We start from the raw sequence: 71,178 nt of genomic DNA on the forward strand, positions 1-71,178 counted from the left end.
TACTGGCAGGCATGACTCAGAAACAAACAAAAGAATTTTGTTTTAAGTTGCCAGTGCTGTATTCTTTTGCATCCATAACACATCATTTATAGTTTTTAATTTTGATTTATTTAAATTGAAAGACACTTGAAAACAACTTGCAAGTAAATACTCTGGATTGTTTTCTACTTTGTAGGCTTTTAAAGTTGTTCAAATTAATATGAGAATTTATTTTACATTTATTTTTAAGGAAGCCTGAACTAATTTTTAAATGTGAAAGGGAACTCAAAGAGAGTACAGGATTAGTGTATTCAGATATATCTGGGCACCACATGACCCCAAGCTGTGGATAGGCCTGGTGCCCACCCTGCACTTTCAAGTGTGGTCCTGATTTCCTTAGAACACCACCTGCCAAAGAACTGCCACTCTGGTAGGCAAGGAGTTACAATGAGTGGCCCCTGGACTAATGTACACTGCTTGGAAATCCTCCCTGCAAACATATCAGTCTCAATTCTATTTCTCCAATAGACATTTTGACTCACTTTTCATCTGCTTTTCTCAAGAGAAGGCTACAGAGTTAATTTGGTCACCAAGCCAAGCATGCTTATTTGTGGCAACTATCACCTATGGTGGACTGGTGAACACTTTTGGTTCTGTTTTCTTTAACACCTCCACCACTACCCTATCTCCATGAAGGCTGCATCAGTGATCAGTGTACGGTCACAATAGCACTATGTAAGGAACCAAGCTTAGAAGACTAAGCTTCAAACTTAGAAGAACTCATCATTACTGTTCCCAAGTGTCTGAGGTAACCTGGCAAGGGCAATCAGTTTGTTGATCCAGAACCATCAGGCTGTCCCCATTCAGGGTTGGTGGTGGAAATGGTTAGCTGTTAGGTCAGACAGAGGCTTTCTGGTGAAAGAACATCACAGCCAGCACCACCACTCACTTCTGCATCTAGTCTCTTTTCTATCCCATGGCTGCTTCCACAGCCTAGGCAGGGACTTAAAACAAGAGGGAGAACAGAAAGACATAGATATCTTGGAGTCCTGGGCTCAGAACTGGCCACCTGCCACTTTTTACATTCTATTGGCCAAAGCAAGCCATAGGGCCAGTTCAAGGGGTGGGAACAGACACTGCATATCTGGGTGGCAGAAACTGCAAATTGGTATCCCAAAGGTGGAGGCTGGAGGGTAAGCATTGAGGTGGTTTTGACAATTTTCCATCAAAAGTGCATTAATAATTTTGACAGGAGGAAAGGATAAATGAAACCTGAACTATTCCTTGTCTAGAAGAAATCAAGACCTTTAAAACTATGAAGCCTTGTACAACTTATTAACTCATCTGTATCCTTTGTGTAAAATTTAAATTTTCTGAGAAAGTCAACAGACTTATTTTACTACCTTTGTCCTTGCAAAAGGCTTTGGAAGGGGGCGGGGGGGGGGGTGAGATTCACACAATGCACAAAGGGCCCAGGGGCTAATCCCAGTAATATATGGCCCAGCTGATGGTGAGTTTGCCCCAGCTCCTGCAAGAAGAAAATAAAATCTTGTTTTATATAAATTCCCTACCTCACTAAAAAAAAGAAATGTATAGCCTATTAATTATGCTTTCTAGATAAATGTTTACTATTTCATCAAATCTGTACATTTCCAGGAGGAATTCCAATGGAAAAATGAAAAATCATATCCAGAGTTCTACTGTCCACATAGTTACAACCATTGTCAGCTGGAAAATTAGTAAACTCAGAAAATCTGTGCTATTAGAGCTTCAATTAAAAAAAGCAGTTTTTTGAGCAAGAATGACTAATTAAACATTTACTCTGCAACAATTTCCCACACAGGAGTATTTATTTAGTGATTCACTAAAGAGTTGCTCAGCAGTGATTAAAACACAAAAACAAAAATCTACATTAGTCAGGGATAATCTATGGATTAAGCAAAATTATCAAAATGTGTGCACTAGAGTGCATAAGATCATTTTCCCCATCACACACCCACAATGTCTTCTTGAGTAGATTTGCTGTCATGCCTTCAATGTTGTGTGTATTATCAAACTCGAAGTTAAATTTCTTAACATCCTCAGGCTATAAGGCCAAGCTCCACTAGATGTTTTTTATTTCAAACTCCACACATGGGTATCTTTTATGCAAAGTAGGTCCATAAAGCGAAAACTCAAAAGGCTGAGTTTTTATTTTGTCTGCAAGAAGCTCCAAGTTTGTCCTGATGGGCCCCTGTACACTACTGGGAACAACTCTGAGCATGGGACCAGGAGTGAAACCCAACCATCACCATTGGGTGTGACCCCAAAACAAAAACTAATAAGCAAAAGTGTCAGAGAAAACTTCACTTTGTTTGAGGAACTAGTTTGTTGACTCAAAAAGGGCAAAGATAACCTAGGTGATGATGTGTTTTTTTGGTTTCTTTAGTTATCTGATTTTGGCAGCCAATGATTAAGTTAACTGTGCAGTATCATTTTTACTCCCTGATTTATCTATTTTTGCAGAGTTGGGAAATGAATCCAGGGCATCACACATGCACAAAAATCACTCTGCTTCTGAGTCCCTGGTCCCCTTACTCTAATGTTAGGGGGGATGTTGTTTGCCTTTTTTTTTTTTATCATATTTGTCAGTGCTCAGGACTTCCTCCAGGCTCTGTGATCAAGAATCATTCCTGGCAGGGTTCTGGAGACCATATGGGGTGCTGGAGACCAAACCTGAGCTTCTGCATGCAAAATAAGTGGTTTTCCCATTTTACTATTATTTTGGCCCTTCTAGGTTGTAATTGTGTATCTCCAGCTCTAACTTCCTGGATATTGATATAGATATATGCATCTATATATAAAACTATTCTTAAAATGTTGACATGAAAACATACTTAGATAAGTAATGAGAAATTTTCTTTATGATACTGAAATCATGATCATCAGAATGGACATTTGACCAGCCAGTACTTCTGAGCACAATTAAATAATATTATAACCATTTCATAGAAGAGACATTTGAGAAAATTTTTCTCATAATAGATTGTTTCTGATGTGTGAATGAGAGAACAGTTTCTTAAACTTTTTCTCCTCATGACCCTTTTCACACAAAAAATTTAGAAACCATTTACTATTAACAAATTTCCATGGGGTTCTAGCCCACAGTTTAAGAAACTAGTTCAGGACTTCTAATACTTAGTTTAAGGTATATATGAACCACCTGAGAATCTAACAGAATGAAAATCTAGCAGAATGAGAAGTTCTTGGTCAGGAAATTTAAAGTCCAAATAGCAATAGCAATAAAGAGTTCAGGAGATACCAGGACACAGCTGGCATTCAGAAGAGTAACAGTTAAGTATAGCATTATTTAACCACTTTACACCTGCATACTGGCCCAAGAGCCAGCAGTTAGTGATGGCCCAGTGATTAAAATATTCTACACTTGTGGACTGGTGCTGGTCCATGAACCAATGATTAGAGGCCACTGAGTTTGAGTTTAACAATATCCAAGGCTATGGTAATACATTTTTACAACATCTAACTGTTGACTTCTCTGCTGCAGCTATTTGGTTAACAGTTTGAGTTCCTTTACAAAGCAGTGTGAAGTAATTGTAGAAAACAGTGGGGTTCACACACTTTTCAACACTTGTCCGGCTCTCCTGTATAAAAAAAAATAATATAAAATTTTTTACGTTTTCTGTTTGTTTTTAGACCACACCTGTGATACTCAGGACTGAATCTTGGCTCTGCATTCAATCACTCCTGGTTTACTTGAGGACTGGGGATTGAAGTATATTTTCAATATATTGGTCCTACCCACTGTACTACTGTTGAGACTCTGTAATTCTCCATGGGGGTATAGATCAGCATGCCAATCCCACTCACTTATTTTGCCATGTGTCACAGACATATGGTTCCCAGAAAATGATCTATTTCATCCAGGATAAGGTGTCTATCCTCACAGCTCTTCATCAGTGATCCCAACCACCTGTTTGATTACCTTTAGTGACAGAGATTCACTGTCTCTGAAGCAAGACATTAGGAAACAAGTCTTAGGAAAACAAAGTGTGTTTTTCTGCTGAGTCAAAATCAGCTTCCTTATAAGCTCACACTGAGCCAAGTCTGCTATCTGCAGCATCTCAAGTCTGATCTATTTACTCAAATCCATCTTTCCAATATTGCAGACAGCTGCTGCACCTCATTTCCCTTCATCTCCAATTAAGTCCTTCCAATCCTTCAAAGGTTCTGCTCAAAGGTCTACAATTTTAGATCTTTCATCAGCTGCTTCTGTGTGTGGCCCAGTTTGTCAATATAGATCTTTTAAAAACGATATCTATTATATACCCAAACTATAAGCTGGGTTTCAAAGAGACCTTTGAAGACCTTTGCTCAAAGGAGCTTTATTCACATAGCCAAAAGTGTAGAAATCACCCCAAAGCCCATGAATAGCTGGATGGATAGACAAAATGTACTCTACACATATAATGAAATAACTCTAAAAAGAATTTCTACAGAATAAAAATGGAGGATATTTTTCTAAATAAAATCAGAGTCACAAAAGGACAAATGTTCTATAATACACTCATTTAATGTACCTGGGATAGTCAAACTTATGTATTATTGAGATGCATGGCTGCCACAGAATGGTGACTTGCAGGTCTGGGGGAGAAGTAGAATGGGAAATGGCTTATAGGGTACAAAAAAAGTTCTGAAAATTGGTTTTACATCATTGTGAATGTACTAAAATATCGAATCATATATGGTATGTAAAAGTAGTTGTGATGGCAAATTTTGTGTGGATTTTATCACATTATTAAAATGTTAAGTAGAGTTGATTAGAACCCTTCAATTGTATCAAGCCTAGTGATAGCCCCAAAATTCTGGGCTCCAATTTTCCCTTGATTTCTCAGTTTCTAGTAAAGCAGTCTCTGGCTAGAGCCATACCCCCTTGGCAGCTACATTGCATATTAAGGCATACTATATGTGGTTTAGTAAACCCCCCAGATCCACTTTTTATGAATTTCTGCCAAATTATCCTAAGATAATGCAACCAATCTATTTTTTTTTACCTGCTTTTGAAAAAGTATTACCAGGAAATAGTGATAGTTATCTTTGGAATTGAAACTTCTTCCCTTAACAGTCATTCTAAGTTTTCTATACCTTAGTTTAATTTACAAGAAAAAAAGAATTTTGATATACTTTTAAATCACTTCTAAATCATGGTGATTTTCAATTTTTTCCTGCGTCTGAAAGTGCAATTTCCAGAGCCTTTTAGGAATTAAAAAAATAGGTTGTGAGTGCTCAATTGTACTTTGTAATTAGGTAAAAATTGTTTTGTGAATTTGGAACAGTCAACTGTACAAATGAACTGGTTTGGTTCTAAAAATAATACTAGCCCTGAATATATCTAAGGGCCAGATCATACAGATAACATTCACAGAATTCTCTTCATCACCTCAAATAGGAGGGAGAGTTATGTAAAATTACTCTAAGAATGTGATTTAATTGTAACTTACACCTAGAAATTAACTTTTTTAAGATGATGCTTAACTATAATAAAAAGAGTACATTTTATAAGTGAATTTTTAAAATCCCAGCTCCAATAAAATGATGAAAGATTAAAAAGGTCATAAGGGTCATAAACTTAATTCAAGTTTTAAGATGTGGAAATTAGTCCCATACTTTTTGGATTTTGCATCTTGAGTGTGTGTGTGTGAGAGAGAGAGAGGAGAGAGGAGAGAGGGGAGAGGGGAGAGGGGAGAGGGGAGAGGGGAGAGGGGAGAGGGGAGAGGGGAGAGGGGAGAGGGGAGGGGAGGAGGAGAGGAGAGGAGAGGAGAGGAGAGGAGAGGAGAGGAGAGGAGAGGAGAGGAGAGGAGAGGAGAGGAGGGGAGAGGAGGGGACGGGAGGGGAGGGGAGGGGTGAGGAGAGTGGGAGAGGAGAGGAGAGGGGAAGGGAGGGGAGGGGAGAGGAGAGGAGAGGGGAGGGGAGGGGAGGGGAGGGGAGAGGAGAGGAGAGAGAGAGAGAGAGACTTTCTGTGATTGACTTGTTAAATGAATTGAGATTTAACTGGATTTGACCATATGATTGCAAGACTGACTTAGGTAGACAGGCAAGTCTTCTTTGATCTTAAGGCAAAACCAAGCAATACTCAAAATGAAGCTAAAATCTGAGAATATATTACACCTTGCTTTGTGTAGGACATCCCCCAGGTTCATCATATGTGATCCCTTGAGCACTGCCAGGGTTATTCCTGAGTACAGAGGTAGAAATAAACCCTGAGCAATGTCAGGTGTAGCTCCAAAACAAAGATCAATAATTTTTAAATTTATTTAAACACCTTAATTACATACATGATTGTGTTTGGGTTTCAGTCATGTAAAGAACACCACCCATCACCAGTGCAACATTCCCATCACCAATGTCCCAAGTCTCCCTCCTCCCCACCCGACCCCCGCCTGTACTCTAGACAGGCTCTCCATTTTCCTCATACATTCTCGTTATTAGGACAGTTCAAAATGTAGTTATTTCCCTAACTAAACTCATCACTATTTGTGGTGAGCTTCCTGAGGTGAGCTGGAACTTCCAGCTCTTTTCTCTTTTGTGTCTGAAAATTATTATTACAAGGGTGTCTTTCATTTTTCTTAAAACCCATAGATGAGTGAGACCATTCTGCATTTTTCTCTCTCTCTGACTTATTTCACTCAGCATAATAGATTCCGTGTACATCCATGTATAGGAAAATTTCATGACTTCATCTCTCCTGACAGCTGCATAATATTCCATTGTGTATATGTACCACAGTTTCTTTAGCCATTCGTCTGTTGAAGGGCATCTTGGTTGTTTCCGGAGTCTTGCTATGGTAAATAGTGCTGCAATGAATATAGGTGTAAGGAAGGGGTTTTTGTATTGTATTTTTGTGTTCCTAAGGTATATTCCTAGGAGTGGTATAGCTGGATCGTATGGGAGCTTGATTTCCAGTTTTTGAAGGAATCTCCATATCACTTTCCATAAAGGTTGAACTAGACGGCATTCCCACCAGCAGTGGATAAGAGTTCCTTTCTCTCCACATCCTGTTCCCCAGACATACAATCACCTAATTTTTAATAAAGGAGCAGGAAATCCTAAATGGAGCAGGGAAAGCCTCTTCAACAAGTGGTGTTGGCACAATTGGATAGCCACTTGCAAAAAATTGAACTTAGACCCCCAGCTAACATCATGTACAAAGGTAAAATCCAAATGGATTAAAGACCTCGATATCAGCCCCAAAATCATAAGATATATAGAACAGCACATAGGCAAAACACTCCAGGACATTAAAGGCATCTTCAAGGAGGAAACTGCACTCTCCAAGCAAGTGAAAGCAGAAATTAACAGATGGGAATATATTAAGCTGAGAAGCTTCTGCACCTCAAAGGAAATAGTGCCCAGGATACAAGAGCCACCCACTGAGTGGGAGAAACTATTCACCCAATACCCATCAGATAAGGGGCTAATCTCCAAAATATACAAGGCACTGACAGAACTTTACAAGAAAAAAAACATCTAACCCCATCAAAAAATGGGGAGAAGAAATGAACAGACACTTTGACAAAGAAGAAATACACATGGCCAAAAGACACATGAAAAAATGTTCCACATCACTAAACATCAGGGAGATGCAAATCAAAACAACGATGAGATACCACCTCACACCCCAGAGAATGGCACACATCACAAAGAATGAGATCAATAATTTTTACAGAAAATTACTGTTGACACTGAATACTATAGTTCTATTTTTCAAAGAAAATTATTTCAGATCTCTTCATAAATGTTAAAATCCAGTTTTGTGAGGGAAAATGGTTGAACTTAGGCTTGAATGTGTAAATAGATAGCTTAGTTGCAGGTGCTGGGAGAGCTAAAACTTTATCCTGATTTTGTAATGTCTCGAGTAATTTGTTTTTTTCTTTAGAACTTCTTGTGAAGTGGAAGATGAAATCAATTTGTGAGAGTAGCTCAATTTTCAGAAGCTGTGCTTTCATGGGGAGTCGGCTGAGCAGAGTTTATTGGAACTGACATTTTCTGTGATGGTACGTGGCCTAACAGAGAAGAACCTATAGGATACATACACTTCCTTGACTCTGAAAAGGACAGACATTTTTCACATGTCTTTTTCCCCCCACCGAAGACAGTTTGTCGATTGGCTTTAATTCCTTTGCAAATTTAAAACAAAAAATACTAAAGGGCATTTTTCCTGTCTTTTATATTTAAATCTTTCTAACTTAGTAAGAAAAAGAATTGAGGTGAAAAGGTATAAGGAAAAGACTCTACTCTTTTCTATTCTAATAAAGTTATAATTCCTTATATGAATTATCTCCACTCTGTTGTGCTTAAATCTATTAATATTTTGCTGTTGACAGCAATGTTCTTGTCATCCTATGCAATTACTGGCAAAATTCCCTCAGTGTTTTCTAAATAAATAAATAAAAAAAAACACCTCAAGCACAGAGAAACCTTAAAGAGTGTTTTCAGAGTGAAAACAATATATTTATCACCTACATTCTATTTTTACCTTGCTTTAGCTTATATCTATCCATTCAGCTATCCTCTATCCATTGAGAATTCTAATTTTTTTCTGAGTTGCTGGTATTTTATTCTTCAGAAAATAGGTTAACACTCATGTACCTCAAGTTGAGTATTACAAATATTTCTTCTCTTTTGAGCCTATACTGAAATGCACTGATGCTAAGTGTACTTTTCAGTGGATTTAGATGAATACACGTGAGTAACTGAAAATATTAACTAGAGACCATTAGTACTCTTCCAGAAGATACCTCAACTCTATCCCGGTTAATTTTCACTCTTTCATCTTTCTAATAATTCAGTATTTTTAACTATAGATTAGTCTTGACTATTCTAAAACTTTGTATTGATGAATTCCTATATTCTTCTTGTATTTGCTTCTTAAACTCGGCATGAAACTTTCTTTAACCCTTTATGATTTTTTTCCTAACAATATCTTTATTTAAGCACATGGTTACAAACATGTTTGAAGTTGGGTTTCAGTCATAAAAATTACACCCCATTCACCAGTGCAACCTTCCTGCCACCAATCCTCCCCATCTCCCTCCTTCCTCCCTCACACCCCCTCTTCAAGAAAGGCTTTCTATTTCTCTCACTCATTACCATTGTCTAACAGTTGTTCGTGTAGTTATATCTCTATCTTCACTTACCACTGTTTGTGGTTAGCTTCATATCATGGGCCGGTCCTTCAACCCTCATCTCTATTGTCTCTGGGTATTATTACTATATTGTCTTTTAATTTTCTTAAATCCCACAGATGAGACTATTCTGTGCCTATCTCTCTCCCTCTAACTTATTTCACTCAGCATAATAGTTTGTGTTCATTCATAGATAGGAAAATTTCATGACTTCATTTTTCCTAACAGCTCAGCATGAAACTTTCAAGGTCATTTATGTTGCTGCAAGTATTATAGTCTCAATAAATATTGACTTACTGATTTTGATCAGTGTCTATTAACCAGGATCTTAGGTAAAAATAAAAAAAAAACAGTTGACTAAAGGTACTTAAATTCAATTATAATATCTTGAACATTTCTTATTTTTGGTGGGACTTTAGGACTGCTGTTTGTTAATTCACTAATGATAGGGAAACTCTTGTGGAAAAAATGAGGCAGCATTTTATTTGCTTGCTTGCTTATTGTTTGGGGGCAATACCCAGCAATATTCAGGGCTTACTCCTTGCTGGCTGAGCTCAGGGGGGAACCTATGGGGTGTTAGAGATCTAACCCAAGTCGGCCACTCACAAGGCAAGCATCTTAACCACATACTATCTCTGGCTCCAAGACAACATCTATTTAAAACTAAAGAAGGCTGCCAATATTATGATTTAAACATGAGACAGATCAAAAAGTGATCATATAAGCACATTCCCATCTTGCAGTTGTAGCTGTGCTAGTTAAACGTGGCCTTCTCAGCAGTAACTTTTCTTTTACTATAGATTCAAAGACAGGTACCATCTGTCCAAGGTGGGGCTACATTTTCAAGTTCTTTTGTTGTAGTCCCCATTTTCCAGGGAGTCTGAGAACTGGCTGTGAGGAAATGCAGAATAAATCGACAAATGTCTATTGCAATAAGTGAGGCTAGCTTTGGGGGGTGTTAATCAGGAACTGTTCATTAGATCCCTCCCCCTGAAAATGATCAGAAGAATTCCCCTCGATTCCCCAACTGTCTTTTCTAAAAGTGGGTGCTCTTGTTCAGCTCAGGAAAGGTGAAGGACATCAGACTATCAGGCAAGAGAAAGTTGTGTTTATTCCTGATTCTACATTTGTACTATTTAGTCGGGCAGTTAAAACTCCGCAGATTTCTCTGATTACTTATTAGTCCCAAGGAATATATTCAGCTGTGGCCGGGGGGGGGGGTGGACCCATACTTTCAGCTCAAATCACTACCTGGAATATCCACAAACTCGGGTATCTCTCCCGTTAAGCTGGTAGTCTGGGTATCGGGGGTAGTGTTAGACAGAGCATAGGGCCCAACATTCCAAATGACATAAGATGCAATTGCAGCGAGTGTGCGTTTTAAGACCTCACCAACCTACGTGATTGGGGCTGCTCCAACTCCAATGTTTTTGTTTTAATGTCACAACTGGTAACCCAACGAGGGGGAAATTTGGAGGTAGAGCTGAGTAAACAGGTGGGGAAACTTGATGGAAACCCGGGTGAGAGAAATCCAACGGGATTATCATTTCCAGCTGGAGGCCTTGCTGAACATATTAGCCACCACAGTTGTTAGTGCCCACGCCCGCCAGCAACAAACTTGCTCATAAATTCCTCCCAAAATACAGACTGTCAGTTCTCTAGCCAATGTCCATGAAGATGGGACACATGGCGTTGAGAAGGATCCTTTCTAGGGCCACTTCTTGGGTTAAGATGCTACACCATTTCTGGTGGCTTTGAGCAAAAATAATGAGCACTCATGGCTATAAGACTGGCTCTTTTCTGCTCTTAAAACTGACGCTCTTTCTCTTGGTCTAGTGATAAGATCACCGGGGCCCTCGCAGTTGCTGAGAACTCTTGTCACGTCCTGGTCCTTCCTTTCCACAAATAGAAGAGCATCTTTCCTTTAAAGCGAACCTTCCAAGGAAGCAGCAGGCTAGCCGAGTGGAGTTAAGTAGAGGCCTTCCGTCAGCCTGGGGGATTGGCTTTGACCTTGGATCTGACCGAGCGGGTTGCCCTTAATTGCGAGGCTCGCCTCCAGGTGGAAGAGAGCGGCGGTTCCCATTTCCTACCACCCCCCACCCCCCCCCCAAGCCCAGTTCGCAGCCGCCGCTAACTTCAAGCTCCCCAACTGCCTTCCAGGCTCCGCTTCTAGCTAAACGAGCAGCTCGGAGGCCGCCTACAGGTGCGATCGAGACATTGCGGCCCCGACAAGGAGGGGGCGAGCCCAAGTCCACCAACCAAACAGCCCCTTGGCGGGCGCATCCCCAGGGGGTTGGTTGCACTGGGCGCCCTGGGTGCCCGCCGTCCTCTCCCTCTCCCGTCGGTGCCTATCCGCAGCACGGTTCGGAAAGGAAAACCGGAGCCCTGCGAGAAAGCAGCCAGCCGGCTCCGGTTGGGATTGGGGAGGGTGGTGGTGGTGGCGGTGGGGTGGGGCGACGCCGAGGCTCCCCTCCAATCTGCGGCCGGGCTGGCTCCGGGAAAGTTTCCCCCAATTCCCAGCAGCGCGCCCCGTGTGTTCGTTGCCTCGCGGAGCCGGGCCGGGCCTGCTCGTGGGCGAGACGAGACGAGACGCAGGCGGCTGGGTTGCGCCGCGGCGCCTGCACCAGGACCCGGGGGCGGGCAGGAGTGTCCAGGGGTGGTGGGGGGGACGGTCTACACCCAGCCCCCCCCCCTCCGCAGGCCCCTACGCGTCCCTGAACTCGGTCCTTCCCGGGTTCCTCCCGTGCATCGTGCGGGACTGCAAGCCCAGCTCCAAGCGTGCGCGCGGGCCCTGGGACACCCGGCAGGATGGGGCGCACAGCTCGTTCCGACATCCCCAAGCCCCTTCCCAGGCCCTCGGGCTAGCCCCCTCCTAGCAAAGAGGGGGGGAAAGGGGCGTTCCCGAGGACACGCCCCCTTCATGCATATGGATAGGCGCATGCGCCCGGTCGGCGCGCGGGGTAGAGGTGGCCCCGCTCGCGCCCCAAGCTCCCAGACGGGCGCCGCGAGTCCCTCTCCAGCGCCGGGCGGGCGCGCGTCATTGTTACCTGCGCTGGCCGGCGAGCCGCTGCACTCGGGCTTTTTTTGTGTGTGTGTTTTTGTTTTTTATTCTCTTTTTTCCTTTCCTCCCTCCCTCTCCTTTCTGTGCAGCTGATCAGAAAGGGAATAAAAGGCAGCCCAGCACACCATCCTAAAGCAGAGAAAGGGGAAGCGCGATCGCAGGAGCGAGCGAGAGAGAGAGAAAAGCCTGGAGGTTGGACGAGGAGGGGACGCCGCCGCCGCCACCGCCTCCAAGGAGTCATCAGAAGAAGAAGAAGAAGAAAAGGAGGCCCAAGGCAGCCGGCGCCTTCTGGAACGGGGCCGCTCTCAAAAAGGCTTTTTGAAAAAAAAAAATTAGAAAAAAAAAGGGGGGAGTGCTGTGTTCCCAGTCAGTCGTGCATGCTCCCAGCGGCCGAGTATTTCAGCGCCGGGACGCGGCGGCCACGGCAGCTCCGGCCACAGCAGCAGCGCGAGCGGCGGGGTCCCCGGGGATGCGGTCCTCACGGGCGCGCGGCCGGCCCTGGCGCCCCTTGAGCCTCCTGCTCGCTCTTCTCTGGGCTCTGCGAGCTAAGGTAGGAAGCAGCCTGCTCTGCTCTGCCCTCCCTTCTCTCCCGACCCCTCTCCTCCTGGGAGGCGCCGGGGTTTCTACTTCGAGGAGCGCCTCTCGCCTCCGAGACGGCGCTAATGCTGCTTCTCAGAGCCCTGGGCTTCCTACTTCTGATCCTGGACGGCCCGGGGTTCTAGTTCAAGGAACCTAAGAGGTTGCACTTGGTGCTTACTTAGTCAGAGCCCTGGGTTCCTGACGCTTAGGGCGACTAGCCTTAGTTTCTTAGTTCCAGGAGCCCTGTAGCCCTCGGTGCGGTGCGCGGGCGCCCTCCAAGACGACATCTAACGCTGCTTAGATAAGCCCTGGGTTTGCTAATACTAACCCCAAAGGCCCGTGTTTCTGGGTCGAGCGAACCCCCCCCCCCATCTGCCTAAGTGGCTGCCCTTGGTGCTGCTAAGAGCCCCAGGCTCTTAAATCCTCCTAAACCCACCAGCTGAGCAGCGGGGCTCGTACTCTGGCCCTCTGGGTTTCGAGCCCTAAAATCCACGAGTCCAGTGCTCGGTTGGCAAACACGAAACTGTCTCCCTGAACCAGCTCCCGGGGTGGGTTGGGGTCGGTCCCACGCCTCTGCACTTTTCTCCCGCGCTCACCTCCCACCTCCCTGTCTCCCCCCCACCACCACCCACCACCCTCTCCGGCAGGTGTGTGGGGCCTCGGGCCAGTTCGAGCTGGAGATCTTGTCCATGCACAACGCCAACGGGGAGCTGCAGAACGGCCACTGCTGCGGCGGCGGCGCGCGGAGCCCGACGGAGCGCAAGTGCACTCGCGACGAGTGCAACACGTACTTCAAAGTGTGCCTCAAGGAGTACCAGTCCCGCGTCACTGCCGGGGGCCCCTGCAGCTTCGGCTCGGGCTCCACACCCGTCCTCGGGGGCAACACCTTCAGCCTGAAGGGCAATCGCGGCGGCCACGAGCGCAACCGCATCGTGCTGCCTTTCAGCTTCACCTGGCCGGTGAGTGAGGGATGGATGGAGGGATGGATGGTTGGATGGATGGATGGATGGATGGATGGATGGATGGATGGATGGATGGATGGATGGATGGATGGATGGATGGACAGACAGCTGGGCCCGAGCGCGAGACCCGGCCGCTCCTGGATGGAAACACTCCTAAGAGGGTTCGAGGGCCCGGCTAGATTCTCAGCTTGGGGCTCAGTCCCATGGCTGTTTGCTAAACGTGGAGAAAAAAAAAATGAGCCCCACCCCACCCCCCAAGACTGTGGAGCAAAGTTCCAAGGAGGCCGGTTCCAACTTGCAGCTGGAAGGCCCAGCCGGGAGTTACCCCAGGAGCCTCGAGGTCACTGGAGATCTTTTCTTTTTTTTATTTTTTCTTTGCTTTCTTTTTTTCTTTTTTTTTGCTTAACCCATTAAGCCTGGTGCACCAGGAAAGAGGAGGACGGGGCCCAGCTCTGGCCTTGGAAGCGCGTTCCAAATTGGCACTGTCCCTTTTTTCCCGTGAGCCGTGGGGCTGGGAGGGCGGGCGTGTCCTTCCTGAAGCGGGGGTGGGAGGGGGGGAGTCCGGTTCCCGCTGCTCCCCGGAGAGCTTGGTGCAAGTGGGGGGCGAGCTCCCGGCTGAACCCGGGGGTGGCCGGCCGACTCGGAGACTTCTCAGGCCCCCTGCCGGCCCCTTCCTGCGCTCGCCCCCGCGCGGGGTGGCCCGGGTGGCCTCACTTCCAGCGGTTCCCGGGCCCTGAGACAGCTGTGTTTGCAAACTTCCCCGGGAAGGGCGAGGGTGCGCCCTCGTCCGGCGGGCACGCGGCCCCCCGCTGGCAGCAGGGGAACTCGTGCCAGGGCCTCTGTTGGAAGCTGCTGCTCTCGGGCTCTGGAGGATGCCAAATGTGTGGACCTTGTTTTCTGGGACTCTCGTGGGCCAACTCTTTGCCGTGAGGCCCTTACAACATCCAGAGAGGAGGGGTGGAAGGAAGATGGGTGTGATTGCAGAAGGGGAGGAAAGGGAAAAGGGTGGCTGCGTCCTTTGCCCCACTTTTGCTGTCCAGGAGGCGGAACTCCTGGCTGGGAGGGCCGCTAAAGCGCGATGGAGTGGAAAGGGAAAGTGGTACCCCGGGAATATCCTCCACGTGCTCCGACTCGGTGCCCTTGACTGCCTCCTGTCCGCCAACTCTGGGGCTGTGATTTGAGTGATGGAGAAAAGTCTTCCTCCTGTGAAGTCTGCTTGGGTGGTTCCCAAGGCCCTTGTTAGAGCGACTGGCATTAGAAAGTGCTCCCTGTTGCTGGTGAGATAAGAGTTATCAGAAAGGCCATTAAAAGGGGGCTTACAAAGACCTGTGGCTTAGGAGATTTTTTTTCCTTTGCGAATGGAGAACTGCTGTTGTGGGGTTTCAGTTTTTTACATTGTATATCTTGTTTACTAATCCCCCACCAAGGACTTGATGTTAAAGAGCTCAGCCACTTTTTCATCATCCAGCTGGTCCGAACTTGACGGATTGCTGATGCCCAGGAAGGACCCTGCAGGTGGTTCCACCCTCTGTGGATCCCTCTGGAGCCCCTTAACTTTTCTCAAGACCATAAAAGGAATCTTATTTGTGATGTGGAAAAGCTGCAGGCCTGGCAGAGGCTCATTTGGGGGAGAGGAGGGTCAGAGAGGACTTGGCTGGTTTGAGAGCGGCAGCTTTCCTCCAGAGTTGACGGGAGAAGTAGCCTAGAAGGTGTATCTGTCTCCTTTGAGTATATGGCAGGGAGTCCGGGAAGGGGCATTCTGAGAACAAGGTACAGATTGATTGGCTGTGTTGGGGTTGCAGACCCGGTGGATCCCCAGGCAATGAAACAGACTCAGCTTTTCTAGAACTGGGCTGAGGCAGGAAAGGTTTCCACCTGAGTGTCATTCTTTTGAAGTGGGGCCAAGTGCATGCATCCCTCATAAACATTTCTCTACCACTACGGCTCAAAAAGGCCTCCTGTGAAACATAAGCTTCATTTCCCAAGAGAAATTGGACTTTAGGTGTATTGTTTGTGTTTATTTTTCCACGTGTGGTTGGAGAAGCACCACAACTGAGAAAATTCCGAGGCATAGCTCCAGGGTGAGTGTTAAGTGAAAGCTCTCCAGGCCTTGGATGAAGTACTGAGGTAGACAGCACTTTCATTTCCTTTGGCAATTGGGTGGGAAAAAAAGAAAGAAAGCATGTTGCTTTCTGACCGTTTTCCTTCGATCAGTGACTTTTATACTTGATTCAGAATTCAAGATCTAAAAACACAAGCTATGTGGTTTAGGGACTGACTGGAGAGATGATCTGGCAGGATGCTTGCTCACAAGTGGCCTAACCAGGTTCCAGCTCTGCTGGAAATCATATGGTGCCCAGGCCCCACCAGGATCTCCCTGAACATAGAGCCAGGAACAAATCCTAAAACCACTGGGTGTGACCTCAAAACAAACCAGAAACAATGAAACTACACTGGATTATCAGCCCTGCAGGCTCTCACTATTTAGTCCACTAGTGTCTCTTTGGCTGTTTTCAAATTGGGGGATTGTGGAAGGACTGTAGTTCAGAGTATATTTAGTAGATAGGTCATTTAGGAAGTCATGTGACTGATGTTGTTTGGGATCATCACCCCATTTAGATAACTGCATGTCCTAGAGTGAAGGAGAGAAAAACATTCAGCTAGATATTAAATATAATCTGAGTTTTAGTGTCCACAGAATGTCAGTAGAGGTGGGCCTGCCAGCATGCTCGCCTGCCAAATACTATCTGATTATGTCCCAGACCCAGGGTTAGGTTTTATCCAATTGCTCTACTAGTGCTGCTTGAAGGGGCTTGATTTATGACCCTCTAATTGGGAGGGGGGAGCCACTGATAAGAACATAGCTCAACAACAAATGACTTGGGAATGACCATATATAAATCACTACAATGAACAGGTTGCACCACCCTGAATCAGTGCAAAACCTCAGTTTTGCCTACTTATTAAAAATACATTAGTGTCATTAACTACACCCCAGCTCCAAAGCTGTTTAAGATAGCCAGAATCCTAGTTACCTATATTGATGGATTACTGGCTCTTAGGTTAGTGGGGGTGGGGGCCAATTGAGGTACCTCTTATCACAGCCTCATATCTAAATGCCTTTGGCACTGATAAGGCCTGCTGATCAGCTTAATTTTTTAAGGAAATACAAGTGTGATTCTTGCATTCCAGAGGGTTGTCTGCTTCGGCTCCTTCACAGTTAAATACTGATTAGCCAACTTCTGGGATTTGGGGTGAATGAAATGCCACAAGGTTCATTGCAGAATGTAAAGGACACATCTTTGCATTTATGCCTTCTGATTTTCCCAGTACTCTGACCCCTTTACCTGCGGACATATGGAGGGTGGATGGAGGAATAGAGTTTTCATTTGAGTTTGCTCCTTTCTAAAACCAGTATGCATGACCCATGTGGTCAGCTTGTGAGCAAACACATAGCACATACATGTTAAATGCTCAGAACTAGGAGTTTTTGCTTGTGAAAGAAAACAATTTCCTTGGCTTTAAGAATCTTACTTAGATTCAAACTGAAATGATATGCCATGTCTGCATTGCATATTCAGCCTGTGGAGAGTGCAGCTGTGCTTACTTTGTGCTCACTATCTGCAGGATGGCTTCATGAGGTGAACTCCCATACAAGGTACTTGATTTCTAATATTCCAAAGTGACCCCTCTGTTTTCTTCTTTGTCTACTCATTGAAACCTCCAGGAATATTTATCTGAGATTGCAACCCACCAGCTCCACAGCCCTATTTCCTCAGGGACTTTAGACTTGCTTTTCTGGGGGGTGTTGGGGAGGGAGTAAAGCTTTTTTAAACATCAAGGCTTTTGGGGGAGTTTGATTAAGGAGAAAGAGCAGCAATTTCAATCATGGAGTTTCCCAGGAAAGACAGACTCAGAACCCTGCCCCCCGACATCTTTGCAGCCAAGGAAAATGGTAAGGAACCTTTTGGGTGAAAGGCATGTGGAAAGTTTGAGCATGGAAAAAAAGATGGTAAGCCAGGGCAAAGAGGAGAGGAGTCTTTATGTTCCTTCTCTGAAAACAGGAGTGCAAACTCAGAGGCTTTAGATGGACCCCCCCAGAAGTCTCTGGCCCATTGGAGAAAAATTGGCTTCCATTATGATCAAGATTAACTTCAATCTAATGCTTTATGATCATGTATGAGGGCAGATATTCCCGAGACTTCTCCCTTCCCCTTCCCCTCATCCAACCCAAACCAGAGGTTTTTTTCCCTACCTTCCCACCAGCTCCCAAGGGCACTTTTTCAGATGCTGAGAGAAGGGACACCTGGTGTCCAATTTTCAATACACTTGAAAAAGAACATCACATGGATCCACTTTTCAATGGAGGGTGCAGGATGGTGCTGACTTGTGTATACTTTTTACAGTGTTTGTGAAGTTGTGGGTTTGGAGCTTTGGTGTCATGCACCTGAACTTTAGCTGGTGGGAGTCAGTGTCATTTCCTTGCTGGTTTCTCATCACGATGTGGACTGCTATGCCTCAGAGTGGCATTTGTCACTGTGTAGTTTGTGTGCAGGGAAGAAATCCCATCATGTGGCTCCCAGTGGTTAAAATGGTATGTAAATAGTCAAACAGGCAGAACCCTCTACCAGTTCAGCCCAGTTTTTATGCACTTTTGGTAAATAAGTAGAAAGGCTTCTTGTTCAGGCTTGCTGTGTGTGAACCGGACTGTTGTGCTTGGCTGGCTTCTCGGTATTCTATCTATTAACCTCACCACCCTTTTGTAACTGGTGCATTTAATTATCAGTGGGATGCTTTTCAAACAGGTAAGGGTAATGATGGGAAAGGGGTAGAGGGCATCTCATTGAGCCTCAAATCTGGATATGAGCTTTGGGGCCCACTAGGCAAGTCTTTGAGGTGGGCTTTCATGAGAAAATCACCCTTTGTAACCAGATCGGACTCTATTGAAATGTCAAGCCCTGCCAACTCAATTGCTTTCGAAGACCCAAGTCTTAGATGCTCTGAGTGAGTTGTCAGTGTTTTATGCCTCACCTTGCCAAAACTGTAAATGGATTGTTTGTGTGAATGGCTGGGTGCCCACCCCTGAGACCTCGGAAGCCTTTATTTTGTTTTAATATGTTTCATGACTGGAATATTTTAGACTTGGGCCACCCAGACACAATCAGTTTGAGCGTGTGGGCCGAATGGACTGAAATGAGGATTACAGAAAAGAATGCAGCCTCTCCAAAAATAATGCTAATACCAGGCCGACAACAGGAAGCGGCAGTTGAGTCAGCAGAGAAGAGAGCCCCAGACAAACCCTGGTACAACTAGCTATACAATAGCCCCCTGGGCTCATGGGACATTCCCAGGGGCTATGTCCTTCAGTCAGCCTGTCGCAGCGGCCCGGGTCTTGGACGCCACTCGCGTGCCGTTTGGATGGCGGTTTGTTTGTGTCCGTCAGCTTGGCAGGAGAGGAGGCGGCCGCTTCTCAGGACTTGGTTTGGCTGCCACTGTTGCCAGGAAAAGGAAGCTCCGGCTGCCAACACAATTACCTTTGTTTCGTACATCCCCCCTTCTTAATGTGGCAATTAAGTGCTTACCACTGTGCCCAGTGCCAAGGTAACCACTGTGGAGCCGGATGGGCACACTGCACAGCCCTCCCTCAGTCCTGGCGAGGACCAGGGCCAGGAGGCAGCTCTTGAAGCAGTCCTGGTGGCCCAGAGCTGCTCTGGGCTGGGTTGTTAGCCCCCTTTGTAAGTGAAGGGGTACCATATCATCCCCCAAGCCCACTGGGAGAGAGCTGACTGCTCCTGCTAGCCGCCACTTTGAGGATGAGTCCACATCCTGTATTGCTAGATTCCCTAGGGCCTTAGACAGGCATGGGCAGGAATGGTTCCCTGTGTACACCCCAAGTGCAGATGTCCTGACTACCAGCATGTCTGCTATGCCCACAGTCTTCTGTTTGGGCAAATCGCAAGAAACAATGAAAGGCAGGTAACTTTTTTTTTCCCTTTCTGGCCCTACACAGTGGTGCTCTGGGCTTACTTCTGACTGCACTCAGGGATGAACGACTCTGGGAGAGGCTCAGGGCATAAGGCACTTGCTTTTTCTGTGGCTCATCCATTCTCTGACCCTTCTTTCAACTCTTCTTTCAGTGTGCTAGTTTGAAACCAAGATCGATGCTGGTCTTTGCTCTTCACACTTTGTGGTCTGCCTCTTGGGGGGACTATGCACACTGGTGCATGGGTGCCTCGGCTTACCTGATACTCCTTTAAGTCCACTGGAGGGCCTAGCTAGTAGGCTTGCTTGGGGTCAGACCTGCTGTGCTATTCAAGCTATCTGCACTCTCAAAAGATTTCTGACTTCAGCCGGTACCTTGCTTCAGTGGCATTCAGGGGAGCAATGGTCTGTCTGGATCTCCAAGAGGAGCTGCAGAGCTGTGGGATGCACAGAGGTCAAGCGTGGGCCTGGGAACCATTTAAGTGCCTTAGCAACTAATAATCATTGCTAAATTATCTTAATTGTTGATCTATGGTGTGGGGACAGAGTAGGAGTAAGAGTGCCTTCTAATAGGGGCCTTGGAGGGGATCCTTTCCTCTGAAGGCTGGGTGGGGGAATCCTTCAGCCCCAGGATGTGAGTCCTAGAGCTAGAATCCCTGAGAGAGAAACAGGGTGGGAGGGGGGTGTTGGAGGCCCGAGAGGCTTTGCTACCATCATTGTGACCTTGTCTTTACCATAGCACTATCCTTCAGAAATTTTCTACAATTTCTGTCAGCTGAATTCAGAGTGATCCGTGCTATACCCTTGCCCCTCCAGGTGGGATGGGGATGGGGGTGAGTCAGCAGCTTCTGAGGCCTGCCCAGGGCAAGTGAGCAGGCTTAGCTGTCTAAGTTCTTATGCAAGCCCCAAGGATGTTTCTATCTCCTTCCTCAAGCTGGGAGCCTGAGCTGGGACTTGTGGCTACTCTGTGTTCAGCCCTTGTGCAAGGCTGTCAGAACTTGGGTATCAATGCGTTTAATCGGAGGATTAATCACAACAATATGTGGAAGTCAAGAACGTGGGTCTCAATGTCAGTGGCCAATGAAGGGTTTAATTATCCAGACAGCCCCACATCTGGCCTTGTTCTGCTGGGCTCTGGCTCCCGCTTTGGAGAACGAGAGTTTCTTTCTGCTCTCAGGGAAGAGTTCTGCAGTTTGTCGGAAGTCCTCAGAAACTGGGAGGCTGTAAATAAGGTGTAACTTTCACTAATAAAATATTAACGAGGACAACAATGAATTTGAACTTGTGGCTACTACCAGGAAGGAGAGGGCTGGGTACGTGCCCTGGCTTGCCCAGTTCAGCTTGTCGTTTGGAGCATTTTCCCACAGTTATCAGGACACGCAATGGAATCCTGCTCTGAGTATGAAACATATTTAGGCCTGATTCCAAGGCAGGATCTATCACAAGATAGTTTTCCTTTCTGAAGACTGCTGGATTGCTGTGAGGGCATGTATTGTGGCCTGGAGTTGTGAATGAAGCTCTTCCTTTTAGGAATAGTTGGAGGTACCCACTCTGAAGGGCTGTTTCTGGCAGGCTGGTTTTAGTGAATCAACAGGCACCATGCTTCGTGAAGTATTTGGTATCTCTGCAGTAGCTACAGAGAAGAATTTTTGTGCCTCTTCTCAAACCCCTCATCTGTATTTCTCTAAACCTGGTGTTTTGTAAGACTGACCTCATTCTTAATTACAAATGAAGATTTGAGCATAAGTGGAAATTTGCTAATGGCTCAGATTGGAGGGGGAGTGAACTAAAAGGAGGGGGTGGAATGCTGAGATAAGCCTAGAAGATAAAAGGTGCCTTCAGTATAATAGCTGGCCTTTTGCCAATATCCAGGGAATTGGTTTAGTTAGTGGCCTCTGATAATTCCTGGAATGTTCGATCTTATTGACAGATAAGTTCATCATCAATAAACACAACTGCTTGTGTGGTTATTTCTCCCTTTTGTACTTTTGTCCCTGGAGTCTCCCTCTGCTTCCCCCTTTGGCCCCCCCACAGTGAAGTTTGCTGCTTTTGTCTTAGGAGCCCTTTTCTCTTTGCACCTACCCCCCCTTCCTAGAGTCACCTGATACTTGTGGGAGCTGAGATGGTCTTACAGACAGGGCTTTCACATGGGGCTCTGAAAAGGAAAAGGGGGCCTCCGCAGGGACTGTCCACTGTGGCCCAAAATGTAACCTTAGCGATCGCCGGTCCACTGCATTGGAAGTAGCCCTCCCCCTCCCATGCAAATACCTGGCTAGGTGAGCTTAGCATAATTTCTTCGTGTCCTTTTCTCACACATAATAGATGGTCTAGGAAGTTTGGGGGAACTCCACAATGAACTGTTACTCCGTAGCTACCAACTGAGAATTGGTATCATCACAAAAGAGGAGGCAGTGCTTGGTGTGAGCTCAGAAACACCTCCATCCTCATTTGGAGGACAAATACAATTCATGTCAGCTTTCTGATTTGGGGGCATGGAGGAGATGTGGGGGAACATGAGCATAGCCTTTTTGAGAGGGGATCGGGTTTCTGACTAAGCTGTTTTTGCTGTCTTACAGAGGTCCTACACTTTGCTGGTGGAGGCATGGGATTTCAGCAATGACACTCACCGTAAGTATCTTGCTTGTTGATTTTTTTCTGCAGAATCTGCTTCAGAAAGCACAGTACCTAGACTGGGAGAGCTTGGTGTACTCTCCAGGTCTTCCACCATCCCATTCCTCTGCACGCAGCCACCCACCAGCCACTTTCCACTCTCCAACTAAGCTCTAGGTGGACCTTTCCTGTTCCCTCCTCACATTTTAACTTAGAATATTAAGTGGTCAGGACAGATTCCCAGTTAATTCAGTCCCTGAATATGGGGCCTAGATCTCTATCTTTGGGCTAGAGATCTTAATGGTTTTACAACTTTAAAACCTTGTCGTCTGCTAAAGGATCAAAGTGGTGACTTTTTAAAAGTCCATTTAAATGTTAAGTGAGTGAGTAATCTCTCATCAGAAAGATAAAGCCTGCAAAGGTGACACTGGGCTCTAAAGACCCACCTTGAATTTCACTTGGTGGGCAGGTAAGCTTGAAGCTACTCAGGGTTCCCACACTGTGCAGGACAAGCCTTTCATTGAGGCAGAATTCCAGCGCTTCGCAGCATTGCACTTGCAGGTCCCCTCCTGAAAGATGACTCTTGGCAGTGCTGGGTGCTTTTCAGATCCATTGGGTGTGGGTTTGCTAGGGAAGCCACAGCAGCTGTGTCTGGAAGGTGGCAGCCGGCTGGCTTTTCTGAAAGGTGGGCTTGCTCTTTCTTTGTTGAAAATGTTCTCATCCTCTAGCTGACATAGCCAGGAGGATTTGGGGTTCGGCATCAGAAAACCTGACTTGCTGACATCTGTTGATCTGTGCAGGAGGAGGAAGAAGATCTAGTCTCACATTTTGTCTTTGTGCTCCATTATTCTTTCTCATCTTTCTTCCTCACTGATAGTTTCTTTTGTTTTTATGAATACGCTGCCCCATTTTCATCCTCATTGATTGTATTATTTATTTATATTATTTCCAGCAGTGCTCAGAGTCTACTCCTGCCTGGCTGCACTGAGGGGCTTGCAGCTCCATTTGGGTTGTTGGGGATAGAACCAAACCAAGCAAGGCTATATCCTATATTATTGCTCTAGTCCCCTCTTGATTGAATCTGAAGAGGGTCCCAGAGCCATCACTGTGAGGACTTGCTCCTGCGCTGCTCCTGGCTTGTAGGATTCCCTGGGGGCAATTCAATCATTGCTGCTCTAGTACCTGGGGGTCACTCCTGTGCCTTTGGCATCTGTTCCCCTTGGAACACTCAGTTCCTCTGGATTGCTGTTGGTGAGATTGCTGCCTTGGTGGCAACTCATGCCATCAGTTACAGACACCTGTGACTGCCATGTCACTGTGACCTGCATCCAATAGTAACTAAGCATTGGGGAGTGTAGGGTGTGGAGCAGCAGAAATGGTGTTCTACTTCCTCTCCCTCTTAAATGATCAAATAGTCAGATGGGGCGAAAATTCTTGATTGATCCTGACCTGCAGGAATGGGTTAGGGGGTGTGCTTGAGGCCTTGAGCATCTGAGGGTCCCCTTCCGGAGACCTTCATGTACACTCTAACATCTTGCTACAGGTAATCCCAGTGATTATGAGGACAGTGAAGACTTGAGGTATGGATATGTGGCTGTCAGACATTACAGATCATTGGAGCTCACTGTGTGAGCTTCTGTGAAGAGAAATGAAAATTTGCTGAGTGGTTTGTCCACTGGTTCCTCACTGGTGATGCTTCCAGATGTGGTCTTGAACTAAATCTAACATCTTCCCTCTCCAAAAATAGTTTCCTGTTGTTAGCCATTTCTATACAGTTGGCACTAGCATTTGAATACTCCCAGAATATTGTGGGTTACCCCAGGGTAATCCCTACTTATTTTTTGGCAATCATCCATTGCCCATGCTAGAACCTGTCATTTCCCACTGCCTGCCTTGCCATGACCCCAGGTCCATGTTCAGCTGCTCAGCCCAATTCCCTTCCAGTGGCAACTAAGTTGAGCCACCCTACTTGCTTCATTCACCTCCAGTGCTCTCCATTCTCCTGCCTTTCTGGTCTTTTATAAGCACCATGTGTGCTTGTCACCTGTACACTAAGCCACTCAGGGACCCCAAAGGTCTTGCACAGCCTAGCCTTGTCTCCTGGCCAACTCCACCTTCTGTGTCATCATTTGAGTCATTTGTTCTACCTGAACACTCTTTCATCTCCCTCTACCTGACCCATGGGACTGTACTTCTTCAAGGCTGATGGAACAGGTGATTCTTTGTTGTCCAAACAAGTAGCAAACATTAAAAATCAGATAGAATCAGAGCCCTGAGTTTGGGGACTGATTTTAAAGGACTCATCAAGTGTACATGGAACTTTCCCAGAAAGAGCCTGGCCCCAGGGCCCTGCTTATATCTGAAGGTATTGTCTAAGACTATTCCTCTGGGCCTATGCACAGTGTTTTTTCTGTTGCACCTTAAGAATGTTTATTGGAAATCCAGATGTTCCTTTCTTCCTGGGAGCAAATAATTTATTTAATGCCCAATAGAGCATAAGAGCAAATAGACCTAAGATAAGGTTTTTCTTTAGATTTTATATTTATACTTGTTCATTATCTCCTCTTTGGTCCAGAAGGCTTTGTGAGTGCTTTATGTTCCCTTTTCACACAGTTGCAGATGTAGGAAAGTCTGCTCACATCCTTCTAGGTCCTCAAACTGATAGGAAGCTGGATGGGGGAGTGGGCAAGTTAAAGCCAAAGAACTTTGTCTAACTCAGGTGAAGAGCGTTTCTCAGACACACGCAGTCCCTGACTCTTGGCTCTTAGAAATCTTCTTTCATACAGATATGAAGTTTCTTACAATGATCTGTGAGCTGCATAGATGATTTCTGCAATGATCTATCTTCACAGCATTTTTCTAGATACCAGTGGAAAGCATGCTAAGCTATAGAAAATCACTTGTCAGTTAGCACCTAGTGGAGTGTTCTAGACCCAACCTGAATTATTTGTTGTTTATATCTAATGTTGGAAAACTGGAAGGCTTGGAGATCTGGCTATAATGTTTAAAGAATTCCCTCATTAGGCACTCATAATCATATGGTAATAGCCCACTGTACTTTAAAAGTGAGCCAGCAGAGAAAACATATAGTTAATGGAGGAACATTTTTGTCATTATTTGGCCTATGTTTGTTTGCAAAGTTATAAGTGTTATCTGCAAGTGTTTCTGTGTATGTGTTCTTGGGTGTAAGTCTGCAGGTATGTGGGCTTGTTTAAGGCTTGTCTGGCCCACACAACAGTTAGACCCAGAGGGTGCATGCTGGGGCTCTGTTAGAAGTAGAGAGGATGATGTATGCCTGGCAGTCTTTTTTCCTGGGCCCCTATGGCTTGCAAAGCCTTGTAAATGAGCTCAGGCCCTGGGCCTAGAAAAACAGGCTCGTGGGTGGGTAAGAATCACAAAAGCATTGCAAGTAGGTCCTAACATTGCAAGACATAAAGATGTCTCCATGCTGGCCTTGAACTTGACAAGGTGATGAGGCTTGGTCCTGGCAGGTTTAAGCAAATGAACTAAAGCTGGCTAGAGTGCTAACTTGCTTGGCACATCCCTGCCTTACGTTCCTAGCACCTGGTGTTCAGAACTATTGTCTTCTCTGGCTTAGAAAAGTCAGAGGGACCTGAGAGAGACCTGAGATCAGATGAATCTGAGAGAGGGATCTGAGTCAGAGGCACCTCAGAGCGGGACCTCTTCTTACTCCTCCAGAGAACTTTCTGCAGCTGTGGACTTACTGGCTCTCCTATTTAAATGTTCTTTAAGGAGAATGATGAGGTTCAAAACAGCTCTACAGGACTTATCTCTAAACTGAGGTGAATTAATTTCACACCCACTTTCTGGGCAAAGGTGAAAGGGAAATGCCTGAAGTTCATTGCATTGCTATTTAAACACCTATTTAAAAGTGGGGTTCAGGAGGTATTTCTCTCATTTAAGAGTTTGGTACAGAGTATTTTCTAAAGGAAAAAAAGAAAACTCTAAAGCCAAATGTTGAAGACAGCTTGCTTGAAGAGCAACATTTCACAAGTGACTACTGGCCACAATATGTAAAGAGAGTTTTCAAGTCAATATGACTTGACAGTGTATTAGAAGAGTTAGCAGAGGAAATTGATTATAGTCCCTGTTCAATGATTTTGCAAAGGAGTGAGAGGAGGCTAATGGTTACTTAATAAAATGCTAATTAAACCAAGAGATGTCTTACCTATTAGACCAAGATTGGAAAATTTAATAATAGATAGCATTGTCCCTGGGTTTGGAGAGTGTCCCACCAGACAGGTGCGAGGACTAACCCTAAGCCTAAACCTAATAGATAGAATTGATTGTGGAGAAAAGAAGTCTAGGTTTGTGCCCACTTTTTGATTCAGCATTTCTGTTTCTGTCCTATTTCTTACAACTGGCACCACACAGTCATACTGGCTCAAAGTACCTGTTATGGCTTTGATGGTGAATGGCCAAAAGACTCTAAATGCTTGTGCTAGGACTTAGGTAAATTATTTCATTTCATTTTAAGGGATACTATATACCTATCCAAAGGGTGAATGCATGAAGCATGTGTTTGCTTCTGAGAAAGTGAAAGGGGATGAATATTTTCTGTTCTTTGGGGTCTGACTCTTGCTCTATATACATGTGTCATTATTACTCAAGGACACCAAAAGATTCAGGGCAGAGAAGTACTAATGTGAATTCTAATGCAGTTTCTCTCTCTCTCTTTATTTTACTTCTAGAACTTGACAACATTATTGAAAAGGCTTCTCACTCGGGTATGATCAACCCGAGCCGCCAGTGGCAGACGCTGAAGCAGAATACAGGGGTAGCTCACTTTGAGTATCAGATTCGTGTGATCTGTGATGAGTACTACTATGGCTTTGGATGCAACAAGTTCTGCAGACCACGAGATGACTTCTTTGGACACTATGCCTGTGACCAGAATGGCAACAAAACTTGCATGGAAGGCTGGATGGGCGCTGACTGCAACACAGGTGTGTGGGATGTGTGCATTGGGCCCCCTATCTCAACTCTAGAGTTGCTGGGACTTTGGGTATCACATTCTCATCTTGTTCTTAGTCAGCTTATGCCTGGCTCTGCTCAAAGTGGGGTGGGATTTTGATGTCTAATTTGGAGGTAGGAGGCTAGCGAGTGGCAAGTGATATTGGGGCTCTGAGCCTAGAAGCAGAATGTTGACTAATAGTTCACATCTTTTCCATATCTAGAGCTCTGTTTTGATCACACCCTCATGCTCTGGTTCTCTAGCCTAGAGCCGCTGGATGAACTATACTGCAGTGCCAACTCTTTCTGCCTTTCTGGTGTGCTCCTAAGCTTCCCTAGGATCAGACTACAGTCATACTCCAAGGGAAGAGTCCCATCTCTGTTGAACTCCTTGCTTAGTTCCTTCACTGCATTCACTTTCCCCTCACCCTTTCTCCTGTCCTCAAACCTCCTGCTCTGGGGCATCTTCTAAGGAATCAGATGGAAAACAGATCCCAAATGGCACTGGGTTAACTCAATGTCTGAACAAATAATCTGATAGAAATTGGCGGGCCCTGAGCATAAATGCCTTCTGCAAGTTTTCACCAGGCACCTTTGAGGCCTGTGATATAGGGGTTTGTGGGGTCTTAAGTGAGCCCAAGCTTTCACCCTGTGCCCCTCAAATGAGCCCCTCAAAGCACTTCCAGATATGTTATCTACTGTCTACTGCCCAGCTTCTTCTAGAATGTTCTGATTCCAGTTCATAGGAACTTAATGGGTAACTCTAGTTAACCATGTAATGGGACTTGATGGACATTCTTGTACTCGGGTTATTTCACTTCATTAAGTAAAGTCTTTCAAGATAAACTCAAATTAAGAAACAAGCTTCTGAACTGTGACTGAGAGGCGGGGCACATGGGAGAGGAATTTCCAGCTCTTCTGGGCGATGCTGTTTTTGTTCTGAACTTCGGAGACAAGCAGGGTTTTCTTTTTGTTGTTGTTTTGTCTGTTTGTTTTTCATGCATTTCTGACATCCAAATGAAAGACTTGATCAATTGGTGTTGAAAAATCAGTTACTAGTGACTTCCAAACAAATGTTTAGTCTTCTTAAGTGTTGAAAGAATACTTAATGAAGGAGGCAGAAAAGTTTTGCTGGGTGTGCTTTGAGAAGTCTGTTAGATCTAACCACTGGATTCACCTGCCAGATGGAATCAGACCAGACTTACCTTTTAGTCCTTAAGGATCTTTAAAGCACCAGGTGTTTGGTGAGGGTATTTCAAAGGAGGTAAGCCCTGTGTAGGGACAATGAGTGAAATGGGGAAGGATTATTCTTCTTGGGATAGGGAAATGACAGGGAGCAAAGAGCGTATAACCCTCCTTGCTTGTATGTTATGTGCAAATAGAATTGTGCTTTGAGAATTTGTTATGTAGGGACTTCCCATCTTCCTCTCCTCACAGTGAGTTGATAATACATCTCTTAGGATCCTGGGGTGTGTAGGCCTCATGCCAGAGGCTTTCTTTTGAGGAGGGCAGTGAAAGGTACCACAGTCTCCTGACACATCCTTTTTTTTTTTAAGTGTCTTTTTTTTTAAATATAATTTTTATTTTGATCATAGTGGCTTACATATTGTTGACAATAATATTTTAGGTAAACATTTACATAAAATTGGGGGATTCCCATCACCAAATTGTCCTGACACATCCTTTTATCTTGTTTTTTTAACAGCTATTTGCCGACAAGGCTGTAGTTCCATGCATGGATCTTGCAAACAACCAGGTGACTGCAGGTAAATTGCAACATTATATCTTTTCTTTAATATTTAACATTATCTGTGACTCTTTAATGTATATGTGGATTTTTGGTTGTTGATTTTTTTTCCCCCCCTGATGAATGGGTAGGGTAGAGAGGACAAGAGAATTAAAAAAAAAAAAAAAAAACAACCAAAAACAACAAATCCGGATAGATACATCTGAAGCTTATTAAATTATACTAGCTATTATACCAGCTGTCCTGTGGAATGCGCACATTTCTCTCTCAGAAAAAAAAGAAAAATTCTTCAGGGCATAGTCAGTGACTTCATGTATTAACTGTTCTGTAAATTGATAACACATTTTTATAAATCTTCCTCTTAAAGCGCTAATGGACTCAGTGGAGGGGTCTGAGTTTGTTTCTGTCTCACCCCAGGCCTGGCTCTCCATCTCTCCGCCCTCCCCCATGGTTCCCATCACTAGGCAAAAATGAAGCATTCTTGAGAATAGGATTAGTCCAATCTTCCTGGCCCCTTTGCTGGCGGGAGCCGCCTGGTGCTGAGAGGTTAATGGCTGTGCTGGAATCTTGTCAGTTGAGCTTGATGAATGTAGACTTTTGCTGCTGGTCTTTGAAGTCTGTGTTCTTTTATTGTCCCGGACAATGCAGAAGCTAAATTGGAACCTACTCTGACTGCTTCATGATTACAATTTTTGGAACTTCTGGAGATGTGGGTTAGGGTTAGGGTTAGATTGTGCCAATCTGGTAAAGGTTTGCTTCTGAAAAAGTTGTCTGAGGCCCTTTGACACAATTTCATGTTTTACACACACCCAAATTTTAAGGCTCAGCAGTTCAGTGGCATACAAAATGGGTACTTTGGACATGTCTTGATTGTCCCTAATTCTTCCCTGTTTAGACCCAAAGGAAGCATATCATACCATAGTCTATGCTCAAACTTTTTCCACTCACAATATGGCTGAGAAATTTCTGTGCATCCCTGAATATAGTTATATAAAAATAAGTGTATAATTAAATCCTAAATAAATAAATTTATTTTGAAACAGTTTTTTTTTAAAAAAAAAAGCTACATCCCTCCAAATTGATATACCATCCACAGTTTAAGAAACTAGGAGTAATAAGACAGTGGCATTTGCCTTGTTCATAGTCGACCCTGATTTGATCCCCAGCACCACACATGATTCCTTAAGTCTGCTAGGAGTGAATTTCTGAGTGCAGAGCCAGGAGTTAGCTCTGAACAGTCAGGCATGGCATCCCCCAATCCTCCACAAAAGAAAAAATAAAGAAACTAGGATCTAAATCATTGGTTATTAACCATAGGTTTCACATGCCTGTGCTGTACTCAGTCATAGCTCTCAGGGGTCAAACATGTAGAACATGTTTTCTGTTAACAGAAAATAAATCCTGCAACTTTGACTTCTGCAGGGCTGAAGTAGCCACACATTTCTGCAGATTTCTAAAAGCTCTTGAGTTATGCTGCAGTTGATGATAGTCCCCTCCCTTGGGAACCACTGTCCCCAAAGTCACTAAGTGGGATTCCTGAGTCATCCGAGGAATGGTAAAAACACAGGTTCCCAGGCCCTGCCACACACACCATCTGTTCCCTCTGCACCACAGCAGGAACAGTGGTCTGGTACTGACATGGGAATTAGCTGGAAGTGTTGCCTGTGGGAAGTTTGACTTCTACCACAAAGAGGAGGGTCCTGGTTGGCTATGTGAAATGGGAGGGGTAAAGGGGTGGTAGCCCCAAGATGGGCATTTGTTGCTGTGCTCTCCACCCAATTGGAGGGAGTACATGGGAAATCCGGGGTGCTGAGTCTGCTCAAAGCTACCGCATAGCACAAACCTTATGTCTCACCAGCCCCATGAGGTGGTCATCAAACTGTCCTTGGGTACCATTTGTGCTGTCCACCTGGGGAATAATGAGCCTTGCTACCTGACTCCTGATTCCTTGGGGGAGCCGTGAAACCCAGGCTAGGATGAGGAATTGCTCTTGTCAAGAAAGTTAGCCCTAAATAATACCAGGTTTTCCAGCTCTATCACTTTTCTCTCACAAATAAAAAGGATTTCTAAAGAAGACTAGTAAAGTCCTCTTTAAGAGGATGTAAATCAAGTTTATTTGGAACAAGGAGAGAGGAGAAAGAGAGGGGGAGGGAGAGACCAGAGAGAGGAGAGGAGATGAGAGAAAAACACAAACCAAAAAACCACACAGGTTTCTCCAGATTGGAAAAGTGCAGCCTGGCTTTTGGGGGAAATTTTTCATAACAACCTCTATCTGAAATTCTTTATACCAAGTAGGAGAACACAGGTCTTTTCCTATGAAAAAGCAGTGTTTTTTTTTTTTAATTGAGGCAGTCAGTTATTCATGATTGAATTTCAGGTATACAATAAGACTGGACTTCTGGGGGCCCATTCTTGAGTTCCTTTCCACAGCCTTTCTGCCTTCCTGGAGCCTCTCAGGGATTCCTCAACTCACAGGGTCTGGAATTCTGCATCTCATTGGTTTTCCAGGCTCCTGAGATGGTCTTTTGTCTCCAAGGCCTTTAGGCCATTGTGCCTGGGTTATGTTTCAGATTATTTTTCTCCCAATATATTTTACATGTTCCCTCTTTTCTCTCTCTCTCCTCTCCTCTCTCCTCTCTCCTCTCTCCTCTCTCCTCTTCTCTCCTCTCTCATCTCTTCCTCTACTACCTTTTGGGGTGAACCTTCCCAAAATGCTGGGAGGCACTAGCCCCCCCTGATGGTAGATGGCAGTAGAATCTGACAGTATTCCTGTCAAATGTGGAGCAGGGTTCCACCTACCTTAGCTCCTCTAATTACAGGTGTTCTAAAGAAAGACAGATCAGCAGGCTCTTAGCCACGCTGGGCCGGCACTGAACTCTGATGAGTATCAGCAGAGGCCAACCCACTTTCTGCTACTGTCATCAGAATAAACACATTGCTGTGCCGGGGAGGGCCTCTGAGCCAGAACAACAGGCTTTGTATCCAGAGCCCTTTCTCTCTCTAAGGCTCACTGCCCACTCCCTGCCCAGACATGCACTGGTGTCTTATTTACTTAAGGTGCGACTTTCCCACACATCATTTGCATAGTCTCCCAACTCTTCTTTTGCTTACCTTGAAAGAAAATGAAAACAGAACCTTCTAGCGAGGGAAGTGTTCCTGAAATAGTTGAGCCACAAGGTAGTTAGTTAGCTGTAAGTTGTCTTTTGGATTATGTATTACAACAGAGTATTTTTTTGTTTGTTTGTTTTGTTTTCCCTCCACATGTGAAAACTTTACTGGTTTTGTGGTTCCCAAGCCAACTCAGATTTCCTTTCCTGGGTGCACATGACTGCTTTATTGCAAGCCTGCCAATAATATCAAACTTAATTATCATATGAAGAAAGAATCATCATATGAGGAAAGTCTTTTCAATTTCTCATGAGAACCTTCATCCTATATCATTACATGGGGATAACTTTACGAATGCCTCTTTGAGGGTCAGTATTTTTATTTGTTTTCTTTTGAAGTCCTCCATGGCCTCTTGTGGTTCCTTTTTTATGCTTGGGGATTCAGGTCTCATTAATTAAGAGGTGAGGTTGGGCCCTCAGCTGCCTCTTCTTTTATTAGGCAAATTGAAGAGGTGTAGAAATTCTTGTGTTGGGGTTTGGAAGGGAAATAAGACAGCAAAAATATTTCCAAATCAGTTTCTCTCCTTGCCTTTTCAGTTTGTAGTGCCAATCACTATTAAATGGTTTCCCCCTGAAGTCCCCAAACCCAGCCTCCCACTATTTTAAGTGTCCACTTTAAGAAACATTTTCAAGCAAACTAATGTTTTCTGCTTTAGTCACTTTCATTTAGACTGTTTTGCTTTACACGGATCAGAATCCTGATTAATTTTAAACCACACATTCTGGTGGTTCTTCGCATTTGGGTGTAGATGGCTTGTTTTTAAAAGTTAGGAAGTGGTTAGTCAGTATTCTCTTGGGTCAAGCGGATTCTCTGCCGTGGGTGATTAGCCATTAGCTAGATCCCTATAATTTTCCCATGACAAGGATTTGGTCGCTTGCCTCCAGCTCTCTGGAAACCCAAATGCCTTTCCTTCTTGAGGGGAAGGGGAATATTTTCCAGAGTTACAGCTGACTGATTTAGTGAGGGGAGGGCTTGTAAAAGTTGGGGGATATGGTATTGACTTTGATCATGGCTTTCCAGTCTCCTTCTGCAAAGAATGTCTAGGCTCTCACACACCACACCCTACCTTTATTCCCCAGTCAGGCCTTCCCACAACTCCCCTCCTGCTTGCTAAAACTTGACTCTTAAGAAGGCAGCTAAAGTTTCAGGGGGTTTGAAATTTGAGGGGCAGAGTGATGGAGACCCAGCCCGGCTTTTCCATCCAGGTGAAGGTTTATGTTTGTGTTTTTGTTTGGGGATCAAAGGTACCATTTGGCCCAAAAGAGTCCAGTTAATGAACTGCTTTAAAGGAAACTCAATGCCTTCCCTAGTACTAGATAAACTGAGCTAACCTTTGGGGGTGGGGAGTGAGAAATAAGCAGAAAGTAAATTAGCATGCACCACCCTGGTTGCATCTCATATATTAGCCATGAAAGTGGTTTCAGGTACCACTGCCTCCCTGTGTGCAGAAATGGTTAGAACCCCCTTTCCTCTCTGCAAAAAGAGGGGTGGTGCCTTCCCTGCTTGGGTCATTGTCTAAAGCCTCACCATGAGGTGATTTCCTCTGCACTTGGGGCCTTGCTGCATCTCTGTCAGGATTTACTCTTTAGACAAAGAATCCAGCTGAGCTGCCATGTTAAGAAAAAAAAGTCACCCAAGGGCTACATTTGTGCAACCTTGCCTGGCTGTTGTCACTGAGAGACCTTCCCTTTCCTCTGGAGTCTGTACAGGGGCCCTGGGAGTGATGGAACAAATGTGCGTGTTCACACATTCACACGCATATATTCCCTCCCCTACCCCACCCCCTATGGCTCATCCCCATGAGCCTGAGAAGAGAGGCTTTGTGAAGAGCAGTCTCACGGGGCCCTCTCCCCACACAGCTCTCCTTTTGTCAGGAGCAGCCTGGGAGGAGGGGGACCTCAGCTTGACTCTGAAAATGTTTGTTTAGGGGGTTTCGCCCTGACCTTGTGAATCCTGCCTTCTGGCACCAAAAGAGCCAAATGGAAGAGGCCTCTGCTTCTCCTCCCGCTTGAGTGACCAGGGTCCCCTGTGACACAAAGACTAAAGCTGCTGTGTTCTGTCCCCAGTTGCCAGTATGGCTGGCAGGGACTGTACTGTGACGAGTGCATCCCCCACCCAGGCTGCGTGCATGGCACCTGCATGGAGCCCTGGCAGTGCCTCTGTGAGACCAACTGGGGCGGTCAGCTCTGCGACAAAGGTAAGCTCAGGGAGGGCATGCAGGGTAGCCCAGCACCCCCGAGTAGGAGGTCTTAGCAGTGGCGGTTTTATGTGGATGTTTTGTGTTCGTGTATTTGGAATCTATGTGAATCTGCCTTAGCACCACAGTTCATCTGTGCGTGTGTGCAGGGGTGCTGCATCATGTTCTTTTAAAGAAGGCAGGGATGTGTGTGAACATGCATAGTTGTGTGTTTTTTAAATGTTTGGTTTGTATGTGTTTGTATGTGTGTTTTGTTACATGTTTGATAGAGCCAGGGGTGGGTATCATGGTCAGCAGTCTTTACCAACGGCTCTGAAACAACTTCTCGGGGGTCTTTGCTAACAGATCTCAATTACTGTGGGACGTATCAGCCTTGTCTCAATGGGGGAACATGTAGCAACACTGGCCCTGACAAGTATCAATGTTCCTGCCCTGAAGGATATTCAGGACCCAACTGTGAAATTGGTAAGTGGTTCAGGTAGAACAAGATTCCTGGGTTGACATTGCATTTCATTTTTCTTAAATAAAATCAGCTGAGGGACTCCAAAGTACATTAATAGTGAGAGTCCCACTGAGTGGTGGGTCTTGGCTACTTGAATTTCTGACATTTTGTGGGTTACGGGGTGCTGATGAGTGGAGGTGACCCCCGACTTGGAGGTTTCTGGGGAGATAACTTCAGAAGCTGACTCAGAGGACTTGCTTGTTTCTTTAGACAACATGGGGTTTTCTCTCATTCTCTTATTCTGTGAAACAAGTTAGTGCTGGTGACTCAGGTGTGAGTTTGGGGGCATGTGGGATGGGAGTGGGGACACAGAGGAAGCAGGAAGCTTGCTAACTGGCACCCTGGTTGCTTTGCAGCAGAGCATGCCTGCCTCTCAGATCCCTGCCACAACCAAGGCAGCTGCAAGGAGACCTCCGCGGGGTTTGAATGCGAGTGTTCTCCAGGCTGGACAGGCCCCACGTGCTCTACAAGTAAGTCTGGATTTGCTGGGCCTGTGTCCTTGTATTGGGGCTCAGGGCTAGCGGCAGAGCTTACCTGGCTCAGACAGAGTGAACCTCAGTCTGGCTTCAACTGCTAGATTTTGCACCTGCAAGGTTTCCCTCTGCCGTAAGCCAGCAGCTTCTAAGGGACATGCTTGGTCTTAATACTCTTTGCCTGTGCTCCTTGGAGCGCTACGTCAGAAGTGAATTAGGATCTCTTTCAACTATGGAGAGACAGCCTGCCTATAGGGGAGTTCAAAACTCCTCATTGTATTGTCCTCAGGAGCATGGGCCCTGAAGGAGGGGGGTAAGACCCAGGGGTATCTGATAGCATGTATAGAGGTCAGGGATTCTAAAGATTTCCTCTGGGATTCGAGAATCCATCTCTAAGTTCCTAGAGCTGTGCAGTACAGCTAAGCTCCCACAAAAGCAGCACAAGGGCCTTTACTGATGGGGTTCTGGATTCAGATCCCCTGGGCTGGCAGCTGAAGTGCCTCAAATGATCTGGGTAGCTCGGCTACTCACCTACCAGAGGCTTGTTTTCATTGAGGTTGTAGCAGATCCCTCAGTAGTGGGGGGGGGGGGGAGTGGGGGGGAGGCGGGCTTAGGGAGCTGTCCTACAGCCATACAGTTTAATGAGGAAGTGGAGTTGGGAGTCTTGGAGTGTGTTTCTGGGAAAATGCTAGGAGTGAATGAGAATATGGTTTTCTGTTGGTAAAGAAGGAAACATTCTTACCTCTCCTTGGTTGCCTTCAAACTATAATGGAACCTTCCTTAAAAAATAAAAAGACAAAATTGATGGTAAAGGATTTACACATAGCAGTGCTCAGGGCTCACTCTTTTGGTGAGTTCAGGGACCATGTGGGATACCAGGGATTGAACCCCACTCAGCTGCATGCCAGGCAAGCATTCTACCCACTTTACTCTCTCTGGGCCTTCTTTAGAAATAGAGTGAGGTGTCCTGTATTGCCAGAAGGTTGATGCTCTGGCCATCCAGCTGTCTCTCCCTGCCTGCTTAGGTCAGGGATTAAGTGAACTGGGGCAGTGAGGGATTTAAAGCTACAATCAAACCTTATCAGTACCATAGCAGTGGCAGAGAGCAGGTGTCTGGCTCACCAAGGCAGCCCCCTCCTATGCGGGATGGAATTAAATGGTCTAATTGTCCAACCAATTGAGATGAAATCACCATCCCTGTCTCCTTTGTGTCCCCCCCCCTTTTTTTTGTCAAACAGACATTGATGATTGTTCTCCCAATAACTGTTCCCACGGGGGTACCTGCCAGGACTTGGTGGATGGATTTGAGTGTGTGTGCCCGCCCCAGTGGACTGGCAGAACGTGCCAGTTAGGTAAGAGAAGTCTGTGCCCACGTTGTCTTTGATAATGGGCTGTTAAGGAAAATGAGCGTGGGGTTGGTGGAGTAAAGTGTGCTCTCAGGGCTAAACAGTGTCCAGAGGGGTTCAAAGGAAAGCATCCTCATACAAATGGACTGTCTCCTTTCGGCCTTGTGGGAAAGTTGTGGGCTTCCTTCAACCATGTCAATCTCTGTCCAGCGAGTGTTCAGCTGGGCTCCAAACGGGAATGATCTCATGAGGAATGAGCTGTCTGCATTCTTTTTTGCCACACTTAAATCCAAGCAACTAGGCAGTGCTGGGTTTTACACAGAAATGCCTGGTGGCTTTCTTGTTGGTACTAGCAGCTGGAAAGTTATCAATTAGCATTCCTTATTGGATTCTGGCGAGGGGTGAGGGATCAGATGTTCGCAATCTCAGGACCCCCTTATTTAGCTAGCTGATTAAAATGCCTCCTTTCAGACAGAAAAGCTTTTGGTAGTTTTTTCTTTTCTTTTCTGGGGCACAAGGGGTTGAACTCTCATTTCTCACTGCTCATCCTCTCTTTCAGATGCAAATGAATGTGAGACCAAACCTTGTGTAAATGCCAAATACTGTAAGAATTTGATTGCCAGCTACTACTGTGATTGTCTCCCGGGCTGGATGGGTCAGAACTGTGACATAAGTGAGTGACTCTTGTTTCCATTTTTTACTTTCCTTGAAACATTGGGTGTGGAAGGCAGGTGCCAGATCTGGGAATCAGGGCTAGTTCTGAGACTTGAAATTGTAAAAGGAAAAAAAAAGTTCTGGAGGGAATGTTTTTGGAGAGGGAATGATGGGGGTAGAAATAAAAACATACTCTTTATCAGGCTCATTAGCTGGGTAAAATGGTCATATTCTGATAAGGGGTTGAAACAATGATGTGAAGTTTCATTGCTCAGTCTGGAAGAATTAGGGAGGGTTCCCACCCAGGCTAATAACCTTATCTCACAGGAAGCAGAGGAAATCTGATTTGAAGCTTTTATCTGTGCTGGGCTTAGAAGACTTTTCAATTAAGCCCCATTTCAATGTAAATTACCTCTTTAATAAGATGACTTATTTATTTTTTAGATATTAATGACTGCCTTGGCCAGTGTCAGAATGGCGCCTCCTGTCGGGTATGTAGTTCTCCGCTTGGAAGAAATCCTTCATGCTGGGCCACACAGTCAAACATACATGACATGGGTGAACTCTGCTCCCTGCAAGATTGAAAAGTGCAAGGGAAAAAGTGAGCCCAGAGATTCCACCTGGGCTTTTGTGACCCCAGCTTCTTGGGAGTCTTCTTAAAAGTAGGCCTTGTGCTCTGATTGCATTTTGAGAGGCTGAGCATTGGCTGTTTGAGATAGGAAATCATGGTCAGAGCTACAGAACAGAGGGTAGGACACTAGCCTTGCATGTGGCAGCTTGAGTTCAATTCCCGGCACCCTATATGGTCTTTTAAGCCCCACCAGGAGTGATCCCTGAGTGCAGAGCCAGGAGTTAATCCTGAGCACTGCCAGGTGTGCCTGCTCCCCCTGTCCCCCAAAAGATAGTGATTCAGTGGAACAACAGTTGTGCTTTGCCACTGAAGCCCTGTAATAAAGAAAAAAAAAAGCATGCATTTCTCCCTCTCCTTCTCCTCTTCTAGGATTTGGTTAATGGTTATCGCTGTATCTGTCCACCTGGCTATGCAGGCGACCACTGTGAGAGAGACATCGATGAATGTGCCAGCAACCCCTGTTTGAATGGGGGTCACTGTCAGGATGAAATCGACAAATTCCAGTGTCTGTGTCCCACTGGTTTCTCAGGAAACCTCTGCCAGGTGAGCAGTAGTAGAACTTGTGATTTTTATGGCTGTTTCCTCCAATCTTTTTTTCCCTGGCTTCTTGCTGATTTGGAGTCCTGGAAGTCTATTAATATTCCTATTGACAACGGTTGTCCTCTTTGAGACAAACACTGTGGAAGGAAACTGATGAGTGATTTTCTTCAAAGCATCAGGAGCCTGTCAATGGGACTGTGCTCCTTTGTCCTGGGCTTGGACTCTCAAATGCTGCCTTGTTTTCTGTTGCTCATCTAGACAGGATCTGGACTCTTTCTGCTGGGTCTTTTCCTAAAACACAGTTGAAGGTGTCTGGTTCCAGTGTGTGCTGCCCCTGTGATGATAGAATTGCTTTTTTTTCTTTTTCTTTCTCTTTCTCCTTTCTTTCTTTCTCTCTCTCTTTTCTTTCTTTCTTTCTTTCTTTCTTTCTTTCTTTCTTTCTTTCTTTCTTTCTTTCTTTCTTTCTTTCTTTCTTTCTTTCTTTCCTTCCTTCTTCCTTCCTTCCTTCCTTCCTTCCTTCCTTCCTTCCTTCCTTCCTTCCTTCCTTCCTTCCTTCCTTCCTTCCTTCCTTCCTTCCTTCCTTCCTTCCTTCCTTCCTTCCTTCCTTCCTTCCTTCCTTCTTTCCTTCTTTCCTTCTTTCCTTCTTTCCTTCTTTCCTTCTTTCTTTCTTTCCTTCTTTCTTTCCTTCTTTCTTTCTTTCCTTCTTTCTTTCCTTCTTTCTTCCTTCCTTCCTTCCTTCCTCTTTCTTTTTTCTTTCTCTCTCTTTTTCTCTTCCTTTCTCTTTCTTTCTCTATTTCTCTTTCTTCCTCCCTCCCCCTCCCTCCCTCCCTCTTTCTTTCTTTTTCTTTCTTTCTCTTTCTTTCTTCTTTCTTCTTTCTTTCTTTCCTTCCTTTCTTTCCTTCCTTCCTGCCTTCCTCCCTCCCTCCTTCCTTTCTTCCCTTCTTCCCTTCTTTCTTCCCTTCTTTCTTTCTCTTTCTCTTTCTCTTTCTCTTTCTTTTCTTTCCTTCTTTCCTTCTGTCCTTCTGTCTTCTTTCTTTTTTCTTTCTTCCTTTCCTTTTCTTTTTTCTTCTTCTCTCTTCTCTTTCTTTCTCTATTTCTCTTTCTCCCTCTCGTTCTCTCTTTCTCTCTTTTTCTTTCTTTTCCTTCCTTTCTATTTTCTTTTTCTTTTTCTCTTTCTCTCTCTCTTCCTCTTTCTCTCTCACTCTTTCTCTCCCTCCTTCTCTCTCTCTTTCTTCTTTCTCTCTTTTCTCTTTTATTCTCTTTCTTTTTTTTTTTTTTTGAAGAGCTCAGGGGTCCCTTTTGGCTCTGTGTTCAGAAGTTGTGCTTGGCAGGCACAAGGGACCATATGGGATGCTGCGATTCGAACCACAGTCCTGAACTGGCTGTGTGCAAGGCAAATGCCCTACTGCTGTGCTATCATATCACTCCGGCCCCAGAATTGCATCTTTCTTACTCTTTCCATCTCTGTTTCTGATCCTTGCAGCTGGACATTGATTATTGTGAGCCCAACCCCTGCCAGAATGGTGCTCCATGCTACAACCGTGCCAGCGACTATTTCTGCAAGTGTCCAGAGGACTATGAAGGCAAGAACTGCTCCCATCTTAAAGACCATTGCCGGACCACCCCTTGTGAAGGTATCTACCTCCTGTTTTTCCTCCTAGATTCTGGCTTGTTATCCTGCCTCAGATGTTATGGTCCCCTAAGAGACTCACCTAGATGTAATCTAGGTGGGTAAAGTGAAAAAGTCCTTAATGTTTTCAGCACCAGGACACATGGAAGCACTCTGTCCAAGTCCACCTCTGGGTAAACTGTGTGCAAGTAGTCTGGGGGAGGAAATGTGGAATCCAGTCAGCATTTCTGTTCTGGAGGGGAAGGGTATGCAGCTGATGGGCAATATTGAGATAGATTCCTCGTGCAATCCTGTCAGCAAGAACTTTCTGTCCCCATGGAAACATTCTGTGGCTGCATTGTTGAGTGTGGTGGTCACAAGTGTATGTGGCTGTGGAGTATTGTGACTGTGACCATGCTGACTAGAAACCTACTCTCCATTTCAATAGCCATGCATGGCTCCTGGCTGTTCATCTAATGGAAGAGCTAGTATGGTTCACTTCCTTTGCTGGTCAGTCTTAGCTTTGGTGACAGTTAAGTAGGAAGAAGTAAATCTGGTTTTTCTTCCAATCTACTCAATTGGGAGCATGTCAAAAGGAGGAAGAAAGGGACCCACCAGGGGGATGCAGGCCACATGTAGAGCATTTGACTTGCATGTGTGAAAGTCAAAATCCTGATTTTGATCCCTTTTAGCAAAAAGTTGATTCTGGTGATGGGATTGGTGTTGGAACATTGTATGCTTGAAACACAATAGTGAGTAACTTTGTAAATCCTAGTGCCTTACAAGAAAAATAAAAAGGCTTAGACACACATAACAGTAACAAATAAACTAGGGCTGGAGAAATGATTCAGAGATCCAGAGCACATATTTAACATGCAGGAGTTAGAGCCTTGCACCACATGGGATCCTAAGCATTGTTTGTGTATATACCAGAAGCACTCCCTGTTTTCAAAAAAAAATGAGGGATGGAGGCTCACAGATATGTAGGCTTCTCATTTACTTAGGGAGAAAATGTGTTAGACAGAAAGCAAATCTTTCCCCCAAAGTATTGAAATTTGTGTCATGGTACATTGCCTGTCTCGGCCCTGTGCTGCCTCTTATTCTCGTTAGCTGGTGCTGTGTCCAGTAAGAGGGGCAGGCTTGGTTTAAGAGAGCTGTTTTTGTGGGTTCCTGACTGCATACTGACTCAATCTGTCTCCTAGTGATTGACAGCTGTACTGTGGCCATGGCCTCCAATGACACACCCGAAGGGGTCCGGTACATCTCCTCCAATGTCTGTGGTCCCCATGGGAAATGCAAGAGCCAGTCAGGAGGCAAATTCACCTGTGACTGCAACAAAGGCTTCACTGGGACATACTGCCATGAAAGTAAGACCCATGTGGGGGAATGGGGTACAATGGCCCTGCCCAGTGTAGCAGGTTGGCTTGGTTTACTTAAAATAAGGGAAGGTTTAGCACTATACCAAGCATCTAAAATTGGGATTGAGGCGGTGCTTTGCATACTAGTTTTTAGCTGACACATGTATTTCAGGATGTTGTATAATCTTCACTAGATTGAGTAGCCTTGCTTTCCTTGCTCCCACCAACTAGATGAATGAGAGCCTGAATAAGACAGAGGACATATTCTCTGAAGGATGCTGGGAAGCCCACAGAATAATTGTCTTGGTTGGAGAGAAAGTATAGTGGGTTAAGGTACCACATCTTAAATGAGGTTGACCCATTTGATCACTGGCATTTGGTCCCCAAGCACTCCTTGAGCTTGAGCACAGAGCCAGTAATATCCACTGAATACCAGTATGACCTCAACCATACCCCCCAAAAAACAAGCAAACAAGATAATAGCTTTGGGCTTTATTATTTTTTTATTTCTCTTCCTTTTATAGATATTAATGACTGTGAGAGCAACCCATGTAAAAATGGAGGCACCTGCATCGATGGTGTTAATTCCTACAAGTGTATCTGCAGTGATGGCTGGGAAGGGGCCTACTGCGAAACCAGTGAGTCTGTGACCTTTGTGGAAGAATAGGCCTGGGATATATGAAAGTGGTGGGATGGCCAGATCCTTCTCCAATGTGGGAGGCCCCTGATTCTGATAGAATTCTCTGGAGATGGGTACTCCCTCCTCATGGAGGAATGATTGGGAATCATGACACTGAGGTGCTAGAGAAGGATCCTACTTAACCTGCTTGAAAGGCCTGATCTTCCTGGTCCATCGCTTACTGGCATAATCTCACTCTCTGGTGGGGGAAGCTGAGAACTGCTTTCTGTCTTGCCCAATTGTGGTATCAATAAGCTAGTGGACCTGGGGTTCTTTGGGACTCTTAGAAATGGGTGGCTGTGCAAGGGTCCTGGTGTTAGGAACATGGGAGATGGAAGTTGGGGTGTCCCGGGCTGAGCTCTTTGGCATATGCTGGGTCTCTTATTCCATTCTAGACATAAATGACTGCAGCCAGAACCCCTGCTACCATGGGGGCTCATGTCGTGATCTGGTCAATGACTTCTACTGTGACTGTAAGAATGGATGGAAAGGAAAGACATGCCACTCACGTAAGTGTGTAGACAGGGCCTTTGGTGTCTCCTGAAAGCAGCACTATTCAGATGCTCACACTGAGATCTTCTTCCTGCAGGTGACAGCCAGTGTGATGAGGCCACCTGCAACAATGGTGGCACCTGCTATGATGAAGGGGATGCGTTCAAGTGCATGTGTCCTGGAGGTTGGGAAGGGACCACCTGTAACATAGGTAATGTGGCTGTCCCCCTGAACACCATAGCCTACTCTCTCTCTATCTGGGTCACTGTGGGCCCTGCCCCCCTCCCAGTCTCCCTGACACCTCACAGACCCTGTTTCTGTGTGCTATTGTCCTATAGCCCGGAACAGTAGCTGCCTGCCCAACCCCTGCCACAATGGAGGCACCTGTGTGGTCAACGGTGAAGCCTTCACGTGTGTCTGCAAAGAAGGCTGGGAAGGACCTCTGTGTACTCAAAGTGAGTGTCCCCAGCCCCCTGAGCCCATCTTGCTAGCCCCAGGGACTCACATGTCTGTCTTGTCTCATGTGGCTCTCTCTCTTGGAAGGCCTTGATGGGTGGGATGTAGTCCTGACCTGGGCATGAGAAAATCTCCCCCAGATAAGTGGATACAGATGGTGTCTGTTCCCAGCTCTGGACTGCCAGGCAGCCTTTCTGCTTCTCTTCTCTATGCCTGCCAGGCAGGGCCTCTTCCTGTGTCCATGTGTCTGACTGCAAATGCAACAAAGTGTGATGCAGGCCTGGTTCCAAATGAGCAGAGGTCTTGGGTGTATTTGGCTGGTGTTAACTATGTTATTATCATGTGGGGATTCTGGGAATAAAGAGCAGTGTGGGGGCTGCCAAGATTGCTTTCCCTGTGGACAGTCTCATGATTAAGTTGTCTTTTTTTATTTTCCCTTTGCAGATACCAATGACTGCAGTCCTCATCCCTGGTAAGCATAAGCACTTGTTGACATTTCTGTTTGGGTATTACTTTAGCATGTGTGTGGGCATCACAGGAGATGTTACTGAAAATGCAGCTTCTGGTTTGTGAGGTTGGGAAGGGGGGGTGCAGACCTTGCTATTCTAACAAGCTCCCAGGCGATGCCCAGTTGGCTGGTCTGTGGACCAGACTTTAATTAGCTGAGTTGTGTCTTCATTTAGAGCAGAGATTCTCAGCTTGGGCTGTGTGTGGGAATTACCATGGGAGCTCTGAGAAGTCTCAGTGCCTGTGAAATTCGATTCTCTGGGGGTGGGGTCCAGGCATCAGTATTTGTCAGGCTCTTTGAATGTGGACTGGAGTGAGAGGCACCCCTGGGAACCTGCCGGGCTCTTTGTGAGTTCTCTGGCAGCCATAGTTGAGTACCTAAAGGTTGGTAACGGAAACATCTTTGCTTTCTTAGTTACAATAGTGGCACGTGCGTGGATGGAGACAACTGGTACCGCTGTGAATGTGCTCCTGGTTTTGCTGGACCTGACTGCAGAATAAGTAAGGACTACCCCAAGCTGGTTTACCCATAACTTTCTTCACCCATTCCCTCTCAACTGAGACTTTTCATCTTTCCCACACTTAGCACTACAGTTCTTGTGATCCCTGATTAGCAAATAATCTTTTGCCTCCAGATGGGCTTAAGATGGGGCAAGAGAGAGCCAGAGGGTCGAGAGTTTGCTTTGCATGCATCAGATCTGAATTTGGTCCCTGACACCACATAGGATTCCCAAGCACAGCCAGGAATGATTCCTGAGCTCGACCAAGTGTGCCCCTCCCCCAATCAACAAATAACAGATGGGCTTAAGATGTCCCTGGCAAGCTATTCCCAGGTCATCACTGGTCCTTTCCAGAGGGGCATAGCCACAGATTTTTGAAGATACTGCCATTGAGGTTTTTGACAAAGAATGTTTTTTCCTATAACTGATAATGAAATTGAGGATAGGTAGGAGCTATCAGTTTGATAGCTTGAAAGTTTGATAGCTCGGAGGTTGGTTGGCAAAGGACAGTACTAACTTGATTGTAAGGGATTGAGAGTTATGATTTTCAAAGACTAATTAGACCCTGAAGAAATATTAAAATTAAAAGAGGTACTAGGGTGTGGAAACACAATATTTCAGGATGCTTTTTAGCATGTCCTTAAAAGAATGAGGGGTTGGAACAATAATACAGAGGGATTGGTATGGTGTTTTGCCTTGCACACAGCTGACCTGAGTTTGATCCCCAGCATCCCATATGGTTCCTAAGCCCCACCAGGAATAACCCCTGAGAATTGCCAGGTGTGCCCACCAGCCCAGAGAAGAAAAGGAAAAAAAATGTTTTTATGTGCATGTACTAGTATTATCTGCAATCTTTTTGCCACTTGAGCTTCCTAAATCTGGGATTGGTGAGACTTCAGTCCCAGACAGGAGAGTGTTGAATTTATTTCTTGTCTCAGGAACAATGGACCTGGAAGTCAAAAATCTGCCCTGTGCCTGATTTTGTAAATAAAGTTTTATTGGTACAGAGCTACTTTAACTCATATATGTATATCTCATGCTATGAACAGTGTTGAATAGATCAAATAACTGTGATGAGATTACATTGCACAAAGTCTAAAATATTTGCTCCCTCATCATTCTTTTCACAACTTGTGCAGAATATTCAAAATTCAGTCAGAGCAGGAAGGAACAAACTCAAATAAAAATTTATCACCAGAAATTATTCTGTGAGTCAAATTTTTAACAGAAGGGTAGAGATTTTTAGGTTTCAGGTACCTATTTATTAGGGTGCAAGAATAGATGATGGAAATCTACCCAGCTAATTATACCCAGTATCTATTCTTTTCCTCTCTGTAGAAACTTGGAGAAAACATTGTTGTTTCGTATTTACGGGTGCTTAATCTGATTCTATTCCTCCTAGATATCAATGAATGCCAGTCTTCTCCCTGTCACTTTGGGGCAACCTGTGTGGATGAGATCAATGGCTACCGGTGTATCTGCCCCATAGGGTACAGTGGTGTGAAATGCCTAGAAGGTGAGTGAGCCTGGCCCAGTTGTGTCCTGTACTTTGTGGAGTGGGATGACACTGTGGACAGACAGGACCCCTGTGGGGAGGAAACCTTGAGAGCACTCCAAAACAGTAGGGCAGCTGTTCACTTCTAGTGAACTATGCACGAGTCCCATAACAGTGCACTGTCACCAACCTTCCCTGAACTCGGAAGCTCTTGCTGCAAGCATTTATGCATATTGCTCATGGCAAACAGAGCAGGAAGAGTGATGCATCAGTGGTGCTTGGCACTTCATTCTTCCTGCATCAGCAGCTGTATCTGGAGCAGGCTCTTGTAATCCTGGCAGGCACTTGGGAAGCCAACTCCCCTCTGAGAAATTCTGCAGGTCCTCTAGCTGCGAAGGGGAGGAAAGGGATGTTTACCTATGGTGGGAGGAGAGCAGTATTATCCCTTAGCAAAGGACCTGTGTCTAATCATTTCCTAATGCAGAGGGAGTGGGGCGCTGAGAAAAACAGGACAGGGAATGCCTTCTACTTACACATCCCCACCTTTCAGTTGCAAGGAATTCTTGCTTGGTCAGAGGGAGTCTGATCTCAGAAGGAGCCAAGTGGGATGAAGACTGCAATACCTGCCAGTGCCTGAATGGAAGGGTTGCCTGCTCGAAGGTATGAGTAGAGCGCCTCTGGCCTGGGGGTTCTGCATAGTCATGGTGGGCATCTCTCTTCAGCTTCCCATTATCGCCTGTCTCACCAGGTCTGGTGTGGCCCCCGGCCTTGCCTGCTACGCAAAGGACACAGTGAATGCCCTAGCGGACAGAGCTGCCTGCCCATCCTGGAAGACCAGTGTTTTGTCCGCCCCTGCACAGGGGTGGGTGAATGTAGGTCCTCCAGCCTCCAGCCAGTGAAGACCAAGTGTAGTTCTGACTATCATGACAACTGTGTCAACATCACCTTCACTTTCAACAAAGAGATGATGTCACCGGTATGGATTTACTGTTGCTCTTTGAATGATGCGTTTGTTTTTGTGGAGGTGGATGTGTGTCAAAGCTAGAATAGCTTAAGCCCAAATTCCTGTCTTATAGCCAAAGGAAGTATGGAGGTAGCCCAGGGCCCAGTGATATATCAGCCTTTACATATTCTTCCAGTTTCTTAAATGTGTGGATTTTTTAAAATTATTATAGGGTCTTACCACGGAACACATTTGTAGTGAATTGAGAAATCTGAACATTTTGAAGAATGTTTCTGCTGAATATTCAATCTACATTGGGTGTGAGCCTTCCCTGACTGCAAATAATGAGATCCACGTGGCCATTGTGAGTAAAATGCCTCTTCCTTTTCTGTGTTTTGGTAATCTTTCCACTCAGGGCCGACAGGGCTTCTCCCTGTGATTCTCAGTCCACTCATTGAATTGGACGGTTTGATGTGAGGGCCCAATAGGGCCAAACTGCTGGGGATCTGCAGTGCCATAGAAACTATGGTGGTGGGGTCCATACTTGAGTTTTGGCACCCCATGTCTGAGCTCTATCCTTGACCTCAGAGCCCCTTCCCATTTAAGTACATTGATGAATAGGCTTCAATTAGTATCTAGATGGACCAGAAATGTAGTAAAAGCCCTGCTGCTTAGATGGAAAGAGCCTCATTTCTGGGTGGGTGGGTGGGTGGGTGGGTGGGTGTGTGTGTGTGGGTGGGTGGGTGTGTGTGTGTGTGTGTGTGTGGTGTGTGTTTTGAATCAAGGTTGCTCTGATCCTTCTGTCTAACCCCTCTTCTATTTTCCAGTCTGCTGAAGATATACGCGAAGATGGAAACCCTATCAAGGAAATCACAGACAAAATTGTAGATTTAGTTAGCAAACGCGATGGGAACAGCTCAGTGATTGCTGCTGTTGCAGAAGTTCGGGTTCAGAAACGTCCTTTGAAGAGTGAAACAGGTAAGTGCCTGAGGGTGGGAACAGGCTCTTTCTACGAAGGTTGTTCAGTGGGGATCTCTCCTTCAAAGAACCAGGAGGTCCAAGTAGTGACCCCAAGATGGGGGATGATCAGATTTCTCTCCTCACAGAGCTTCCCATTTCATTACTGTGGGAGCTGAAGGCAGTGTGCACGGCTCACAATTGCACAGCAACTTCTCTACACTAATCACATAGGCCAAGGGTGGCCCCTAGCCATGAACTTGAGGTACCACTCAGCACAAAGTGGGCTTCTGGTGTCCTGTCACAACTCATGCTGGTGGTATTTCCTGGAGATATTACACTCTGGTAGTCTCATGGTCTTAGCCAGCTGAGAAACCGGGCACTTACCCTTCTGTCACGTTGGCTCTATTCACACAGAAAGCCTGTGCTGTGATGTGTCTATGAAATATCCAGGCCTGTTCTGGGAGCCTGCAGTCGCCTCCCTGCCTGGCTGTCCCATGACAGTGCCTGGTCTCAGGGGCCCTGGTGCCAGCACTTGCTCATTCAGCTGTGAAGTGACAATGTGCAGTTGTGCATAGGGACTTGTACCCACAGTGCCCCTTTCAGGGACCAAGGACAGGAGACTGGCTTTTGGTAGTCTTTTATTCTCTTGTTCCCCTCTTTCAGGAGCACTAACTGGTGTTGTGCCCATGGGCACCTTTTTCTAGATTTCCTGGTCCCGCTGCTGAGCTCTGTGTTAACCGTGGCTTGGATCTGTTGCCTGGTGACAGCCTTCTACTGGTGTGTGCGGAGGCGACGGAAGCCCGGCAGCCACGCACGCTCTGCCTCTGAGGACAACACCACCAACAACGTGAGGGAGCAGCTGAACCAGATCAAAAACCCCATCGAGAAGCACGGCGCCAACACGGTGCCCATCAAGGACTACGAGAACAAAAACTCCAAAATGTCCAAAATAAGGACACACAACTCGGAGGTGGAAGAGGATGACATGGATAAGCACCAGCAGAAAGCCCGATTCGCCAAACAGCCGGCGTACACGCTGGTAGACAGAGAGGAGAAGCCCCCCAATAGCACACCAGCCAAACACCCCAACTGGACAAACAAACAGGACAACAGAGACCTGGAAAGTGCCCAGAGCTTAAATCGGTTGGAATACATCGTATAGCAGACCTCGGGGTGCTGCTAGGTCAAGTGTGAGGGCGCTTGGGGCTTGTGGTTCCCTCATCTGTCATGTCCTCGCCCAGTCTAAGGCTCTTACTGACTTAGAATTCCTGTGTTAATTTAAGTTTTGACAAGCTGGCTTACACTGGCAGTGATAGTCTCTGCGATTGGCTGGGAAACCAAGTGCTGCGTCTCACAGCTATGCAAATGCCAGCGGCCAGGGCCCTGGTGCGCACTCCTGCAGCCCACACAGAATGGATCAAGCTCCCAGGAGAAGGCCCGGACCCTCGGTCCCGACCCCCCTCTTCTGCCAGATGTTGATGGTGATGCAGTCTTAGGATCATAGTTTTATTTATATTTATTGACTCGAGTTGTTTTTGTATATTGGTTTTATGATGACGTACAAGTAGTTCTGGATTTAAAAGTGCCTTTGCAGCTCAGAACCACAGCAACTATCACAAATGAGTTTATTATTTATTTTTTTTATTATATGTCGTTGTTGTTGGGGGCGGGGGACTTTGAGGTCAGCCATTGCTGGTAAAATGAAGAATTTAAAGAGGAAAAAAATGTGTCAAAGGTAGACTTCTGTATAGTTCTGTAAATAATTCTTTTTTTATTAATCACTGTGTATATTTGATTTATTAACTTAATAATCAAGAGCCTTAAAACATCATTCCTTTTTATTTATATGTATGTGTTTAGAATTGAAGGTTTTTTATAGCATTGTAAGCGTAAGGCTTTACTTTTTTTTTTTGTTTTTCAAACTTATTTTCTTAATACGTGTTGCCTATAAGCCAAAATTAAGGTGTCTGAAACTAGTTTAAGACAATAGGATGTGCCTGGAACATGAGGAAACTTTTTTTGTGCGATGGCAGATGTTGAAAACACCTTCAGTAGCATCACTTTAAAGCACGTTCTAAGGACTGACTGAGGCAGTTTATGAATTCCTTTAGAACAAGTTCTCCTCCCCCCTTTTGCTTTAGACTTGAAAAGGAAAGACAGGCAAGTGACCTGTGACAGCAGTTTAAGGGCTGTGAACGGCTGAGTATCATTAAAATGATCCAATTCATTGTGTGATGCTGGAAGTCTACTCCACTTTTATGTTGTAAATTCTGATTTATTTTCACCAGCCATATGAATATTGACCCACTTGGAGATTTGTGTTATTTAGGGAGTATTCTAAGAAGCTAGTTGAATACTTGAACCATAAAATGTCCAGTAAGATCACCATTTAGGTTTGCCAATAGAATACACTGCCTGCCTTCAGTGAGGAAATCAAAATGCTATTATGAAGTTTAAGATCAAAAAGGCTTAATATAAAACAGTAATTTCGTGGGTTCACCATCGAAACCGTGAAGAGACTTTGTATTGTCCCATTAGTGTTATATGAACATAAAAATGCATCTTTGATGTGTTGTTCTGGCAATAAATTTTGAAAAGTAATATTTATTAAATTTTTTGTATGAAAACCTGGAACAGTGTGGCCTCTTCTGAGATTCTGTAGTTCCGCTTGGCCTGGCCTGAATAAACCTCCTGGTAATTAATGGGGGCTCTGATTAAAAGGCTGTGCTTGACAGGGCTTGGAGGCAGGCATGAAAGACTTGTCAGCCCCCAAACTTTACTGGAGGTTCTCAAACAGGTCGGGTGGGGCTACTGTGAAGCTGGTACTGGGAGATGCATCCAGGGGCCTGGATTCACTTGTTATTCTATAGCAAGTGTGAAGACTGCTTGAATAAACTCCACTGGATTAATGGCATGTAGTATGAAGATGAATTGTTGGGGAGCACTCACAGGAAATGCCCATCAGTTCTGAAAGGTGTTTAAAGAAGTTAGGATTGTTGCTGGGGTGGCAAGAGAAGGAACAGGAAACTTGTTGCTCCCTTAAGCCCTGCATAGCTCTCTGTATTAATCTGAATGCTTCCTTGCCATCTCGGGCCACACCATCTGGCTTGTGAGCCCTGGTACGTCTCTAGGGTGGCTCCCTCACCCAGAGGGGAGGGACTGCATGACTCTGTGGAGGCTCCTCTACTGATTTGTTCCCAGGGAGGGATGTTTCTCTGGCTCCCCTCTGTACCCTTCTCAAGTGCCAGGTGCCTGACTTATAGAGTTCCAGAATTGAGCTGTCCCCATTCTAACCAGGCAGAAGGACTGAATTTGCCTTGCACCAGGTTCAGAGGCTAATAAAGCCCTACCCCTACTTGACAGGAGGCAGGGGACCTTTGCCTCTGGCACCTCTAGTGAGAGAAGAGCCATGGCAAAATATCCATGGCAGCTTCCAGCAGCTGTACGGGGTGGCCAGGAGTTGCTGGGTTAGGAAGCCAATCGTTAGGTCTCCTGGCTGACTGGATTCCAACAACAAACCAAAAGAAAAGCTGACAAGGTATTTTTCTGGCATTCTTGGTAAACTACCTGACTAGGAGTTGTGTTTTCTGATTGTAAGGGGCCCTCCCAGTCAGTGCTATAGGCGGTGGGGGACCCAGGAGCCACTCCGGGTGATTCCTGTCCAATGGGGCTGGAAGTTCACTGCCATGGCCTGAGGATGGGGTGTGTTCAGGTCTTGCATAGCCATGCTGGGGATTACTGGGGCTCCCCTAGTAGTGTTTGGGGGACTGCCAGAGCTATACTCAGCAGTGCCTGAGGGGCCTTATGGTGCTGAATATCAAAAGCAAGTTTTCAGCAGGTAAGTACTGTCTTCTCCCTGTGTTGTGTTTTCCTATGGGCATAATAGATGTTGAGTTTGGGGCTCAGTGGGTTAGGAGGGTGTATGCCTTACATGTGGCCGAACTGGGTTTGATCTCCAGATCCCATATGGTCCCCTGAGCACTGCCAGGAATAATTCCTGAGTGCAGAGTCATTGCTAGGGGTGGCCCCAAAACAACAATAACAACAAAACAGAGGCTGGAGATCTGGGATGTGATTCAAGTGGAAGGGTGAGGCCCTGGGTTTGATCCCTGGCACTGCATTGGCTGAGCATGAGGCATGGATTCCAGGAACCCCACCCCATGGGTGTGGTCTCTGCTAAAACTGAAAAACGTTTCAATGCTCGCTCTTTAAAGGTAGAGGTAAAAAAAAAAAAAAAGTAGGAGCTAGTAACTGTTCTGACCAGTGGGGAGGTGGTCTGAAGGATGTGAACAGCAAAGTCTGGTTTCCCGAGATCTGTCCTGTCCTCAAATGGCAGTGCTCTGTTGCTAATCTGATGGCTTCTGCAAGTAGGGTCAGAAAGGGAGGCTCATTCTCTTGGTACAGATTTAACCAGTGAGCACACATGCTTAGCAGACTCCAATACAATCCTTCATCAATACCTTACTTGCTCCAATGGTTTGTAAACTTGGATTTTGCCAGACCCTAGAATTCTTTAGGTAGTTGCTACATGTTTTGTGCTGGATTATAAAAAGACTTAATGAGCCTCTGTTATTCTTCCAGGAGGAAAGTGACCTTTGAGACTTCTGTTGTTTTATGGACACTTCCCTCCTAGACATTTGGTAGGGAGACAGAGTTCAGGTTCACCTGGCTAAGATTACAAGCCAGGAGCTTAATGGTAATGGCAATGTTCCCCTTTGTCCAAGTCGAGGAGCCCTGATTATGTTGGGCAAGGAAATAAGAAAGAAGGGGCTCAACCTTGCCCATTCCTATGAATTATCTTGCCCCCTCTTTTTTTCAAAGGGGAAGGAGGTGGAGCAGTGGTGCAAGTGGTAAAACATTTGCCTTGCCCACGCTAGCCTAGGACGGACCATGGGTTCAATCCCTCAGCATCCCATATGGTACCCCAAGCCAGGAGCGATTTCTGAGCACATAGCTAGGAGGAGTAACCCGTATCACTGGGTGTGATCCAAATACCAAAAAAGGGGTGGGTAGGAGGGAGGTACAGTTTGAACCATACCTAGCAGTGCTTGGGGCCAACTGCTGTCCCTGTGCTCAGAAATCATGGGTGGTGGTGGTCAGGGCAGTATAATGTGCTGTTGGGGACCTAACTAGGATTGGCCACATGCAGGGCAAGAGCCTTAACTCTGGGCCCTTTTTATATAGGACTTGGAAGAGAGAATGATCAGTCTATAAAATTTGGTATATTAGACCTCTGATATTAGAATCCCATGAAACTTGAGGAAGAGCTCAGGTTAAATGTCCTGAGGTTGACTCAATATAAATTCAGGGGGCTGTACAATGGGTATAGTGGGTTAGGCACTAACCTTGCATTCAGCTGACCCTTGGCATCTCAAATGGCTCCTTAAGCCCTGATAGGAATGTGGAGTAAGCCTGGAGCACCACTGGGCCTGGCCCCAAACCAAACTAACCAAACAGAAACAATGTAAAATCAGAATATGAAAGAGGAGGTGCATAAAGAGTAAGATAGGGTGATAACTTGAAATCACATTTCTATTTCATGTGAATAGACTGTCCTGAGTGGGCAGAGAACCTGGGAGCCGGTCCCTGGCTATACTTGGCACAATGATGCGGGCTTGAGTGCTCTGTGTATAGGGGTTACCAGGACCACACTTGAGGCACAATTCATAGCTGGCATTGAACCCAGGGCCTCACACATTAGGCACATGCTCCAACACTCAAGCTATCTCCCAGACCTTTGATTTTATTTTAGATTACAGGCTTAGCATAGGCCTCACCAGTAGTGGGCCTAGGAATGGGTATTTCCAGCAAGGTCTCCCTTCCTCCCCAACTTACACTCAGTAAAATTTGCAAATAGCTCTCCTAAAGGCTCATGTACAAGTTCTTCATTAATTATAATGTTTTTCCTCCTTGTTAAACTGAATTAAGTAGCCTGGAAGCCAGTTTGTTGCTAAATTGCCACCTGACATCATTTTTAAGTAAAATAATTACACTGCCCTTTGAGCAAGTCGTGGCCCAAGTGCTCTGGATTTATTAGCTGATGTGAGCGGGTCAGCAAGTCAAATGGAACTTATTTGGTAATATGTCTTAGGTAGCAAAGGGCCACAGAGAGAAGAGCATGGGTTTCCCATCTCTTAGACTTATAACTGTATTCAGAAGCGAGCAAGTGTACTGAGAAACATCCATTACCTTCAAGGTCTGTAGATCTCCACAGCATTGCAATTTGGACTGAGGAAGCTTCTAGCATTTCTATCATAGTGTAGACTGCTTCTCCTCTTTGCCTTTACTGGGAATGAGAAACAAGAGGGTATAGGTTCCTGGTCTAGAAAGAGTTATGCACATGAGTTATAGGAAGCCTCCTCCTGCTAATGTGTGTTTATGCTTTGTAAACTGATTCATCCTAGCATTGGGAAAGGAATCTGCTTCCTGAGGTTCTGTTTTTAAATAGGTAATTTGCAAAAACAACAATTATTTTTTCTTCACATTTTTTTTCCACCCCACAGGCAGCTAAATATCCTTGCTTGGGTATGTCAGTGTCCAACCATGCCAGCAGACTCCAGGTTATCAGAGACAGAAGTGCACCCTGAGGCATTTCTGGAGTGCTCTGGCCCCAGAACTCTTAGAAACAAAGCAGCACTAAGGCAATCTTGCATCATTTCAAATTCAGATGTTTCTGGCTCTATTTAAAATAACGAATTTACCTCTGCAACAGTTGCCCTTCTAATGATGGTTCATGAAATGCCAGCATAAACAGGGGTGGGAGTTGGTGGGAGGGAAGTGACACTTGTGGAGTGGATGGTTTGGGGGCTCCTGATGCTGCTGCCTGCCCTGGGCGGGTGGCAGAGGGACCTAAGCACCTGCATGGCACCCTCTGAAATCCTGCTAAAAGGGCGTGGCTCTCCTTGCTTTGGACATAAATTCTACCTGTTTTACTTGCTCCTACATGCCAGGCACAACCTTCCTGGCTGAGAATGTGTTCCTTTCAAGTCCCAGGCGGCTTTTACAAGTCTTAAATTATGTATCATTATGCACGGGTCCAGTATTAACCTGTGATATGAAAGTTGGGAAAATTAACTGGAAGAGTAAAGACTCCTAAATCCAATAAGAATCTCAAACTGAGGCCTACCCGTTGCCTCCCCCACCTCACCCTACCCCCCCTTCCCTGAAAATATCCACATTGGGGCACTTAAGGATTGCATTATCCAGAGAGCAGAAGCACATGCAAGCAAGCTGCAAGCAGCAGCTTTGTTTAAAAGAACAGCTGTCCTGGCGGGGCCAGCATGTTCCTCCATGACCCCTGAGGGGTACAGAGATGGCAGCCCAGTGGGCTCCTAGGGATCACTCAGACCACCAGGCTGCCTGGCCCCTTTCTGTTTGCACAGGAAAAGTAAAAACTGTGATGTGTTAGCCCTGCAGCTGAAAAGCTTTCCTCTTAGACCCCTGGATATGAAATTAATTGGACACCTCCCCCAGCAAAGGACCACCACCCACCATGAGGAGAAATTGAGACCTGGAAGATTGAAGGTGTGGCTCAGGTCAAATAGGTTGTTGAAGAGGCAGGACTAGGCTGTGATTCTGCTGTCCGGTTTGCTGTGTTCTGTCTCTTCTGAGGATTCAACACAGGGCCTGACTCTTGGAAAGTCACATTTCAAAAGAAGATACCAAGTCCCCAGCAAGGCCAGGAAGTTTTCTTGGTTCCCTCCATTTAGCAGTGTTGCCTCTGGGCTTGGCCTCAAAAGTGATCATTATTTTTAATTAATTAAAATTAATTCATTTTTGGTCTTTGGGACCATACCCCATGGTAGTTGGGGTTTACTTCTGGCTCTAAAATCAGAAATCATTCCTAGTGGTGCTCAGGGGACCATATGTGGTGCCAGGAATCAACTATGGGTAGGCAAGTGCTTTACCTGATGTACAATCTCTTGGCCCAAAACTGCTCTTCCTTTATTCATTTCTTCTTCTCTTCTCTTCTCTTCTCTTCTCTTCTCTTCTCTTCTCTTCTCTTCTCTTCTCTTCTCTTCTCTTCTCTTCTCTTCTCTTCTCTTCTCTTCCCTTCCCTTCCCATCCTCTCCTCTCATCATCTTTACCTGTCCCTTCCTCCTCCCTTCCTCCCTTCCTTCCTTCCTTCCTCCCTCCCTTCCTTCCTTCCTCCCTCCCTCCCTCCCTTCCTCCCTTCCTTCCTTCCTTCCTTCCTTCCTTCCTTCCTTCCTTCCTTCCTTCCTTCCTTCCTTTCTTCCCTTTCTTCTATTTCTTTTTAAATATTTTGGTTTCTGGGAGCCGGAGAGATAGCATGGAGGTAAGGTGTTTTCCTTGTATGCAGAAGGACAGTAGTTCAAATTCCAGCATCTCATATGATCCCCTGAGCATGCCAGAAGCGATTTCTGAGTGTAGAGCCAGGAGTAATCCCTGAGCGCTGCCAGGTATAACACCCCCCCCAAATATATTTTGGTTTCTGGGTCATAGCTGGCAGTGCTCAGTGGACAATTTATAGAGACAAAGATGACTAGGGTTAACCATGTCAATACAAGTGCCTGTGTCCCTTTATTATCTCTTCAGCCCCTATTTATTTTGGAGTAGTGTTTGAGGATTACTCCTGGCTCTATGCTCAAGGACAGCTCCAGGAATCATGCTCTCAGGGGCCATATGGTAACAGGTATTGAACCTGGGCCTTTCACATGCAAAGTATATGTTCAGCCAGCAATGCTCATGGTTACTCCTGGCTCTGTGCTTAGGAATCACTCCTAGAAAACTCAGAGGACCAAGCCTTGGTTGACTGCATAAAAGCAAGTGCCGTCCCCACTGTGATATCACTCTAGCAACAAATGGTATATTCTGATCCACAGATTCAGCCTCGTCCCTTAAGGGGTGGATCCTTTATTCTTGAGCAGCTTTTGATTTCCTTTTGAGTTTGTGCTTCATAAAATTATAAAATGAATTGCAGGGGAAAAAAGATTTATAAAGGAAATTCAGTCTTCCAATATCCTACTCCTTGTACACACACACACACACACACACACACACACACACACACTTCATAGCTTTTCAATGTCGGCACTGGTCCTAGTGCCTGGAAGCCACTGGGAAAGCTCTGGCAGATGGAAAGTACCTGCCATTAAGATTTGTCCTGGTCCCACATTTCCTTTGTTGTCTCCTGCTTTCCCTAGCCAGCTGCTTCCAGGTGAGCTTCCAGAAATCTTACCAAATTTTGTATTTACATATAAAAATGACATAAAGATATTAAAATGTTAAAATCTGAGTTGCCTGAATGAAATGAACTTGGCCCTGTGTGCAGTGGGGCCAGCTCAGACAAATCTGGGAGTTTCTGGAACAGCCTGTGGGCAGCTCTACTTCCTCTACCCAACACCCCAAAATATCTCTTCCACCTCCCTGCACGCCATGGAGGGATTAGGAATGCAGCGCACAAATCATCTTTAACCTGTTTGTCTTGTCAGGGGTGGGCCAGACTTACGTATTATGCAAAAGTTTCCTATATGCAGAGGCACCCACACAGAACAACTTGGAAAAGCCCCATCCTGGATCCAGAAATGGAAACTCTCCAAGTACAGGATATTAACAATCAGATACTCTCAGGGGGCTCTCCTGCTGGTTTTGCAAGGATGGTTTTTGGAAGTGTTTTTAAAATCCACTTTATAAGGATTCTAGGCATAAATGGGGAAGCAAGAACCCAAATGTGAAACAGCTACAGGTTTGCACGCAACTGAAAATCATGTTACAGAACCCAAATGTGAAACAGCTACAGGTTTGTACACAACTGAAAATCATATTACTGGGGTACAGAAAAGGTAGATAGAGTAAGGCCTCATAAGCTAATTTCTTCATATCCATGACCTAATACTTCTGCTCTTCCTGTGAATTCTTGTCCCAATACTCAGCAGAAGAGGCTTTAGACATGCCACCCAGTGTTCTCTGCTCCACAGGGCCCTGCCCAGCTCACCTGGTGTCGCTTTCATTACTTTCACCTTACCATGAGCACAGCCAGGCCCTTCGCTGAGTGGACAACAATGTGTCTCATCTGAGGCAAGACTTTCTTGATCCCTAGCATGGCTCTTCCTTCACAGTTCCTGGACTCCTGGCTGGGCATTCACTGCCTGGGTGGTCTTAGGCTCACATCTGTCACAGCTCAATAGCAGTGTCTGGGCTTTTAGGACTCAACAGACCTGTATTCTGAATGCTGCCAGCTACTAGCTTGGGGAAGTCTCTGTAATTCTGATTGTCTCTGTTTCTTTCTCTGTGAAATGGGGCAATAAATGTGAGCCATGAATGGCATTCATGAGAGGGCAGCAGAAAGAAGAAAGCTTTCAGTATTTTTTCAAGTATCCAGTGAGACTATAGAGTCCAATAAATATGAAGAAATTCAACTCGATTCAAGGACAGTCTCTGTTCTCACCATGAAAGAGGGCCCTTGTCAGAATTGAGCTAATTGCTCTTGGATCTAGCGGTAGATTAAATTAAAAGATAGCCCAAGATCCTGGCCCCTGGTTATTAATCAAGTACTAATTCAGGTACTTTTGTGAAAGGACTTTAAAGATATAATTAAAATATCCAACCAGTTGGCCTTAAAATATGGAGATTATCCAAGTAGAGTTGGCCTATCACAGGGATGCTCAAAACGGGTTTTGATATGCACGAAAGATAAGATTAACAGTACTGGCCATGTTCAAACCAGTCCAGCTCCAGAGATTCACTCTTTTCTCAAATGAGACGCAAACACCAGTCCAAACACAGAAAGCTGGACATCTAGGAAGGAGAGGGCAGGCTAACTCCTCACCCTGCCAAAGCCATATCTACTGCCTCTATCATCCACATTCGCCATTTCCCCCATGACCCTGCCTCATCACTGACCCTCCAGAATTCCTTTTGGGGACCCCAATCTGACCAAAGTTAGGTATGCTGATTTGAGGGAGGGGGTTGATAACACCAGGGCTTTTTGAAGCAAGTGAAAGCACCCTCCCTCCATATCTTTCTTCTTTTACGAGGCCTTGAAGCAGAGTACACATGCCTAAAAGTTATAGTATAAGTAATAGTGCTTTGAATCTCAAGACAACTTCATTTTTTTTTAATGCTGTCATCCCTATGGAAACATACCAATTTAACAGAATGAACATCTAACATCTAACATCAAGCTTACTAAGGACCGGAGAGATAGCATGGAGGTAAGGCGTTTGGCTTTCATGCAGAAGGTCATTGGTTCGAATCCCGGCATCCCATATGGTCCCCTGAGCCTGCCTGGAGTGATTTCTGAGCCAGGAGGAACTCCTGAGCGTTTGCCAGATGTGACCCAAAAGCCAAAAGCCAAAAGCTAAAAAAAAAACAAAAAAAAAAAACAAGAGCTTATTAAATCTTCTGCCATTGTATTAGTGACTTTTTTTTTTTTTGGGCCACACCCGTTTGACGCTCAGGGGTTACTCCTGGCTATGCACTCAGAAATCGCCCCTGGCTTGGAGGAACCATGTGGGACACCAGGGGATCGAACCACAGTCCGTCCTACGCTAACGCTTGCAAGGCAGACACCTTACCTCTAGCGCCACCTTCCCGGCCCCTGTATTAGTGACTTTCATTGGAGATAAAATAATTTTCACAAATGTACTTGCTACTATACTTTTTCTTTTCTCTTTTAACTCTCTACTTTTTTACTTTTTATTTTTCTTTCTATATTTTTTCAATAACTTTATCTGCTTTACTTTATCTGGAAAATGTGTTATGATCAACTATGTCAATTATATGATGCATTTTCTTTGAAGAAATTATAAAAGTTAAAATGATTAACAATACATAAATACCAATATCTTAATAACAATAAAATGGTTGAAATAATAATAACATATAAAATAAAGTTTTTGTGCATTTCACTTTAAAATTGCCCACGTTCCAACTAGGATGATATATTTTCAAGTTCACCTCATTTTCAATGAGATTTTTTTCAAATCATAGTTGTAGCTTAGCAGTCAACTCAAACCTTGATCTCTGGTACTGCAGAACAAGACCCAGACTTTTCTTCTTCTTCATCTTAGAAAAATAACAGATCAAAACAGCAGTGAGCTGTCAGGGAATACCCATAACAAAACTATATAAAATTTATATCCAAAATATAAATCAGGTATTGGAAAAGCTGTGACTAAAAGGAAATATTCTGGGGTGAGACCGATGCAGCCATCCAAGAAAACACTATAGAGATTCCTCAAAAGGAAAACTATATAAAATTTATATCCAAAATATAAATCAGGTGTTGGAAAAGCTGTGACTAAAAGGAAATATTCTGGGGTGAGACGGATGCAGCCATCCAAGAAAACACTATAGAGATTCCTCAAAAGGGTTAAAAGTGGAAATGCATTCCCACCCATTTAGCCCACTTATGTCTTTTTACCCAAAATTATACAAAGCTATTAATTCAAAGAAATTTATGTACCCCTTACAATGCAACATTTTTATAATAAGCAAGAGTTGAAAACAACTTAAATTCCCATCAACAGGTGATTGGATGGGTAAAGAAGATATGGCATATATAGAATAAAAGTAGTCAGTTCTGGGCCCAGAGAGATAGCACAGTGGTGTTTGCCTTGCAAGCAGCCGATCCAGGACCAAAGGTGGTTGGTTCAAATCCGGTGTCCCATATGGTCCCCTGTGCCTGCCAGGAGCTTTTTCTGAGCAGACAGCCAGGAGTAATCCCTGAGCACTGCCGGGTGTGGCCCAAAAACTAAAAAAAAAAAAAAAAAGTATTCAGTTCTAATAATCATTAAGTAATTTTATTTGATTCAACATAGATAAACATAGGATTATACTTAGTGACATGCATTCAAAACAATCACCATATTATTTTATTCTTATTTGGTACACACAAACAAAACAAAACAAAACAAATGAACTAAATACAACAAAAACAAACCTTGAAGCTACTGGACTACATTCATGAGCAGGGAAAGATAAATAAGATGAATAAATGATGAATAAAAGATGAATAAATGGGACAGTCAATATCTATTTAATTAAAGGGATCAACTATATGATGGATAAAGTTGAACTTTCAGTGGGAAAATTAATGTTGTATATGTAGATACTGATCTAGAATGAAACATGTGGACCTAATGTTATAATGCAACACTACTACAATAAAATTGTTTAAAACATTAAGAAAGAGGTGCTCGCTTCGGTAGCACATATACTAAAATTGGAAAGATACAGAGAAGATTAGCATGGCCCCTGCACAAGGATGACACGCAAATTCGTGAAGCATTCCATATTTAAAAAAAAAAAAAGAAAGAAAAGAAAGAGTGGGGATGGGTAGTACAGGGATTAGGTACTTGTCTTATATGTGCTGTTTCCGTTTGATCCTTGGCCCCTCCAGAGCAATACCAGAAGTGATTAGGGTGCCCTAATGTATTGGTCCACTTTCTCCCTCTGACAACAGGAATGAAGAAGCTGGTATTTATCCTCCTGGGCACACTTTGCAGGTTTGGGAAAGAGCTATTGGCATTCTTCTCACCAACGGAGCATGTGGAGGAGGAATGGGAAAAGGGCTGTGAGAGCCCCTGAGCCCAGCCCAATTCCCAGTTAATCCATCACCTGCCTCCTCTGCAGAAGGGTCTGTCAGTCCATCACACTGCTCTGTGTGTGTGTGTGTGTGTGTGTGTGTGTGTGTGTGTGTGTGTGTGTGTGTGTGTGTGTGTGAGCAAGAATTGCAGAGCCAGGACTAGTAATAGAAGGGCCTGCCGAGAGGGCGTGGGAGACTGGGAACTTATTTATAAAAGCTCTTCTGCCCTAAAGCAAGTCAAACTCCCTGCTGAGGAGTTGCTTTTTCTTCCTCCCCTTTGAGTCTTGTGTGCTGGACTGACCTCTCTTCCCGCAGAGGTCAGGGCTCTGATCGCCTAAGAAGCCCCAGAGGAGAGGGTTCGGAGAGGAAAGCTTTAGTAAATCTCTTTTTCTTCTTTTCTTTTTTATTATTATTTTTTTAAATAGTTAGATGTTATGATCTTTTAGGGACTATGGAGAAAATACAAAGCCATCATAAAATCAGCCCATCACTAGAGTCCCACCCACTTTTTACTTCAGTGTCTAAAATAAATCAGGCTGGGTAAGGAATGAGGTTTGAAGAAATGGAAATTAAGTTAAAAACAAGGTTAGCAGCTCATCCCAGGTAATCCTTTTGAGGATGAGAAACTCTTCTAATTTTCCCACAGGATTCCCCAGATGAGTTTTCTGAGTCAAACTATTTCATTTTATTTACAACCATGTTACTTGTTTATTATTATTTCACAAATTTATAGGAGGATTTCACTAGAGAATGTGGGCATAAGAAGGACTGGATTACCCATCATTGCTCTCATCAGGAAGTGTGGAGTCAAGTAGTCATGGTTTCACTGATTGGTCAATTCACTCAACACTTAAACATATATTATATTATGAAATATAATATATTTTCTCTAGTATCTTACAGTATCTTTGGACAGAGCAAAGAACATGATCAGAAAGGCTCTAACAGTAATGGAGTTTTGTCATCTAGCAATTCAGAAATTTGCTAATATTTGGTCATTCTTTCTTTCACTTATCAAAACTATTAAGTGTTTTCTATGTAATAGTTGCTGGGAGAACCACAGGGAACCCAATAAATACAGTCCCTTTGTTTTATGAGGCTTAGAGATTAGTGGGAAAAACAAATCACCAATGTAAGAATTCACATCACAAGTAAGGAATATATGGTCTGTCACTGATACAAAGTGTTCATACTTCTGCTGCCCTGCCAAATGTGAACTTAAGATCCACACGCATTTTTTGTGGGCTAACTAATGATATTAATGATCATGGATCAAAGGTAAACCTCAATTATTTTAGGCACTTAAAAAACTCATTGTATAAGAGTAATGATTTCTCACAGAAGCAACTCATGCTCTGAGACATGGTCTAGAGCAGGAGAATGAATGTAGAGGGTCTGAAGGAGAAACAGAAGAAACCAGACATCCATTTGTACAGCACAATATCTGCCTCCTGACACCTAGTCACCAAAGCTTTTCTTCTTCCTTTGAAAGCACACTCTAGAGGTACTTTTTATTTGCAGACAGGCCATCTTCTAAAGGACACAGCTCTGCCAATGTGCCTTTTTTAAATATCCACAATTTTAACATGTATACATGTGTATATACACAAATGCTCCTTGCTATTATTTCACATTATATGAAGTAATTTTAAAATTCCAATGCCCAGGCAAAAGCTTCAGGATTCTGATTTTACTAGAAGTCACCCATGTGCTGTTTCCAATGTATGGCTATTGTCAAGAACCTTTCTTTTAATTATTTTGTTTCTAGGGCCACATCTGGTGATGCTCTATGTTCAGGAATCATTCTTAGCAGTGTTTGGGAGATCATGAGTGTTGACAGGAATGAAAAAGATGGTGCAGCATTCAAGGCAAGTACCTTAGGCCCTGTACTATCCCTTTAACCCAAGAATCTTTTTGTTTGTTTGTTTTGGGCCACACCTGGTGACACTCAGGGGTTACTCCTGACTAGGCGCTCAGAAATTGCTCCTGGCTTGGGGGGCCATATGGGACACTGGGGGATCGAACCATGGTCTGTCCTAGGCTAGCACTGGCAAGGCATATATATGCCTTATCTCTTGCTCCACTATTCAGGCCAACCAAGAATAATTTTTAACTACATGAAGAAATTAATGCATATAAGTGGTAATCTATGTCAAAATTCTACAGAGCCAAGAGCAACGCTTAAAATTAGTTGATTTTTTTTAAGCCTTTCAGCCATGAGGGTGCTTGTGCCTAACAGTGTTGGTTGCTACCAGGGCCATTGCAATAGTACTTAGGGGCCCACCATGCTGGGAATGGAACCTGGGGCTTCAGCATGCAAAGCATATTATCTGGTTCACAGAGATATTTTCCTGGCCCCAAATATGAATTTCATTTAAGAGTTGATAAAATGGAGACTCCGGAAGTTAAGTCCAGAAAAACACAAACCATTTAATAGCAGAGCAGTAGCTTTGCACAGGGTTTGCAGCTAGGAGCACCAATCATCCTGTATTCTCTGGATCTTCAACCCAGACTTAGGTCCAAGTTTAGAGCATACCAGTCTTGCTAGGGATAGACAGTCTTGCATGTGACAATGACAAAAATACTGGGATAAAATGGGCTTTGCTTTACAGTAGCAGTGTTTTCCAGCAATCCACACATGGCTATTCCTCATCCTTTTGATCTCCACCATTACTTATGGTTCCCCAGTCCCACCAGCAGTGATCCATGAGCATAGCCTTGAGCAGCTAGGTGTGACCCCCAAACCAAAGTAAAACAAAACAAAACAAAACAAAAATAAATTTACTTTTTCAATCTAATACTAAAATATTTCCCCTAAAATTATGTATAAGACCTTAGGATAAATATATTTACAAGTGACCAGAGAAGCCCTAGATCCTGTCATAAAAGGCAGAGTAGAGGGTGAGGTAGTCCTAAGACTTCATTCAATGCTATCCAAGGACCAGAACCTCTTGACAAAATGAATCCACTGGGAAAATGTCACAAGTCTCTGTAAAGAAATCAAGGTTGAATATTTTAACCCCTCACAAAAGGGGTCTATCTGAACTTACATTTGGGAGCAGGAATGGAAACATATCTGCACTGCAAACACCACTCCTAAATGTTCAGGGCTTATTGTTCAAATGCAAATCTTCTTAGATTATTTTAGCACAGTTTTCAAACCTTAGAATGGCTTTTAGGAAAGAGGAGGAAAGAGTTTCTAACAAAAATGGTTATAATTTTAAATATTGTTTTAAACATTACTCGAACAGGACATCTTCGAGTTATATTTCCTGGGGCTAATTCCCTTGGTTTGAAGAAAAGCAATATATGCTAATTTGATCTCTTAAAACAATTTTAGTTTTTCTTCATAAAACAGATTTATTTTTACTAATACTCTTTTTATCCCCTAGGCTTGCAAAATTATTTCAGCTATTTAAATAGTAAAAACAAAACAAATGAAAGGATAAGATCAATGGGGAAAAAAGCTTTCCTGTTAGCATTCAGTGTTTGCTATTTGGTTTCTTTAATTTGATTAAAGAAAATTATCCTGAAAAACTATCAGAACTACACGTTCATATGCACACTTAGTCAGATTTTTTATTTCTTGGTAATTTTTGTACTATCAAAGAATTGAAAATATTTGATAACCAATGACAATTATAAGATAACATGTGGCAAATCTATATTATACTGAACCTACTAAAACTATATATAAAGAAACAGTGGAGTGTGATTAAATTCAAGTCCAATACTGAGTGTTTCTTCACAATTAAGGGCAATAATCTCATCTAACTGAGTTGCTTCTGTTAAGCTACACATTGACACATATTTGTTTCTTGTTTTATTAATAATAAGTATAAAAACCAAATGAAAGGGAGTTCTGCAGATTTCTGAGAATTTAATTATGCCATTAACTTGTAATACCAATGATATATACGGTTGGACTTCTGTCCTCAGTAATTATCTGAATTAACTTCTTTTTATAATGCTTAATTTATTTTGTTCTAAGGAAGGCTTTAACTATTTAAGAAAAATCAGCTTAATTTTGATTTTTTTTACTTGCTCCAACGTGTTTCAATTCATTCGTGTTTCAGCAACAAGGAATGAACTCTCTTCATCTTGACAAACCAATCTTTTCTCATAAGAGAGAAGAAGAAATTAAAGTGATTTCCATATTCAAGTTATAGCATGCTGAACAAAGAATTTTTGGCTCTTAGGAAAGACACTTGTTATCTCAAAGGGAGGGTCGTACAGTAGAATGTGTGGATATGATACAATAGGAATGCCAAGAAGAAACTCAAGGAAAATGGTGACAGCAATGGTGACACTGTGAACCTAAGCCATTCATGTGCACAGAGGTTTCCTTCTCTTGTATGTTGTTCCCTCTTGAAGTTCATTCTGAAATAAAAGGCAACAATTTATTCCAAAGTCCAAACATGACATACAAAACAATTGACTGTGATTCTGTACTTGTTTCTTCAAAGTATCTTGGGATAACTCATTCAGAGAGAAATTATCTTCTCCATTACACAAAAAACTGGGTATTTTATGACTTACTTTTTATAAAATGAAATATTTCCCTCCCTTTTAAATATTAAATTCAGTAAACAACAGAAACTGCAGCACTCAGACTCATTTCCCCAAATGTTTGCTCCTTTGCATAATTTATATGCCTATAAGGAGGGGGATTTACAGTTAACTTCTAGTAGAAAAAAATGCATATGAAAAAAAAATTATCCTGGTTATTCTCAGGCACTTACTGTTTGTGGATATAAAAAAGTAAGCAAATTCCAAACCAGTCTATATTAAAAAATCATTTGAAAGCACCTGAAGGTAACTTACTAATCATGGCACCAAGAAAGTTAGGAAGGTCAAATTCACAGCATTGACTAAATTGCATCCACATGTCTTTTAAGCATCCATGTGGTTGATGAACTTACTCATTTGATTAAGAATACTGACAGGATATGCCTTTTGATACTGTTATTCTTCAGAATATTAAAGCACACATCACTACAGTAGTAGAGAACTCTTCATCTCCCTTCTACAAGCCACAAATAAAGCTAAGAACCATTTTCCCCAATGTACTTCTACATAGCCAATGAATCAATCATTCTATGAGTAACAAGAAAGCCAAGGGATTTTGCATGTGCAGAAGGAAGATGCTTGAATGCTGAACCTCTTAAGCACATGCAATAGTATTAAAATGAAAAGATGTTCTCTCATTACTCCTGTTTTAATTCATATGAAGGCTTCAAGAAAGACCATACTCACTTACAACTGAAGACTCTATTCCCTTCTTAGGTGAATTATTGTACTTCTACCAAATTCTAAAGCAAAGACTTTTCTCAAAGAAAATAATTACAAGTATTGGCTTTGAGTATTAGGGTCAAAGAAAAACTCAATCTAAATTTTACCTGTGCTTCCAGTTTAGAATTAGTCTTCCAGTTCTGGCCCAAGCAGTAGATATAGCTCTGCAATAGGTGTTTCTGTTTTGATTTGAATTTGAGTCTCTTTTCCAGAGAACTAATTTCTTGGCCTATCTCTTGAGTTATTATTTGTGCCCACTCTGTTAAAACTACTCTAATAATTCTTTCTGTTTAATAAAATTTAATGATACATTAGTCAGTGAAAAAAAATGATAATGATACATTAGTCAGTGAAAAAAAATGACAATATTGGTGACTCTAGGCAGAAGGTCCAGAAAGAGCAATGGAAACTGATGGTTACTTCTTTCTCAGAGGTTTTAGTACTTTCTTGTTTATACTGAATAAAAATAAGATATTCTAATATAACTATCATTCTCCTGGATTCTGCTCATAAAAGAATCTGTGAATTACCATCAGCTGGGAGCAGGAAAGAAGCTAGATGGAAAGCAAGGACATGGTGGGAAGGAAATGTTCCTGACAGGAGTAGCAAAATTGAGTTGGAGGAAGGGGATGCCTCCAGGTGAAGTTTGAAACCTTAAAGGAAGAAGATCTAAATTTCTCACCAACTGAGATGACCAGACTGCATTGCATGACCCAAAGTGATGCCATAAAATTGGGTTGTCTCTTTAAAGAGTAATACAACTAGGAAAAGTAGGCATGGGAAGCACAGAATGAGCTAGAAAAAACACTCATTCACCATAACCATGAACTTCTACTGTTTCCATATCCATATCCATTTAGCTCCTCCAAAACCCAATTTATTTTCTTGATGGCTCTAATACTTAGGATGTGTGTATAAATATATATGCATATATATCTGTTTGTATGTATATACTGTATAAACATACTTAATTTCTTCTTTGTTTAGGAAATATTTCTTTAAAGGAGTGCTAGATGCTGAACAGGAAAGATACATTTAATAGCTGGTCATAGAATATGGTTTCTTTCCTAGTTTAGATTGAATCTGAGTTAATTGGTACACATCCAAATTTATTCATTGCTCTAATTCAGTATGTAACACTGTAGCAAGCTCACTACAGAGATCATGACAGATCCTGCCATAGGAAGGTTCCTGTCTAAAAATTCAAAATCCAAATTAGAATTTAGAATTTCTTTTTTTTTTGCATCATTTTTTTATTTAAACAACTTTGTTACATACATGATTGTGTTTGGGTTTCAGTCATGTAAAGAACACCACCCATCACCAGTGCAACAGTCCCATCACCAATGTCCCAAATCTCCCTCCTCCCCACCCAACCCCTGCCTGTACTCTAGACAGGCTTTCTATTTCCCTCGTACAAGAGAATTTAGAATTTCTGGCCACTGAGTTCCCTTTGGCTCTTGTTATTCCTGAGCCTAATGAAAGTATGAGAAAGGGGGACAGAGCAAAGATAGTGATGTGCTGGAAAGGCAAAGCAAAACAAGCATATACAATGTCTTTCCCAAATGCTTGGCTAAGATCTCCATAAATTTTTAGCAATTCTTAGGGGACATGACAGCTGCCTAACTGCTATGGCTACTAAACTGTGTACTCTGGGAACAGAGTAAACCAAGAGTTTTCCCAGTTTGAAGGAGCAGAAAGGTTCTGTATAACCACACATAGGCCCAGCTGATGAGCTAGAGACCACAGTAACCAGAATGATAACCAGTCTAGTCTAGCTCAACAACTAGAATTAGTAGAAAGTATTTCCAAATTACCCAAAGTTTCTCATTAAGTAGGGTCCAGTCAGGTCCCAAGGTATACATTTTTAGGATAGTCTTAGTCAGTGAAGCTGGTTCCAGGTGAGATGCTGAAAGCTTCCTTCACTGCTTCTCTCCTCAGGCTGAGGAGTAGCAGAGTTAACTGCAACTCTAGACTGAGCCGCATGACCCTGGCAATATCACATCATGTGCAGTGGTTCTGTGGCCAACCCAGTGACAGCCAATAAGTCATATGGCTAACACTTTTTGTAGTTCTTTCAGAAATGGTAACCCCTCTTGACAATGTTGAGCACTGTTTGCCATCAAAATGATTTTATAAGAACCATTTTCAAAGTGTGATGAGAAAGTAGCAGAGAGAGGTTCCCAGATGTGCCTACTTTAAAACCTAAGTTGGCATGGAAAATGACTAAATTATTTGTCTTCTTATTATTCAAAAACAATCCTTCAAATTCATTTAAAATTCTGGCCTCTGTACTTATACAGGATTCATTTTCTACAGCTTTGGTCACTGTTTCCTCACCAACATGCAGCACTTCTCTCTGGTAGGCTAGTGGTTCTTTCTTTCATGTTCTTTCTCATAGGTTCCCTGAAGTGTCCAGAATTCAGTATTTGTGCTTGAGCCAGCCTGCTGTGCCTGCCCTGGCTTATTTAAAATATGCTGTCTGGAGGAGAGATTTTCCAAAACATGAGACTGCTTTAGACAAGGTTTTTGCTAAATCTTCTTTCAAAAGTAACCCCGGATCTGACAATTCTAAAGCCAGCAAAGCCCTGACAACTTTGCCCTTTTTTCCACTATTGTGTCTCTGGGGGTTCATCAATCACTTCCAAGAGAAACTGTTGTGGTGGTCGCAGCCCTGTGCAAACCCACACCGCCTGCACTGCTCTTGTGTTTTGGCCCCTTGAGGAGTTTTTGGTCTGTTTTGGTCTAGCTGATGCTGACTCACAGCTCTAGACAGGGCTCCTACTTACAGTTCCATCTCTAACCGCTCCCCAGGATGAGGTTTTTGCTGGCCATTGCAGTCTTCTGGTTGGATGTGATGACCAGTTTTCAGCTCTTGAAAAGAAAATCCCCAATGGTTCCCAGCTGCCTTTATGAAATCCTTCGTGGGCCTTTTGGACTCCAACGAAGCACTCGATAATGCGTGGCCATCACCCCTCCTCCTTGCTATGTCCACAATCTCTGAGTGACTGGACGTTCCCACAATGTTCCTGCTGCTCCATGATTTGTTCACAGCATGGCTTTTTGTTTCGGTTCTCATCACACTAAAAACAAGGAGATTTTGTTTTGTTTTATTTTAAGTTACAATGACAAAGTTTTCTCCAAATTCCCCTTTCCACATTCATATAGCTGAGAAAAAGAAGATGTGTGCTTTCTATACATCTTACCCCCTCCCTGAAAAAATCTAGAAAAGTTCCCCAAGTGGATAATGAGAAAGGCAGACTGTCTCAAACAATTTACATTCCCTAACGCACTATTATACAATTGACTGATAACTGGATTTTCAATGGAACTGTGTTGGAGTTCATAATATTTTGATGACTACTATGAATATTATGCTTTTTTTCCTACTTTATTTTTTAGCCACACCTGATGTCACTCAGGGGTTACTTCTGTCTTTGTGCTCAGAAATTATTCCTGGAAGGCTTTAGAACCCTATGGCATGCTGGGGACCAAACCCTAGTTAACTGCATGGAAGGCAAAAACACTACCCACTGTGTTTTCACTCTGGCCCCCTTGCTTTTCTATTTCCAAAGCTTACACTATGTGCGTGTATTGTGTGGACAAAAATATGTTTTCACATACTTAAGATTTTATTTGGAAGTAAATAACCTGGAAATTCTCTCAGGTCATTTTAAGATATTCATCATAGATAACCACTATTTAGCTAGGGTCAGGCTTATTCAGCAGCCATCTAGAAACAAAGTCAGTTACTGTAAATAAAAATTCACTAGATGAAAGAAAAAAGGTAAAATCAATATGTGTTTCTAAACTACATGCTAACATATCCCATCCACCCTTCCTTCTGAATATTTCTTTTGAGATATGCATCTACTTATACATAGATACACCTCTTTTATTCTATGGCACCCACATAGATGATGCAAATATCTGCCTTGTAAAATCCACCTTAAGTAGACAAAGAAGCTACACAAAAAATACAGAAACTCAAGACTCTGTCTTCAACAGATAAATGGTGAGACATTTCTTAAATCAACCAATGTAAACTACTGAAGCTAGAATATTTATTCTGGCTAACTTTGGGTCTTAAAAATATTTTAAGGCTCCCACTGCTGCTATCAGAGGCATAAGGATTATTCTAATTATATTAGGGTTAGACTAATCATCTTAGGAAAGGAATGTACCTTTTAGATCTGTTTAAAAGCTGTAAGAAATACCACCAACAGGTGCTTTTCATCTTCAAAGCCCTTGTAATTAATTACTCCTTGCAACACACCTGTGAAGCAAGGCCTCCATCCCCATTGCCACCATTCAGAAAGCTAAAAGAAAGAGAGTTAGGAGCAGAGAAAGTACATGGCTTCTGGTACGCTCAGCTTCAGGGTGGGTCTTGTCCTTAGATTCTGTGCACTGTAACTGGAGTCTAGATGATGTTACGTGTGTTATGTGGCTATATACATAGTCAAAGATAAGGAAAAGTACACATAGCATAGTGGATCTACATCACTTTTTTCCTTGGGAGAGTGGGTATGTCAGGGATCCTGGATCTACATTTTTTTTTTTCAGAGCACTTCTCTTGTGCCTTGCCCTGAGAGGAAGTAGAATCTCAGCACAGTCAGTGAAATAATCTGACATTCCTTGGTGAGTGCTTTCCATCTATTCCAAAAGATAACAAAGAGTTCAACCAGAAATGTATTTGCTGAATATGTGAAAAAGATAGACAACAGCACAGATGTATTTTTATGATAGCGAGA

At 44.1% G+C, this 71,178-nt stretch overlaps 2 protein-coding genes and 1 non-coding gene across 3 annotated transcripts in view; 2 read left to right on the forward strand and 1 right to left on the reverse strand.

Annotated features, from left to right (window-relative positions):
* The first annotated feature begins 13,460 nt into the window (after positions 1-13,460).
* Positions 13,461-49,291, forward strand: JAG1 (jagged canonical Notch ligand 1). The gene is made up of 25 exons (XM_049775804.1): positions 13,461-13,760; positions 22,322-22,373; positions 27,068-27,322; positions 29,035-29,095; positions 34,311-34,441; positions 34,787-34,906; positions 35,300-35,413; positions 36,655-36,768; positions 37,322-37,435; positions 37,861-37,907; positions 38,417-38,590; positions 40,071-40,221; positions 41,399-41,563; positions 42,079-42,192; positions 42,629-42,742; positions 42,823-42,936; positions 43,064-43,180; positions 43,626-43,653; positions 44,104-44,189; positions 45,591-45,704; positions 46,234-46,343; positions 46,432-46,659; positions 46,859-46,990; positions 47,454-47,604; positions 48,291-49,291. The coding sequence occupies exons 1-25, from the start codon at positions 13,491-13,493 to the stop codon at positions 48,746-48,748; spliced, it is 3,534 nt and encodes a 1,177-aa protein (XP_049631761.1). The 5' UTR covers positions 13,461-13,490; the 3' UTR covers positions 48,749-49,291.
* An 11,451-nt stretch (positions 49,292-60,742) lies between these two features.
* Positions 60,743-60,849, forward strand: LOC126012902 (U6 spliceosomal RNA). The gene has a single exon (XR_007497246.1). It is a non-coding gene; the product is annotated as a U6 spliceosomal RNA (small nuclear RNA).
* Positions 60,850-68,794: 7,945 nt separating this feature from the next.
* The window catches only part of SLX4IP (SLX4 interacting protein), a 247,744-nt gene continuing 245,360 nt past the window's right edge, over positions 68,795-71,178 (reverse strand). Inside the window, 7 exon segments of the mRNA XM_049775594.1 lie at positions 68,795-68,942; positions 68,944-69,032; positions 69,035-69,083; positions 69,085-69,155; positions 69,157-69,224; positions 69,227-69,510; positions 70,932-71,080. Coding sequence (XP_049631551.1) covers positions 68,795-68,942; positions 68,944-69,032; positions 69,035-69,083; positions 69,085-69,155; positions 69,157-69,224; positions 69,227-69,510; positions 70,932-71,080 — 858 coding nt within the window.

Source organism: Suncus etruscus, chromosome 6, assembly GCF_024139225.1.
Source record: "Suncus etruscus isolate mSunEtr1 chromosome 6, mSunEtr1.pri.cur, whole genome shotgun sequence".
Taxonomy (NCBI): Eukaryota; Metazoa; Chordata; class Mammalia; order Eulipotyphla; family Soricidae; genus Suncus; species Suncus etruscus.

Bases quoted from the DNA above. Each gene is read 5' to 3' on its own strand.
- JAG1 (XM_049775804.1), top strand. From the start codon at position 13,491: ATGCACAACGCCAACGGGGAGCTGCAGAACGGCCACTGCTGCGGCGGC. The intron at 37,436-37,860 runs GTGAGTGACTCT...TTTATTTTTTAG, and splicing joins GGGTCAGAACTGTGACATAA to ATATTAATGACTGCCTTGGC. The intron at 42,743-42,822 runs GTAAGTGTGTAG...TTCTTCCTGCAG, and splicing joins AGGAAAGACATGCCACTCAC to GTGACAGCCAGTGTGATGAG.